General features: G+C 35.3%; 3 protein-coding genes across 3 annotated transcripts; all 3 read right to left on the reverse strand.

The window, feature by feature from the left end:
• Positions 1-31,753: 31,753 nt before the first annotated feature.
• Positions 31,754-32,769, reverse strand: LOC124922751 (phosphoenolpyruvate carboxylase kinase 1-like). Its single transcript, XM_047463459.1, has 2 exons — positions 31,971-32,769; positions 31,754-31,892 (listed from the first exon to the last, which is right to left on the reverse strand). The coding sequence occupies exons 1-2, from the start codon at positions 32,752-32,754 to the stop codon at positions 31,822-31,824; spliced, it is 855 nt and encodes a 284-aa protein (XP_047319415.1). The 5' UTR covers positions 32,755-32,769; the 3' UTR covers positions 31,754-31,821.
• A 1,789-nt stretch (positions 32,770-34,558) lies between these two features.
• Positions 34,559-36,677, reverse strand: LOC124918823 (actin-depolymerizing factor 6-like). The gene is made up of 3 exons (XM_047458883.1): positions 36,607-36,677; positions 34,818-35,096; positions 34,559-34,713 (listed from the first exon to the last, which is right to left on the reverse strand). Exons 1-3 carry the CDS (start codon positions 36,675-36,677, stop codon positions 34,563-34,565), a joined length of 501 nt encoding a protein of 166 aa, XP_047314839.1. The 3' UTR covers positions 34,559-34,562.
• Positions 36,678-39,846: 3,169 nt separating this feature from the next.
• On the reverse strand, positions 39,847-41,139 carry LOC124918832 (putative nuclease HARBI1). The gene has a single exon (XM_047458894.1). It carries the CDS (start codon positions 41,137-41,139, stop codon positions 39,847-39,849), a length of 1,293 nt encoding a protein of 430 aa, XP_047314850.1.
• Between the last annotated feature and the right edge of the window lie 30,950 nt (positions 41,140-72,089).

The following is a 72,089-nucleotide window of genomic DNA, read 5'->3' on the forward strand; positions in this document are numbered from 1 at the left end:
ATTGGCTCTGGCACAAACGGCTAAACCACTTAAACTTCAAAACAATAAACTTCATATGTTCTAGGGAATTAGTTCACGGTTTTCCAAATGTTAAATTTTCAAAAGATAAAGTATGCGCTGCATGTCAAATGGGTAAACAAATAAAGTCATCTTTCAAAAGTAAAGGAAATCATCAATCTGAACGATGCTTAGAACTCCTACATATGGATCTGTTTGGTCCGGTTAGAGTAACCAGTCTAGGAGGCATGCAATATACCATGGTAGTGATTGATGATTATTCTAAATTTACTTGGGTAATATTTTTAGCTTCTAAAAATCAAGCAACACCAAACCTGATCAAACTGATTTTGAGAATACAAAATGAAAAATCTATTCGGGTAAACAAAATCAGAAGTGATAGAGGAACTGAGTTTACAAACAGCAGATTAACTACTTTTCTTGATGATTCCGGTATTAGACACGAGTTGTCTAGTGCTAGAACTCCTCAACAAAACGGCCTGGCTGAGAGAAGAAACCGAACTCTCAAGGAAGCCGCAAGGTCAATGATAGCTGATTCGGGCATTGCTCAAAAGTTTTGGGCCGAGGCTATCAATACCGCATGCTACACTCAAAACCGATATTTAGTAACTAAACGTTTTTCCAAAACTCCTTTTGAGATATACTATGATCGAATTCCAAACATACGGTATTTTCGAATTTTTGGTAGTAAATGTTTTGTTCACAACAACGACAAAAATTATTTGACCGCTTTTGATGCTAAATCCGATGAAGGAATAATGTTGGGATATTCGAATGTAAGTAAAGTATATAGGATATATAAAACTAGGACTCTAACAGTTGAAGAAACATCTCACGTTGTTTTTGATGAATCGATTGAACGAAACACTACATTACCCTTCGACCTTCACAACAGAATAGAAAATTTCAATATCTATTCTAATGATGAAGATGAGGTTCCGGTTTTTAGACGATTCGTCAATGATCAAGCGGTTGATGCTGAATCTCATCCTATTTAAGCTGCTTTACTGCAGAAAGTTGACTCTTCAGTTTCAACTGAAGAAATCGGTCGGTTAGACTCTGTTCAGCCTACCGATCAGTCTAACCTTGATCAGCCAACCGAAAGCTTGGAAGACACGTCTCGGATAAACCTCAGAAGGAACAAAAATCATCCTCTTGAACTAGTAATATGTAACATATCCTCACCCGTCCGAACTAGGCAACAAAATTTGGAACACTATGAAAACTCAGCTTTCATATCACAAATTGAGCCGAAAAAGGTGGATGAAGTATTGTCAGATCCCGACTGGATCCTAGCAATGCAAGAGGAACTAAACGAGTTTGAGAGAAATAAAGTCTGGTACCTAGTCCCTAGACCGAAAAACAAACCAGTTATAGGAACACGATGGGTATTCAGAAATAAACTCAATGAAGACGGTTTAGTTACGAGGAACAAGGCCCGGTTAGTGGCTCAAGGCTACAAACAGGAAGAAGGCGTTGATTTTGAAGAATCATTTGCCCCTGTAGCTAGACTTGAGGCTATTAGAATATTTTTAGCATATGCAGCTTTCAAAAATTTCAAAGTTTTTCAAATGAATGTTAAAAGCGCTTTTCTAAACGGTAAAGTAAACGAAGAAGTGTATGTCAATCAACCTCCAGGTTCCAAAAACTCAGAACACGAAAATCATGTTTACCGGTTAAACAAAGCCCTTTACGGTTTGAAACAGGCTCCAAGAGCCTGGTACGACACATTAACGCAATTCTTATTTAACCACAAGTTTACAATAGGTTCTGTTGATAAAACACTTTTCAAATTTGAGAAAAAGGAACACATACTACTTGTTCAAATATATGTTGATGATATTATCTTTGGATCAACCGATCCAAAGCTATGTGATAAATTCTCAAAAATGATGACTGACAAATTTCAAATGAGTATGATGGGAGAACTGAGCTTTTTCCTAAGACTTCAGGTTAAGCAGATTGAAACCGGAACGTTCATAAGCCAACCAAAGTACACAGCCGAACTGCTGAAGAAATTTGGAATGGATACATGTGCTGAGGCGGCTACACCAATGAGCTCTTCCGTAAAATTAGACAAAGATTAAGATGGTCAAGCCGTTGACATCACAACATATCGAGGAATGATTGGATCTTTGCTCTACTTAACAGCTAGCCGACCGGACATCTTGTTTGCGGTTGGAGTATGCGGGAGATTTCAAGCCAACCCAAAGCAATCACATTACACCGCGGCTAAAAGAATATTGAAATATTTGAAGGGAACTCAAGATGTGGGACTTTGGTACCCAAAAGACTCGAGCTTCAATCTCATAAGTTATTCAGACGCGGATTACGCAGGATGCAAAATCGATAGAAAGAGTACAAGTGGAACTTGCCAATTTTCTGGGTGACCGGCTAGTTACATGGAGCAGCAAGAAACAAACCTTAGTTGCAACGTCAACCGCAGAGGTAGAGTATCTAGCAGCCGGAAGCTGCTGTGCACAACTCCTCTGGATCCAACAGTAACTAAGGGATTTTGGTGTAATAGCTGAAGAATCACCAATATTTTGTGACAACACCAGCGCGATAGCAATTATATACAATCCGGTGTTGCACTCAAGAACGAAACACATTGACATAAGACATCATTTCATCCGGGAGCATGTTCAAGAGAAGCACATCCGGCTGGAATATGTCTCAACCGAGCAACAGGTAGCTGATATCTTCACCAAACCGCTACAGGAAGCTAAGTTTTCTCATTTCAGAAACATTCAAGAACTTACTGATATCAAGCAACTTATACCATGATCATACTTGCATACTGTTTACATACATCATCATAAAAACCGGGATATGCGTTCAGGGAAAAGCTCTCGCTTCTCAAACCATATTCAAATAGGCCATTAAATATTCAAGGATGCTAACCGGGAGGAAGTCTCCGGTTATGCCTGATTACTTCATGATATCAAATCACATGTATACTTACTACGCAGATGAAATGACCTGGCAGAAGTGGATAAACTTAATCCAAAGTTGAACAAATGTTGATGCGAGTCAACATTTCTTCACACCGGAATAAAATATCCAACTAAAACCGGTCACGGAAAACCGATTAGTACAAATGCATTCTGGTTTAGATAAACTGAACTTTTCCGGTTAACTTGGGATAACTAACCGTGTTTTCATGCATACCTTGAGAAATGAAGTCTGTAATTCATAAAATAGTTTACCTCAATCGAGATGATGACATGTGTCCATCATCAAGAGAGGGAGACTAACATCTTGTCAATAGATTTATTGTCATCATGAATATCTTAGTAATGATTAACTTTGCATTGGAAATAAACATTATACACTTCAACAAGTTAAAGCCTATTAACTAATCGATGACATCACTAAGCATGCTTAGCCTATTGATCTAGCCGATCCCCTGGCTATATAAACAAACCTTTAATCTTCACAATACTTCACAAAATTCACTATTCAAAAAATTCTTGAGCTAAAACTATCTCAAAGACCATGAACTCCGACCCACTTGCCAAAAAAATCTTGTTGGCTGATTATAACTCTATCTACCAATACGAAGACCATGAAGTCAAAGACATGTTCTTAGCCGTTGAAAGAAGCGGGCTAAGAGGATTTTTGGAGAACAGATTCATCATCGACTACTTGGTAGTCGATGAGTTCTTCGAAACTGCAAAAGAGGTGCACCGAGACATAATCATTGCACGAGTTTATGGTTAGTCCTTCATATTCAGCGAGACGAATTTCGCTGAATACTATGGTTTACCCACTGAAGGGGTAACCGACCTCACCTACTCACCGGTGACTATTGAGGAAATGTGTCATCGGTTCTCCAACTCTAACATCCCGGTTAGGCCCTGGGGTGCTAAGAGCCAACTCTCTCACAAGTACCAGCTTCTATGTGAGATTCTAGGAAAGTCAGTTCTGGGTAAAGAAAAAAGTTACTACTACACCTAGAGGCTCTTTGAGATGATGATTGTCGTTACGGTTGGGACATCGGTAAACTGGTCCTAGATCATCTTCAGCAACCTGAAGAAGATGATTCTCTCAAACAAAACCGGTTATACTCCTCAGATAAGCGGTTTTTGTGCTAGTCTGGGTTTTTGTGCTAGTCTGGATATCCACTCCGGACCCTTCGTCACTCTCCATCCGAAGCACGTGCTCACGAAGGAGAGAATCCAAGAACTGATCGACCGGTGGGAAGCAGCAAAGGCCAAGATGAATCAAGTTGCCGGTTCATCCAATATTTAAACCTTCTTCATCTCTTTTCTCATTCTCCAAACCAGTAATTTTGTTGTACTACCGGTTTGGTACTCTTCATTAATGAAAATCATTTCCTTCCCTTTCGATCAAAAACAAAGGAATCCTAAAGAAATAATCAACATTAAATGCGCCGTATCAAACCAAATCAAATCAGTCTTGAAAACTGAAATATTCGCTTTCCAAGAAGCATGCTTGATCCGATTAGACCAAACAAGCCTTTATCCTCTTGAAAACTGATAAGACATTTATGACCAGACATAAACGGTCTGATTTTTCAAATATTCTCATTAAATGCAACCAACCGCCCACACTATACAAGAGGCCTCGTCCCTCTTCATCAAAACACACTTCAAATATTCCTCTCTCTCTAAGTTCGAAATTTCAAACACCTCATTCGCTCTCTACTCTTATCCTCTTCCAAAATGAATGCCGAGTTGAGAAACACAATTATTGTCGACTTTCGTGAAATGTTGAACGCCCGGTTTCTAGAAACCATTTTTGTACCGATCGTAGAATCGGGGCTACAAGGATTTCTTGAAGGTTCGGACACCATCCTTGAAGAGGAGGTGTTTGAATTCTTCAATAACGGGCATATTCTTGATGATGGCAGCATAAGGACCATCATTAACGGGAGATTTCTTCGGATCACCTAAGAACACTTTGCTTAGTTCTTCGACCTTCCAACCGAAGGATTTTCCAACTTCCCAACGCCATACTTTCCGGCTAAGGAAGACTATGCCTTTATCTTTTCCTGCTCCATCCATCCGGTCGATGACCACGCAGAAAATGATGATCTTGCTCCTCAATACCAAGTCTTTCATGACTTGGTTTAGCGGTCTATCATGGGCCGAATGCCTAACCAAAACAACAATCGGGAGACCTTCGACATCATGATAGCCATCGTCCGCAAATCGCCCATAAATTGGGCTACCTATCTCTTCAACAACTTAAAGAAACTCGTCTTTACTCTAAGGGAAAGGATCGGCTTCGCTCCCTAAATCAGCCGATACTTGGAGGTTCATCGTCGCAACCTCGGGCCCGGTGTTCCTGTCGGACCGGCCACACCATGACTCTATCCATGCTGGATAGATGGATATCGAGGATTGAGGAACGAACAACCGACAACACTGTGGACAAATGGGTTGACAGAATGATCAGGGGGAGTGGCTCAATCTTCTCTAATTCTATGTATTTTCCGGTTATCTGGTCATTTTGTTGTAAGACCGGAAAACCATTTAATCTCTTTATGATTCGACTTTACTTATTATAAAATTTCATATTCTTAAAGTCTCCGGTTTTTCACATTAGTTTTCTTCCGGTTCTACTTTGAATAAATAAAAGACTTCATGTTAATCAAAGCTTCCAGTTAACAAAATTTTCGGTAAATCAAAATCTCAAACAATGTTTGAAAAAGTTCAAAATTTACCACCCACGGTTTACCGCCCACAAAATTACCGCCCATAGTTACTCTCCACAATTACCGCCTAAAGTTACTGCAATAACTTTTGGAGGGATATTTGGCGCCAAAACACAAACCAAGTGACGGTTCAACTTCTAACCGCTCAAAACCGCTCCCTATATAAGACTAAAACAGTTCATTATTTGCAAAGGCTTTCTCTCTCTAAAATCTTAAACTTTCTCTTGACTTTCCGATCATCTTTGTTCTTCATCTCTTCTATTCATATTTTCGCCATGGATCTAGATAAAGCACCGTTTCAATACATGTTGCAGGTCGATTTCAACGATATCGATGAACACGCTGGGGAAGAACACAAGGCTGTGCTGCAATCCTTGAGAGATTCTGGATTAGAAATCTTTCTGGTCCGTTTGTCGTGCATCCGACGGAAGTTGTAGAGTTCTTGACGACGACGACTCTAACAAAGAGGACGGTCTCCGCCACTATGAACGACAAGGCAGTTAATGTAACGGAAAAAATTTCTCGGAAGTACTCGGTTTGCCGAATACCGGGCTGGACTTCAAAACAAGCTTGACAGATGCATAATCTAACGCGATCCGGTTGGCCATATCAATTGATGACAAGGATCTGGTGATTCACTCCAGCCGGAAGAACAAACTCAAGCCGGAGTTCAGATGGCTGGTGAATATAATTTCGAGATCACTTCAGGGTAAAGGAGGCAACTTCGACAACCTGACCAAGCTGAAACTGAAGATGTTAATGGCAATTGTCCGTGGTGACAAGATCGACTAGGGAACCGTTCTGTTCGAACAGTTCTGTGAAATGGTGGTGAAGAAAGATGGCCGGGTTCAGGCATTCGCCATGTAGATAGGGAAGATCCTACAATTCCTTCATGTTAAACTTAGTGAAGGTGAACCGCTCCCATCCGGTAATCTTCTCAACTCTGAGCAGATGAGCAAGAAAACTGCTAAAGCGGCTAGACCCAAGTCATCCAGAACCAAATTATCAAAAGGAACCAGTTCATCTGCACCGGCTGGTGAAAGTTCAAAACAAGCCGATCCTAAGGGAAAGGCAGTTCAAACCGAAGCCCAGCAGAAAAAAGAGAAGAAAGAAGAAGTCGGTGAAGAAAAGCACCCAAAAACCGGCAGATTTCGAGAAAACGCTATCCTCGGACAATTCACCAAAGAGAACCACAGATATCTTTCAGCCCATTCCCATCAACACAGTTCATCCAAATCTAGCCGATTCCCCATCATCAAGGCAAGCCGAACCCTCGGGGAGCCAAGAAACTCAGTCAAAGTCGAAGGAGAATTCGATTAAAGAGGTTAGTATTCATTCCGAAAACTCCAAGTCCCCAAACAAAAGCCTCGATGAAATAATGGCCGACTTAGGTTTAAGAACCTCAGAGATCATAGTTGACGTGGTCCAAACGATTGTTCATGAAACAGAAGACGATGTAACAAGTCTTCTCAAGCCAACTGATCAGGTTGAAGCAACCGGTCAGAGTGAAAACCATCCGGTCGAAGAAACGACCAACGCAGAAAACATTATCCCTCCGGCTCAGAAGGGAAATATCGAAGAAAAAGAACCATCCGGTTCCGTTCGAGGCAAATCCGTCCCAACCGAATCCACTATCCAACCGGCTCAAGATGGGCCGATAAACCCACTGATCACACCTGAAGGTCCATCTCAGGTTAGCAAAGGCAAGGAAGTTCAAGTTGAGGATTCTCTAGTGAGAGGAGAAGGTACATTGCAAGCCAATTCACAAACTGAAATCATGTCCAAAGCCGAGGTTCCCATTTCAGCAGAAGAAGAGGAGGAAATGTTCCAAAAATTCGTTAACGATATGAACAGGGAAGCCGAAGAGATGGCCACACCGTATCACCTATGGGTCAAGTTGCGCTGTGAAACGAAGCTATCAGACATGATCCCTGATTTCAGCGGCAATAAGTATTAGGAGAAACTCGTAGCCTTAGAAGAAGAAGCTCTTAAGGTAACGGGTACCGATATAATCCAAGCTGCATACGCCAAAACTATTGTGATTCAAGAATACGCCCGGTTGCACGCAGTGGAAGATGCCATGAAGAAGGTAGAAGGGATAGAACTAACTCCAATGGAGTTAAAGATGCTTGAGCGGTTTCATAAGGTACATAATGATCTCACCCAAAATGTTGACCGACTCGAGGCAGAATGGAGAGAAGTGTGTAAACACGTTTTGACGGATGCCGATCACTTTCGCAGCAAACCTATTTTTATTACCGGAGAGTCCTCTAAGACAGCAGAAAACCGCAGCAGTGCTCCCCCAAAGACTGATCAGGCTCCGGGACTTGAGCAAATGAAGGGAGTAGTTGTTGACACAATTATCTCTTGTCTTCACAAGTACAACATTACTACAAATTGCAACCATTCAAACAAATCTGACCGAAACCGTCCGGGCATCAATTCATTCTGAGATTGAAGAAACAGTTCAAACATCAATCAAGTCGATGATCGCCGAATTTGTTGAAACCGCAACCGCTCCTCTACTTGAAATGATGCAGGCTATGGCAGCTCAGGTTGAGGAGTTGTCTAAACTGCAAGCTGATAAAACTCAAGCGCAGATTCATGCCGATGCCGAAACAGCCAGGAGACTTCAAAACGAAGACGAGGCTAGGGAACGGTTAAGAAAGGAAATCGAAGACAAAGATTATGAGTTGGTCAAGCAATGCAATGAGGAAGAAAATGCCGCTCAACCTAAACCCAGACCTGCACAAGCCTCTCACTCAATGAAAACGAGGAACAAGAACAAACGTAAGGCGGTTGCGACCTTGATGAAGCAGGTGGAACGAAGCGGTCTAGAAGAGATTCAACCGGACGGACAATTTGAGGAACCTCTAGATGAAGAAAAAGAAGAGGATTCCACACGACTTAACCGGCGAAAGAAGAAAGCAGTTGAAGCTTCAACCGCATGTCCAAGTTCTGGTCCGATAGTTGCACAACCATCTCGCCCACCCAGAGATGTAAGCGGTGGCTTCGGGTTCAACAAGCAAACTCCCGACATATCAAGTTTATTTGTCGGATGGCGCATTTATGCAGAAAGAAGGGAACGAGAATGGAAGGCGGGAGAGGAGGAAGAAAGGAGGCGGAAAGAAAAAGAAAACGAAAAGGGGGGATCATCCAATTCTTAGCTTATTTATCTTTTATGAACAATTTACTTGTGTTATTGGGGTTTTTGTTTCAGAACTAAGTTAATCTTTCTAATATCTCAAAGTAATGATTTTACTAAATACCTTTTGAAAAATCAACATGTTTTGAAATTTTTCTTAAGAAAAATATCAAAGAGGGAGAAATTGATAGAAAAATTAAGTAAGTTAATTTTCAAACCGGCCACACATTACTAGTTTTGAATATTTATTCTAAATAATCAAAAAGGGAGAAATTGATAGAAAAGTTAAGTAAGTTAATTTTCAAACCGACCACACATTACGATTTTTGAATATTTATTCTAAATAATCAAAAAGGGAGAAATTGATAGAAAATTAAGTAAGTTAATTTTCGGAACCGACCAGAAAACTAAACTACTATTAACTCTTATGTGCAGGAACAGATCGACTCGTATAAACCGGCTGAGGAACATATAAAAGCAATCCGACTTCAGATGATCAATTCATGATCAAGAGAAACCGGTCTTAACATACCTCAACACTCTCAACAGACCGGCTAGCAAAAAAGTTTACATTCCAAGTCGAATCATACTATGAAAGAGTCAACCGGGAACTGAGAACCACAAAGATGACGTAATGTGACGAAATAGACGTGTCTTGGGAAAATAAAAGAAGATAAGATCTGGATCAGAAGCATGCGATAAAGACAATGATGAAACTGCTGATCCGAAGATCCGACTTAGACAGTTGGAAAGTGCATGCCTGACACGTGTCCAAATCTGCAAACCAGCTACGTCATCCATACCTGAGAGGTATATGCATGCTTGCCAAGTGTTAGGAAGTTGAAGCGTGCAAGCAACCTCTCTGAACTGGCGTGACCTTGAACTGACCAATCCCACGGTGAGAGAAGAAAATGACCGTTGGGATCCTCTTCACTATAAAAGGAAGACGAAGCGACCTCATTAATAATAGTTACGAAATATCTTAAGAGAGAGAAAGAAATCTCACGCGCGATCCAAAACTATTGTTTCATTACCGAAAGCTTTATTGTGTTGTATTAGTGTATTACATCAAGAATAAGTTGGTGTAACCAGCGAGTAGCGAGTTAGGCTCGACCGGCATTGTAATTGTTGTAACTTTGAAAGTTAGTGGAGATCCTTCTCATAATCTGAGAAGAAGGGGTGACGTAGGAGGGTTTGCTCCGAACATCCATAAAAAATCTTGTCTCGTATCTCTACATTCATTTCCTTCTTATTTATTCTAAAACCGAAATACATTAACCAAAACATAACTTTATTCCTATAAAACCGGTCTATACAAACTCCTTAAAACCGATCTTTCATAAATCTCATCCAAGTCGCGTGCGTTGCTTTAGACTGAAACAAACATTTCCGCCCTTGAATCCGGTTCAAGAGTCTGTGACAGTTTGCGAAGTGCTGAGAACGGTTGTAGTCTTTAACCGGACTATCACCAAAGTGTGTTGTGTTGTGTAAGCGACCACCCTTCTAGAAACCGGAAACACCCCGGTCCTCCAAGGGCGTCCCCGATCCTAACATATTATATAAAATAAGCTTATAAGATCTCATTTGTTAGCATATTGAAAAGTTAAGCTAATGAATCAGGGGATTAAGTGTTTATTAATGTATCAGTTTTGTTGTGGCGTTAATTATTTATTAAAGTAATGAAGTAGAGATTAAGTGCTTGTTACAGTTTTGGTTGTGACATGAAATATTTGTTAAAGTATTGAAAAGTGGATAAAAAATTAAAAATAGTAGAATTAATTGATGAAGATTCTAAATATTTAAATCATGAAATTGAGAGGAAATACATGGATCATTGTTTACTTCAAATAAAATATTGAAGTGTAATGTCTTATTTTTATTTCCTATATAATTTACTTAGAATACATTGAATACAGATATTAAGTAATAAAATAAACTCCAACAAATAACCATTAAATTCAAATCACAAATCTTATTGACCATATAGTTTTTAACTAATGTGGAGTTCATCAGAAATCTTAAAATGTTGCATATTTCTATTTTTATTCTATTACAATACTAAGAACACTTTAAACATCAAATATACTATGCATAAACGAAATAAAAAAAATAGTTGACAAATTTCATCTTCACTTCAATCTTCAATAAGTGATATTCTCCAATTGCTTCACTTTAGTGGAGATCACCTGCAATTCATTCTCCAATTACTTCAATTTGACTAAGATTGATTGTAACTCATTCATCATCCTTAATATTGTTTTCATGTTCAGACATTATTATCAAATCAATATATACCCATCTAGACATACCTTTCTTCTTCACTGTCCATATTGACGACTAGCTAAGACGAAGTCTTGGATTAGGGCTACGACGGAAAACAAAATTTCAACAACTAACAACTAAATCTCCTTTGAAAATTATTATCCAATTTACAGTCTGCAAAAAATAGATATTAAAAAACCTCATCATCAATCATCAAAATAAAAAAAAAAGAACAACAAAAACCTAGAATGCAACTAAGTGAAATGACGAATATCATGGTGTTAGGATCTAGCTCGCGGCTGGGGAACCGGGGTCTGGCCGATTGACTCCTTCTGACAACACTGAACGATTGGTGTTTAATCCGGTTAGAGATTAACACCGGGTTTCAATACTACACAAACTGTCACAAACCCTTGAACTTAGTTCAAGTGCGGAAGTGGTTTGTTTCAGGTTGAAGCAGCACACACACAGGATGGATAAGGCAGGATTTGAAAAGTCGGTTTGGAGTTTGGTGGGTCGGTTTGAGATTCAGTAAGTCGGTTTAAGTAAGATCGGTTAGAATGTAAAACCGTCAGAAAGTAAATAACAAGACGGGTTTTTATGGATGTTCGGTGATAAAACTCCTACGTCACCCCTTCCTCTCGAAACCGCGGGAAGGATATTCACTAAGGAATACACAAACACAATATCCGATCGAGACTTATTTTCTGCTCGATAAACACTCGTACAATTCTCACCGAAATTGTAATCTTACTTCAAATGAACACTTGAGCTCTAAATCTTCTAGAGAGATAAACTTGTAATGAATAATTCTTAGAGCTTGTAGTTGGTAGAACCGGTAACTCTCATAACTGCATTTACTCCTCTTCAGCTCTTTCTTTTATAGGTGAAATGTGCCAACGGTCACATTTTTTCTTCTTGATTCTGATTGGTTGAGCAGAGGTTCAGTGTTTCAGACCTGGCGGTCTAGGCTTCCAGTGTATAGGTCAAACCGGCTAGGTTTGTCTTTTACTTAATATGGAAACTGTCGGTTGGACAGTTGCATACACCTGGAGGGTTGCGCCTCTGATTTATCCTAGAGTGGAAAGATCTTGTCGGACGGTCTTCTGCAGCCTGCAGATTGTCCTCGGACTTGTATGAATATGGCAATACTATGGTCTGTCCCTTTGGTATCATCTTCAACAGATACTTAAAGTATCTGTTTGCACCGATCGGTTGTTTAGGTTAACCGGATGACTTCAGGTTTTTCATAGCTTCAGGTTAACCGGATGACTTCCGGTTTTGGCCTTGTCTTCTGACCGGTCTTGTCTTCCTAATCGGTTGGATTCTTAACCGGTTGGATTACTTAACCGATTGGATTACTTAACCGATCCTGGTTCTTTAACCGTTCTCCTGCACAGGAAGTTTATTTTGTTAAGTTCTTATTTTAATCGGTATAATTTATCTAACAATTTCTCCCTTTTTGATTATTTTATTTAAAATATTCAAAAACATGTAAGAATGAAAATGTAGGCCGATTTCTTTAAAAGTTCATTTGGCCGGATTTTTGAAAAATGACTTGGAAAATTTTTTCGAAAAATTTGAGAAAAATTTTGTCTTTGAAAAATTTTATCTTATCAATTTCTCCCTTTTTGATTATTTTATTTAAAATATTCAAAATCATGTAAGAATGAAAATGTAGGCCGGTTTCCAAAAATACTTGATATATATATATATATATAATTATACTAAGTTAAACAAAAGTAATGTATAATTAAAAACTCCTATCTCCTTTTCTTGGGCATGAATTTTTCCCGCATGTAGTCAATCATCATTCCCTTGCCCGGATTGTTGGGATCGGCGCCAGGTCTGGAGGAGGATCCTTGACCGCCTGAGGTACCGGTGAAAAGTGAAACCGGTGGAGCAATCGATCTGAGTGGGATCACTTGGATACCTCGCGTTCTTTTGAGCGGCAGTACAACCTCTTCCTCAAATTCTTCATCGTCTTGTAAGATCGGGTTGAGTGGAGGCGAAGTAACCGGATCAGCAGCGTTGTCCAGTAGCTTTTGAACCGCTTCCCTCTTGGAAGAAGCCGTTCTTTTTCTGGTGACCGGTCCGGTTGATGGAGCAGCCGCCTTCGATTTCTTATGAGCATTGGCGAGCTCTTCGAATTTAAGCTGTTAGTCGAGTAGTCGATCCGCATCCTCATTTCGCTGAACCGCTATAGCCGGTGCAACATCTTCAACTCTTTAGATATGTTGGGCTAGGTCTGCATCCGCCTGTACCGTTTCCTTTTGAATCCGGACTTGCTCGTCCTCGGCATCTTGAATCTTTTGAGCCGCGATTTCATTCGATTGTTCAAGCGCTTTGTCGGCTGTCAGCTTTGCCGCTACCATCTCCGTCAGTTGTTCGGTGACCGCCTTTAGATCGGCTTCGGTCTTGGCATTCTTCTCCTCAAGCGTTGCCATTCTTTCAAGTATGGATCCGGCCTGGACGCCGGATTGAGACAGGTCTCTTTCAACAGTTGTCAGCCTTTGATATGTTGTTATGAGGTGTAGATCTATTAAACCGACCTGCTGGTAGGTTTGAGCAATACCGGTCTCCAACTTTTTAGTTCTGTCAGTCGTTTTGCCGTATAGAAGATCGGTAAAACCGTAGTTTTCCTCAACGGCCGTAATCCGTTCAACCGCGGTGTCCAGCTTTTCATCGGTGAACTCAATTAGCCGGATGGAACTTGTCGCGGTTTCCTTTATCTTCTTTTGCCACGGCAAGATGGCGTCATTGACGAATTCCTCGATTATGTTCTTGACCCTATCCTCGGTTATAGCAGGCACCGATGCATCGTCAGTTTGCGGAGAGTCGTGTCGATTAGTGGGCGGAGTACCCGTTTCGACTTCAATGTTATTGACGGTGGGTTCCGGTGGAGAGGAGATAAACCGACCGGGTCGGGTAATCCTCAGTCCGACACCCTCAATACGGAAAATTCGGCGTCTAGCTCGGGCCGGACTCTCACCCACAATACCGAAGGAGATCGGTCAAAAAAAGGGAAGGAGAAGGTGGTCGAAGAACAATCAGCTAGAAATGATAATGTTGAATCCGGACCGACCGGGCAATCGGAAACCACGGATGAAAACATTTGGCAAATGGGAGAGGAACTCGTCACCCAAATCATGGACCAACTTTACGTTCACACTCACGATGCGAGCGATGTTTATTTTCAATGGGCTCTGAACCGGCAGGAAATCCTCTATACCAACATGCTACCAGAACATCCCGCTGACCGAAGGTACGAAAAACTGGTTGAGATGGAAACGGAAGTGCTCAACCTTATAAAGGCTAAAAGCGTAGTGACCGCTCTTCGAAGAGGTAAGATGGTCGAACTGCATGCCCGGTTGCTAGAAATCACCGATCATATTCAACTTCTTCGTGAAAAGCATATCCCTGGGACGGAGGAATCCTAGTTCGAGATCTTAGTGTTGGATATGCTAACAGTTAAAGAACGGGAACTGACCGATGACATTTGTTCTGCCCTATTTGTCCTCCGGTCTTATAAAATGAGTGGATCTTATGATCTTGATGGGAGGAATGAAAACACCCGGGCCGATTTCGGCATTGAAGTGGCGCATTAGCTTCCCAAGTGGAACGGCGTATCCCCACGACCGTTTTGAAGATGGATCCACCATCTCACAGAAGTTAGAGAAAATTACCATAGCCCAGTTGATTTTAATGCCGTTAACCAAACCGGCTATCATCTCGATCTTCAACCGTGTGAGGCTATCATAGTTGCCTCCTCTTCCTTGAGCCGACTTTGAGACAATCTCGCAAAGCGGTCTATATTCCGGTTTGAGGGAGTTTTTCTTACCAGACACCGCTATCGGTTCTTTGGTGTCCGAGACATCGCGACAAACCGCTTGGAATGTTTCCTCGTTTGTAGGCACCGAGAAGTCACTCCCTTCTGTCGGTAAGCGGAAAACTTCAGCAACCGACTCTTGTGTGAGTTCAAACGGTTTTCCGCCGATTGTTGCCGATATAACTCCATTGCTGTGGACGGCGGTTTGGAAGAACTCGGTGATTGCGTCTTAATATAGAACGAACGGTCCGTTCAAGAAGTGTTCAAGACCGGAAGCGGATATAAGATCTAGCACCCGTCGATCCATTTGCTCCAATTTCTTCGAAGTCGACCTGGAAGATGTGGGTGAAAAGTACAGAGTCGCGACCCATTTTGATTTGGAGAGACCGAGAGATCGAGAGTTTTAAAGCTTGAGAGATTTGAGAGCTAGAGAGAAAAAGCAGTTTCGCGGGAGAAGGAAATAAAATGACTTAGGGATGTATTTATAGTCGCGGATTGGAATGCCAACCGCCGCGAATCGTCACATCAATAATGGGCGGGAAATTTCCCTCCAAAATGTCATTGGGCGGCAAGCAATGGGCGGGAAACTTTGAGCGGGAAATTCTTTGAGCGGTTAATTCATTAACCATTGATTAAGAGGGCAATGATTTAATGCAGCCGGTTATTTATGATGCAGTTATTTAATTGGTGATTTAGGGGAGCGGTAATCGAGTTTAACCGGTGATGCGATTATAACTAGTTGAGCATTTAAACCGATATTTTAACTTTGCGATTTTCGAGCCGATTTTCAAACTTAGTAAATAAAAGTGATCATTTGATTTCTGAAAAAGAACATAATAGATACCGATACAAAGATCGGTTTGAAGTACACAAGAAAGTACGGAAAGAAAAAGAAAATTATGTGACGATCATTTTAGAGAGTTTGTCATCCACCACTTTCTCGTGGAGGACATTCGAGAGGTTCACCAGGGTACCCGGTCCAAGATCTAGATTGTAGGTCCGTAGCATCCGGCTTAAGTGGGGAGCATAGCCGAAACCTTTCTTTGTTTCGACCATGGTTTTCAGTTATTGAAGATGACCAATGACCAGTTGATGGGGGTATTGCTGACGATGTAGGTCATCATGTCAAAAACTTTCTTAGAATAATTCTGGTTCGGAGATTGGCAGATGATCGATCGGTTGACGATCTCGTGAAGGAGTTGGATGTGAGGGGCGAGGCGGGTTTTCAGACCGTAGTTCTCCACCGACACTTCGGTTCCGGAGAATATTTCATCATAGTCAACTGCTGCACTCCCCACCCGGGATGGGAAATCGGAGAACCCTTTAGTGGGCAGATTGAACATTTCTGCGAATCCGCGTTCGGAGAGAAAGATGATATGATTTTTCACGACGGAAGTAATGACGTCCCCGAGCATGGCTGCATTGTTGAAGAATTCCATCACTTCTGGAATGAACATGGGTCCGGATTCTTAGAGAAAGTCACGAAGGTCGGTGTCGTTGAGAGATTCAAAGAGGATTTCCCTCACTTCAACATCCTCCATGTTGAGGACGGAGTCGAAATCGATGCATAAATAATTCCTTAGAGTACGGTTATACATTCTTTCAAATCTTGCTAAGAGAGAGAGTTTAAGAAATTTGTTTGGAGGTATGTTGGAATGATAAAGGGAGGTTCCTTATATAGATTTGAAATTAGAAAAAAAATAGAAGAATTTAATGCTAATATTCTGTTTTATCTTATTAATGTTGGGAATATTTATGTTTCCAAAACTCCTTGGGAAGTAGTTACTTTTGACCGGTTGTGGAGCTCGAGGTGGAGAATCTAGTTGGGAAGTAACTAAGTTTGTGTAATTTCCCATGCAATTAGAATTCAAAAGGTAGTTTTCATTAATGAAGGAGGAATTACAACAAACCGAAGGAAACATATGTTAACCGAAAAAGATCATAATTGAGTAGGATGACAATACAACCGGTACGTACAACAAAATGACCGGTTGTAAGAAGGAGTGACTAATTGCCGGAGGAATTGAGGTGTCGGTTCTTCCTCTTCCAGGCTTTCTCGAACCGCTCATAGAAAGAGTCGGCGGATTCCCTGGTTACGACCTGGGCCTAGTTCAGCCCTTCGCCCGGACAGAGCGGAACTCTGAGTTCCATGAGTAGGGAGCTAATCTGGGGAATGAGACCGGTATGACGAGTGGTGATCATCCAGATCAAGACGTCGAACAACACCTTGGACCAATTGACCGGCGTATCAGTTGTGATAGCGGTCATCATGTTGAAGACTGTGGCGCAATAGGTGTTGGTCACATCCTTACCTAGGATGGCTCGACCGATGATATCATTGAGAAGCTGGTATTCAGCTCTCAATGATGACCGAGCACCGCGATCACTAACCGGACGGTTCGATCAAGAGAAGTTCAAAGAGATTTCGGCCTTTAGTTTGGCTGGAACATTCAGATCGGTAAGACCTTGCTTCGGAAGATCGAAGCACCTGGCAAAATCACTTTCCGAGAAATCAAACACCGTTCCTCCAACCCTAGATTGAATAAGGGTGTCAAAGTACGGGGTACCGCGGAAGACCCTAGCGTTATGGAAAAACTCCAAGACGGTCTCAGGGAAGATGACATCTTTGTCATCAAGAAAGAATTTTAGACCAATGTCTTCAAGAGACTTGATCATTTTGAATATCTCGTAGTGTTATGTTCCTTGAGCGGAGTTGAAATCAACTTGGAGAATGTTTTGAAACTGAGACATTTTTGTCTTAGTGAGATGATAAGTTGATACTTGTGGATATTTTGTCTGATGTTTACCTAACTTATATATTAGTTGAGGGATGACAATATTATCCAGTGTATATCAAGTGATTTAATCTATTAACCATAGGATAAAACAAATTGCATGAATTAGGTGTGTCTACAACCTAAGGTGTGAGTCATAGGCCTGGACGGTGAAAGATATCATATCTTCACGTCTTTTGAGGTATGACTATTTTGCTTTGAAAAGGCATCTTTTCAGAACAGATACATCTAAACGCAGACAGTTATTCCATTTCTGTTCGGAAGCCAAATAATTCAGAGTATATTATTTCCAAACCGGTTGGTTTTCAGTCATTGGTCCCGATGCGGTTAATTAGTGTAAGCACTAAGTAATTGGTCGGTTTACTGTGACTGATAGACAAAGCGGTTCTTCAATGAATACAATGGTAAATTCGGTTTCTGACATTTTAGGAAGAACTGCCAGTTTTGTCTATCTGAACCGATTTTCCCTTTAGAGGTTGAAGGTTTAAGAAATGAGTTGATTAATATCGGTTAAGCCGAGAATGTTTCTAAAGTAAGAAAACTTAGCTTCCTGCAGGGGCTTTGTGAAGATATCGACTACTTGTTGATCCGTTGATACATATTCTAGCCGGATATGCTTCAGCATAACATGTTCCCAGATAAAGTGATGCCTTATGTCGATGTGCTTGGTTATAGAATGTAAGACCGGATTGTATGTGATTGCTATGGCACTTGTGTTATCACAGAAAATCGGAGACTCTTCGGCGGTGATACCGAAATCCTTTAGTTGTTGTTGGATCCATAGGAGTTGTGAACAGAAACTTCTGGCTTCCAGATATTCAACCTCTGCAGTTGATGTAGCAACCGATGTTTTCTTCTTGCTGTGCCATGAAACAAGCCGATCACCTAGGAATTGGCATTTCCGTTGGTACTTTTTATGTCAACTTTACAGCCTACATAGTCTGCATCAGAGTAACTTGTGAGGTTGAAAGATGAATCCTTTAGATACCACAAACCGACTTCAGGGGTTTCCTTTAGGTATTTCAAGATTCGCTTAGCAGCTGTATAGTGAGACTGTTTGGGATTAGCTTGGAATCTTCCACACACTCCGACTGCAAATAGTATATCCGGTCTACTTGCTGTCAGGTATAAGAGTGAACCGATAATTCCGCGATATGCCGTCAGGTCTACTGCCTGACCGTCATCATCCTTGTCCAATTTGATTGATGAGCTCATTGGAGTAGCGGTAGAGGAACATGTATTCATCCCAAATTTCTTTAGAAGTTCCTTTGTGTATTTGGGCTGACTGATGAAGGTTCCTCCTTCGAGTTGCTTAACCTGAAGGCCTAGGAAGAAGCTTAATTCTCCCATCGTACTCATCTCAAATTTGTTAGTCATTAAGGTTGAGAATTTATCACACAGCTTAGGATCGGTTGATCCAAAGATGATATCATCCACATATATTTGAGCAAGTAAAATATGTCCCTTTTTCTCAAATTTAAATAGGGTTTTATCCACTGAACCTATGGTGAAATCATGATTTAACAGAAATGCGGTTAGTGTATCATACCAAGCTTTAGGAGCTTGCTTTAAACCGTATAGTGCTTTATTTAGGCGGTATACATGATTAGGCAGGTCAACATTTTTGAAACCGGGTGGTTGTTCAACATATACTTCTTCACGTAGGTCACCATTTAAAAATGCACTTTTAACATTCATTTGAAAAACCTTAAAGTTTTTGAAAGCAGCAAAGGCTAGAAAAATGCTAATTGCATCTTCCTGTTTGTATCCTTCTGCCATTAATCTGGCTTTGTTCCTCGTAACCAAACCGTCTTCATTGAGTTTATTGCTGAATACCCATCTTGTTCCTATGACTGGTTGATCTTTCGGTCTAGGGACTAGGTACCAGACTTTGTTACTCTCAAACTAGTTTAACTCTTCTTGCATTCCCAAGATCCAATCCGGATCTGACAATGCTTCATCCACCCTTTTTGGCTCAATCTTGATACCAATTGTTAGGATCTAGCTCGCGGCTGGGGAACCGAGGTCTGGCCGGTTGACTCCTTCTGACAACACTGAACGGTTGGTGTTTAATCCGGTTAGAAATTAACACCGGGTTTCAATACTACACAAACTGTCACAAACCCTTGAACTTAGTTCAAGTGCGGAAGTGGTTTGTTTCAGGTTGAAGCAGCACACACACAGGATGGATAAGGCCGGATTTGAAAAGTCGGTTTGGAGTTTGGTGGGTCGGTTTGGGATTCAGTAAGTCGGTTTAAGTAAGATCGGTTAGAATGTAAAACCGACAGAAAGTAAATAACAAGACAGGTTTTTATGGATGTTCGGAGATAAAACTCCTACGTCACCCCTTCCTCTCGAAACCGCGAGAAGGATATTCACTAAGGAATACACAAACACAATATCCGATCGAGACTTATTTTCTGCTCGATAAACACTCGTACAATTCTCACCGAAATTGTAATCTTACTTCAAATGAACACTTGAGCTCTAAATATTGTAGAGAGATAAACTTGTAATTAATAATTCTTAGAGCTTGTAGTTGGTAGAACTGGTAACTCTCGTAACTGCATTTACTCCTCTTCAGCTCCTTCTTTTATAGGTGAAATGTGCCAACGGTCACATTTCTTCTTCTTGATTCTGATTGGTTGAGCAGAGGTTCAGTGTTTCAGACCTGACGGTCTAGGCTTCCAGTGTATAGGTCAAACCGGCTAGGTTTGTCTTTTACTTAATACGGCAACTGTCGGTTGGACAGTTGCCTGCACCTGGAGGGTTGCGTCTTTGATTTATCCTATAGTGCAAAGATCTTGTTGGACGGTCTTCTGCAGCCTGCAGATTGTCCTCAGACTTGTATGAATATGGTAATACTATGGTATGTCCCTTTGGTATCATCTTCAACAGATACTTAAAGTATCTGTTTGCACCGATTGGTTGTTTAGGTTAACCGGATGACTTCAGGTTTTTCATAGCTTCAGGTTAACCGGATGACTTCCGGTTTTGGCCTTGTCTTCTGACCGGTCTTGTCTTCCTGATCGGTTGGATTCTTAACCGGTTGGATTACTTAACCGATTGGATTACTTAACCGATCCTGGTTCTTTAACCGTTCTCCTGCACAGGAAGTTTATTTTTTTAAGTTCTTATTTTAACCGGTCTAATTTATCTAACACATGGGAATAAAAAGAACAAGTTCACATAATCATAAATCATCAAGTAACCTGAACAGCCAGGTAAAGGGTAAAGCTATCAGTTACACAACAATCGCTATGCAACTTCAACAAGGGCTAACAATTAGAATTGGATTATCAGATTATGTTATAATACAACTAGCTTCAGAAAATAATAACATAAAACATTAACAATTATCCAATTTTAGAACAGAATAGTAATAGTATCTACTATATTTCAGTATCAAAATCACAGAATAGAGAATTACTGAATCCAAGATTAAAGCAGCGAATAGGATGGATATAATCCATAATTCTAATCACTCCTCGCGATGATGTGAATAAAATGATAGGACCGAAATCCTACCTCCTGTAATTCTAATCACTCCTGTAATTTGAAATGCAAGAAGGAAGTAGAAGAACCCGTTTTCAATGAATACGAATAGGTGGCGACTCCAGAAGGCGAATAATCGTGAATTCTAGATGAATAGAAGCCCGTCGCAGCTCTTGGAAAGTAGGTTTGGCTCACGCAGATAGTATCTAATAGGATGCATCAACAGCTACCCGACGACCAGAAGAAATCCATGACGCCACTAGGGAGAAATGACGGATATCACAGGAAGACAAAGAACTAGTTCATATCATCATTAATCATCAAGAAACCTGAAACAGAACCAGTTCACATCATCATCAATCATTAAAAAACCTAAAATAGATGTGAAATTTGCATAGAAATAGAGCAGGAATAGGAAGAACCAGTTCACATAATCATCAATTGTCAAAAATCTAAAACAGAAATGTGAAGTTTGAGTAGAAATGGTTCCGGGAATAAGAGGAATTTGTTCACATCATCAAGAAATCTGAAACAAGAATGTGAAATTTGAGTAGAAATGGATCGGATTGAAACGAGAGACTAAGAGATTGAAGGTTTGAGTTTCCATTAGATAGAGTGAAAGAGAAGACTGAAGAGAAGAGAAGTGTTGGGTCAGTTTGTTTTAATAAAGTTACAATTTTAAATTTTGTTAAAAATAAAAAAGTGGATATTGATGTGGCCATTAATTATACCATGTGTTATCCACCTGTCAAAATATTAACGGAGTTTATAAATTCTGTCCATTAAGGTGTAAATTTGACAACAATGTTAAAGGTTAGGTGTTAAAATGACATATTTTAAGTTAGATGATAAATATGAACAATGAAAGTTATAAATATGATATTCTTCCCAATATTGAAGGCATCCTCTAACTCTTTCCGTCAATTCTTCATCTCTAGCTTGAGTACGAAATTTGCTATGAATGATTTGAGTCATTTGCATTATTTTTGGGGCATTTCAGTAAGGCCTAATATAAATTGTATGTTCCTCTCTCAACGAAAGTATGCGTCTGAGATTGTTGATCGTGCGTGCGGGTATGTCATCTTGTAAGTCGTCGACTACGCCGATTGATACCACACTGAAACTTGGGGTTTCAGTCTCTTCTCCTGTGTCAGATTATTCTTTGTACCGTAGTCTGGCTGGTGCTCTACAAATTTGACGTTTTCTTTTCTTGATATCACGTATGCAATTCAACATGTTTGTCTCTTAATGCATGATCCCCGGGAGGTACATATGATGACTTTAAAGATAATTATCTGATATATTCAGGGAACTCTTGATTTTGGCTTTCATTTGTCTTCATCCTCTGTTACATCCCTTTTGGCTTACACTGATGTTGACCTGTGTCTACTTGGAAGATAATTTAATTTCTTGGTCGGCTAAGCGCCAAACCATTTTGCCCCATTATAGTGCCGAGATTGAGTACCAGACGTTTGCGAATGTGGTTTCGGAAACTTGTTGGCTACAAAATTTACTCCTAGAACTTCATTGTCTGGTTCCCACCGTTAATCTTATTTACTGTGATAATATGAGTAAGATTTACTTCTCTAGTAATCTCGTTCAACACTAACGGACGAAGGACATTGAGATGGACATTCACTTTGTTCGTGAGAAGGTCTCACACGGTCAGGTTCGAGTTATTCATGTCTTATCTCGCTTTCAATTTGCGAATATCTTCACGAAGGGGCTTTTGATAGTTTTTTTGAAGAATTTTGATCCAATCTCAACATACATCGCCCACCTACTTTGATTGTGGGAGTGTAATAAATGTAATCATTTTAATATATTAGAGATCCCTAAGTTAGTGAATCTAAATATAATCAATTTAATACATTGGAGATCCCTAGATTTTTGGATATCAATATTATAATATTGTATATATATAGTTTACATTTTGGGATGAATAGAACGGCGGATTGTATTCCTTTACATACCACAACTTCAACCCCTTATTAAAATTGGAGCAAATTCACAGGTTGTTGTCTGACCCCAGAAAAGTTAAAATCCTCCTAGATTCATATTGTTAGTCTACCGATCCATTTATGAAATTTTGAAGCAATCACAAATCGGTAACTCTACGACGAATTGCTGGAAATCAATGAAGGAACATTGGTTAAAACCAACCTACAATGGGACATAATAAAGGTTAACAACACATGACAATCGATTTCGGCTCAGATTCAAATAGAGGATAGAGACCTTATCTACGATCTCCCGTATCAATTGTGGATAGGGTTCCAACACTAATTTTCTTTTGAATCCAAGACTTGGTTCAAGCTACCGAGCTCCAGCGAGAAAATTAGAATAGAGCGGAATCCACCAATCAATCAAGGAATCCCGACCCACAATAAAATTTCTAGCCCAAACATCCTCCCGAGCCAATCTATCCCCCAACATTCAATCCATCAATCACTGCCGATAAACTCTAAAGCTAGAACATCACAAACACATACCACTCCCCATCCACCCCCTCATTCCCACACACCCTCCATTCCCACATTTAACCGACTTAACTCTCTACATTCTCTTGATATAACAAACACACAACCTCATTTATCACAATCACCTATTTATACGGCTCAATCTCTTTTCGACCTAAATCCTTGTTGGAATTTAGATTATGTAGATGATTTTTATTATATGAATTGAAATGAGAATTTAAAAATAAAATTGAATGGGCAAGTCCCAAGAATAAAATTGAGTTAGTGAATTTGTCCAAATTGGAAAAATAGCAAAATATAGCATTTTTATGATACATGGATAAATCATATATAATATGATATTATGGTAGTCTTGTTGTTTAAACTAAATGACTTAAATTAAAGTTGTAAAGTTTAAAACATTTTATCATACAAGATAAACAAAAAACAAAGACAATTTTATTTGTTATTAGTTTTTCCATTAATCCAAGTGGTGTTTAATTTATTTGCAAAATGCATTTTATTGTATAAAAATAAATTAATATATTTTGATTAAATGTTAATTGCATGAGTCAATTAAATGGGGTATTAATATCAATATGCAAATGAGAAATTTTCAATCAAATGCAATAATAAATGCATACGTGAAACCTTTCAAATGCAATTGATTGCATTAAATGATTTTATTCTACGTTAAAGAAATTAGTCATTATGTTTATTGGTTAATTTATCTTTATATAAATTCTCAATTGATCACACATTGTTGAAGAGACAATAACAATTGCAGAATTATATAGTTTTTATCCTTCAATCACCCCAAATGAACTTTATTGTTTTTTATTTTCATCATCACAAGAAGCTAGTTATTTCTTAGTTTTTCAGAAAAAATCTTCCATTGATCATTTTAATTGTGGTTCCAGACAATTCTACTTTGATCCCGGTGATAATTCAGGTATATTTGTCAAGTTCACTACGTAGTGATTCTGGTGCTGAATCACTACTAGATTCGTTGTACCCTAGGAGACAACCATCTGATAAACTTCAGCACAAGAAGGAGACAGTGAAACTATTTTAAGGGAAATGTGTTAAACACATGCCTCGATTCAACATTTGATTTCAGTGATTTCGTTTCTTTATATATTTTAGTTTATTTAACTTCTTTGTAATATTATATTTTTATATTTTCTGTAATTTTCAAGACAAAATTACTAACAATCCCAACCGATGTAACATCCCCGCAATATCTTACACGAGAAGACATAAACATAATTTTCATATAACATACATCTTAACCCAAATCCAAACTCACTAGCACGTGAACCCCCGTCGGCCACCACTAACCCTATCATTATCTAATCCCTCCCACCCCAATCATTTCCTCACCTATCATTTATAGCACATAAATTTCCTCACTTTTTTCCATTCACACAAACTCACCTCTTGAACCCTTTATCGAAAACTATTTCTCCATATATCCAACCTCAAAACCACCGAACTATATTTCCCCCTTAAAACCACCCAACTAAATTTCCCCCACCCCCTTTTTTTCACCACACTAACCCTTTAGTATCGAAACCCCCTAAAGTAACTAGTCTAGTGCGGGCGTCAACACCCGATGTTAATAATTCTAAGAAAATTACTAATGGTGAATCCTAAGGGAAATTTGAAGATATGATGAGTTTTATAAATACTATTCACATTGAAACCGTAGATAGTAGATCAAATGCATCAAATACCCTAAAGAAAATGTGTAAGGAATGATTTTGCAACTAAGATTGTGATAGGGAAACTGTGATCCTTGTAGAGGCACTAACATGATCGTTATTGCCCAAGCATCACTTGAATTGGTGATTTCGGAACCTCAATCAACCCAAGGTTATTTATGTTAAACAAGTTAATCTCATGGAATGTGAGGGGTTTAAATCAAGGTTTTAAAATACATGGTCGGACCGCCGGTCCAACCGGTCCGACCGCGAAACGGTAGAGAAGGCGGTTCAATTTTTTACTTTAATACGTCTACCTTTCGAACCGGTCAAAATTCGGTCCGACCGGACGGTTTGACCAGAAATCTGAACTGGAAATTACCGGTTGGAAAGGTTTTTCCAAAATCATCTTCATTTGCTTGCCTCTTTCTCTCACTTTGTACTCTTTATAGTCTGTCTCCTCTCCTGCCTCTTTCTCTCACTTTGTACTCTTTATAGTCTGTCTCCTGCCTCTTTCTCTCTCTTTGTACTTTTTATAGAGATGAGAGATGAATTGTACTTCAGTTTTTTTTATTACTTATTAAATTAAATTTATAGAAATAAAGATATATATTATATTTTATTTTAATATAATTATAAATTATTAAATTAATATCTCTTTTAATTTATGCGTTTATGAATGTCTGTTTGAATTAATGTTTAATAAGAAAATGTATTAAATTTGGAAAATGTCTTAATATTAAAAAAATATTTGATTAATTTTACACATGTCTAATTGAATATATATATATATATATATCATTTATGTACCAATATATTTAAATTATTTTTTTTAATTTAAAATCCGGTTCAACCAGTTGTTCAACCGGTTGGACTGAAGTTCGCCAAAAAAATTGGGTCGATGACCGGAACGGTTTTCAAAACCTTGGTTTAAATAACTCTAGAAAAGAAGTTCTATTTTTTCTTTTATCAACTCTTGTAATTGCGACATTATTACTCTCCAAGAAACAATGGTCTTGAATCTCGAGAAAAACCTCCTTACCGATTTAACTAAAAGTAAAAAATTTAAAAGGTCAAATCTAAACGCTAATGGACATTCTAATGAATCCTTATTATTTGGAAGAAACTATCTTTGGTGCATTTCATTAAGTCCAAATGCCTCACTAAAGGGAACATTTGGGCATTCGGTGTTGTTTATGGCACGATCGACAATAATAAGAAGATTACGTTTATCTAGGAGCTATATGATTTATAAAACCAATGGCTCATACCTTGATGTTTTTATGGTGATTTCAACCTGGTTAGGACACCAAACGAAAGTAAAAACTCAAGTAGTTTCACAACGAAGATGGACTTGTTCAACACATTCATTGACGACTCGTTTCTCATTGACCCTATTCTCGAGGGTGCCAAGTTTAAAAGGAAAAGTGATTGCAACAATGGAAGTATGTCTCGCATCGATAGATTTATTTACAACTCAGAATGGGAGAACCTTTACCATCCAACAAGACAATATGCTAAAACAAGACGACTTTCTGACCACAAACCCCTTTTCCTAAACTGTGGCCAAACCTCTCAGCCTAAACAACCTTTCAGATTCGAAAATGCTATTATCTTGGATCATAATTTTGTGTCTAAAGTGGGGAATAGGTGGGTGGATCACTCACCGATTGTGGGGAGACCATATTTTATCCATTCTTTTAAGCTTAAAAATCTCAAAAATTTCATTAAAGAATGGAGGCGAGTCAACTTTGGCTCCCTTCGTTCTAACATTACTAATGTATCCTAAGATATTGATATCATTGATAGGTTAGAAGAAGAAAGAGATCTGACTGAAGCTAAAACCTCTAGCAGATGCACCCTTATGGAAAAATCCGACTTTCTTTATAAATGTGAAGAAGATAACGCAAGACAAAAATCACAATATAAATGGCTTAAGGAGGGGGATTCTAATAGAAAATTCTTTCACAACTTTGCAAACTATTGAAAAAAATATAATCAGATATTTATCCTTAAGGTGAACAGAAATTAGATCCTTGAGGCATACTCCATTCGAGATTTCATTCTTTCTTTCTATGAGAGTCTTCTCACAGAGCCAGTTTGCGAGAGCCCAATTTTGGGAGGAAACAATTTTAACAAAATTAGCGAGCAACAAAAGTCCTCTATCGAGTAGGATTTTATAATTGAAAAAATTTGGGAATCTATTACAAGTTGTGATGGAGACAAATCACTTGGACCTGATGGATACACAATTGTTTTCATTAAGGAGTCTTGGGAATTTATTAAGGAGGACTATTTGAGCTCATTCAAGCACTTTCATTCTACGACTTTCTTTGACAGATGTTGGAATTCTAGATTTATTGTCCTTGTTAGGAAGATTCAAGGGGCCAAGGAACTCAAACACTTCATACCTATTAGCCTTGTGATGAGCTTCTATAAAATCTTGGTGAAACCTTTATCTAATAGGCTCAAAGTTCTTTTGGTAGAACTAATTCTCCTAACCAGATGGCGTTCGTACAAGATAGAAAGATCACCGACGATTCTCTCATTGAAAATGTGTGCATTGACAAGAAGAAAGGGGACATGATGCCTTTGTAAACTTAATATCTAAAAACTTTTGATCACATCAGTTGAGATTTTATTTTCTCTCTCCTTGAGAAAACGGGTTTTGGAATGAAATTGAGGAGTTGGATCAAAATTTGTGTTATTGAACCTAAGTTGTCAATTCTTATCAACGACACAATGTTTGAGTTTTTGTAAGAGCTCGAGAGAGCTTAGACAAGGGGATCCTTTATCACCCTCCTTTTCACGATGATTATGGAAGGTTTGTCAAAACTATTCGATAGAACCATCAACGCTAGTATTTTCACAGGAATTAATGTAGGAACGATGAGGAGACCCAACTACATATCTCACTTACTTTTTGTTAATGACACTATTTGTCTTACTAAACCTACAACAGAAAACCTTCATTCTCTTCGGCAGATTCTTATTCTTTTTGAAGCATGCTCAGGGTTGAAGATTAATAAAGAAAAGTCTGAATTTTTTTCACCAATAACGTTCAAACACTCAAATATTGGTCGAAATTATGGGGTTCAGAATTGATTCTCTCTCATCAAAGTATCTCAGCTTTCCTTTCGGCGCCAAATTCAGTTGCAAGGATATTTAGAATCCTATCATCGAGAAAATGGGAAATAGGTTGGTTCTTTGGAAGAGAAAACTTTTCTATAAAGACAATAAGTTGGTCCTCATTAAGAACTCCCTCGCCATAATCCCAACATTCACTATATCACTATTCTCTATCCCTGCATCGGTGGCTAGCAGAATGAACACAATCATTAGGAATTTCCTTTAGGGCAGCTCCAACTCATCTAATATCACTCACTTGGTGAGATGGAACATAAAAAATATTGACATTGTTGACGGAAGACTCAAAATCAAGGACTTCTCCATTTTCAACACTTCGCTCCTCTATAAATGGTGGTGAAGATTTCTCAACGAAAACAAAAGTCTCTGGAAGAAAGCAATCATCGCCAAAGTACGAATTTTGAGATAACGAATGGATGTTTCTTTTTAGAGAAAGTATATGGGTAGAAGTCTATGGGGCCGTCTCTCTAAAACATGGTAGAAGCTCCACCCCTTCTCATTTTTACGATTGGTAATGGTAAGAAAATCGATTTCTAGAATGATCCGTGAAACCTTAGTAGAAAATTACCAAACTCTTATCGGGATCTTTTTGAGATCTCTAGTAAAAAGGAAGCTAAAGTTCTAGACAATTTTTGTCTCATATTTAATCAAATTGTTTGGAGAACCCCTTTAAATATACGACTTTCTATCGAAGAGGAGGGGATACGAGATCTCTTCATATATGTTCTTACTAACGTTTCGATTGACGACAAATTTTCTCTATCCGACTCTCCCGATTTTAAAACTAGCTACATTTATCATGCGTCTCTCCAAAAAAACTTCATCGTGGTTTCCTTGGAAAGAGGTGTGGAAATAAAAAATTCCATCAAAAATCTCATTTTTTGGTTAGAAAGCTATCAATGGAGGAGTCTGGACATCTAACAAATTGAAAAAGAAAAGATTTCATCTCGCTAGATGATGCAACATTTGTTTGAAGAGTAAAGAATCTATTTCTTCTTCATTATGACCTTGCCAAGAGCATGTTCGCTCTTCTGCAGAACCTACTTCAATTTCAATGAGATACACCATCAAAATTCGTTGACTTCTGGATCAAATGGATTGAATTGAGTTCTAGCAACAAAATCGCAGACGACTGTAAACCAATTCTCTTCATCATTTGGTGGACAATCTTAAAAGAAAGAAATTGAAGGGTTTCCGAAGGATAAAAATATAAATACGACTGTCTCAAAAAATTTAGGTTACACGCGTTCACATCATTATTGATAAAGACTAACAAATTAGTAACTAAGCTATCGAAAATCAAATGACTTATTTTTTATTAAATTATTTACTATTGTCGATAAATGATTAATTAGACATTTTTAGAAAAGGAAATTTAAACACTTTCAAATAACCACGTATCATCTTCATCGTAAACTTTAACCAATATTGTAAATCAAAAAAAAAAAAATATTGAACAGTTTCGTGACATTGCAATATACTACCCTCTTGTCATAGACATTGTACCATAAGTCCATACTTATATGCTATAAGGGCCTACCAAAGCCTCGAAAATAAAATTAACAGTATTCATCCATAAAGACCACATTAAGAGTTGTCTCAATGATCTCCATCGGTCCCGAAAGCCCGGCTACTTAGAGGTCATTAGTGACCGAGGTGCAGAGAATTACTAGCTTGGTATATCACTTTTTATTCGCATCATCACAACCACTTTCTTCTCTTTCTCACTTTTTCTTCCTTTCAAATGTAACACATAAAAATATAAAGTGCAAATGGTACATGAATTACAAAAAACTTACTTTATTTGTACAAACCGTTTTAGGACTGACGATTAGGATGTACATGTAAACAAATTAGTTTATCGAAGTTGTTCTTCATCGTAACTAGATTCGTAATTTCTTTAAATTCTTAGTTTTGGATTAGAAATTGAAATTAAGTTACTACTCTTAAAAAGCTGAGATTCGACTTTAATATTTTCAACTTTTTCTCTAAAAATGAATTAGGTAAAGATTTCTCTAATCTTAAAATCATTCCCATTTTATTTTATTTTATTTTCAACTTAATAGATTGTGCGAGCGAGAAGTTAAAAAACAATTATTCCTCTCTTTTTTAACTTAACTTTATTGTATTTTGTGTTCTTTAATATATTTTTTAGACTTTGATTATAATGTGGTAAATGATCATGCATGTGATTAAGTTCTTGATTTAGAGAATTATATGAAATGTTGGTACATGAATATTTTATAAGCCTTTTAAGGATATGTGTTTGACTCACTTGCAATAATTTAATTGTGTATATTTGTATAGGTGAATATAGATGTAATTTCAAGTTGGTTGATTATATATATTATCACTAAATATATAAGAGTTATAATTATGAAATCTTATAATCTAAATTATACTTTATTGTGTATGTTAGCACTTTATGTAACTTATGTGTCAAATTAGAAAATATCTATTTAAATATAGGAAAATCTTATTTATTTCTTTTGACTAAATAAAAAGAAAAAGTTAAAAAAATTATTTGTCTTTTTGTAATGTTTATAGACTGTGTATATGTTATTGTTATATTTTATTTAAAATAATTATATATATTAAACAAAATTTATTCACTCCTAGGTTTTAATTGAAAATGTTATACTTTGTCAATATAGTTAATTTTTGTTTAATTAATAATTTTGAAGTTAATTGGCAGTTGAAAGTCAATATAAAATAATTTGAATTCAATTCTATTATAAAAATATATATAGTAGGTCCAAATTCTTAAATTAGATTAAATAAAATTTTGAATAAAACTTCTGGTTAACAGTTAAAGTGATATATATATATATATATATATATATATATATATATATATATATATATATATATATATATATATATATATATATATATATATATATATATATATATATATATAAATGAGAGTACACCTTAATTCGACGTGTCTTAAAATCGTTAAAATAAAATTTCGTTTTTGTATAATTTTATAACTAATTAGTTAATTAAATTGGTGATATAAAACATTTTAAAACCGAGTTTTAAATTTAAGGTTTGAAAGAAGATATTCGAAATTTAAATTGTCAAATTCCAAAATTTTCAAACTTAATTATAATCCAACTATTAAACGATTAGGATTTAGGAATTAGATATAGAGATTATAAACATGATTTATAATTAATTAGGGTACGTGAGATTGATTGATTGATACTTAACCATAGAAATAGAAACGATCGAAACATCTTCAACATATCTCGCATGATTTGAACTTTTGCATGTACGAGATTAACGCAATTCTACGTTTACTGATTTACTTCCTTTCTTCTTCTCCAACGACGAAGTCAGCCATGGATGCCCTGCTTTCAAACCTATTTACTTAGCTCCAATTAATTAACATCTAAATTTATAACATAATTATGATCAATTATACTTACTCAAAACTTCTTCCGCAGAAAATCTACTCGAAATGTCCTTCCTGATCATACGCCTCAACAAATCCTTCGCTTCCGGCGTCACCGAATGAAAATATCTAATCGGAAACCTCAAATTCCCCCGTAAAACAGCTTCAAAAATCTCCGCCGGAGAATCACCATGAAAAGGAGCAACACCAGCAAGCATTATATACAAAATAACACCCGCACTCCACACATCAACTTTCTCACAGTAATTCCTTCCCGTCAAAACCTCCGGCGCAACATAATAAGGAGTTCCGACAACACCTGTCATTTTCTCCCCTTCCCTAAAGCAAACAGCAGATCCAAAATCAGCAAGTTTCAACGTATTTCTATCATCAAACAATATATTATCCGGTTTTATATCTCGATGAGCAATGCCTTTTCGATGACAGTACGCGATCGCTTCCATCAGTGGTAATATAACGACGGCTGCTTCTTCCTCAGATGATACGTGGCCGCCGGTTAGTTTTTGGAAGAGATCGGAGGAGGTACAGAGCTCGGTGACGATGTGTAGATAGGAATCGTCTTCGTAAACGTTGAAGATCTGGAGAATGTTAGGGTTTGGAGATAGAAGATGCATGATCTTGACTTCATTGTAGAGACATTGTTGATCGATTGAATCAACGGAGACGATGGTTTTATCGATGGATTTAACGGCGAAGGATTCGCCGGAATGTATAGAGTAGCACCGTGAAACGACGCCGAATCGACCACGTCCGATCTCCTTACAAACTCTGTAATCTCTCTTCAAATCGTCACTCATCACTTTCTTTTTTTTCTTTCCCCCATTTCTGCCCATTTCTCAAGTATACATTATAAAGGAAATTTCTTATACTAAGATTCCGCCACGTGTCTAATCCAACGGTACAGGATCTGCCATGGAGAAAAAGGAAAAGTTATCCGAAACAGGCTTTAAATCGGAGATATTTACCATATTGCCATTTGAGTTTTCGTACAATTGTTGCTGTGGATGTTTTGCACCAGGTGGGAGACTCTGTTCCTAGGACGACGACACTTGTTTGTTTATTTACCCTTGTATTTTTAATAAATTACAGATCGTGCCACTGCCCATTTTTCCTTACTTTGAGATTTAATTATATTAAATATGATTTTCTATTAAATTTTATTAGATCAAATGTTATAAATTTATTTGTAAATTATAATACTTATTTAAATTATATTAATTCAGTTCATATTAAGAAGTCCAGCTTAGTAACTTAACTCTAATATGATACAATATTACTTTAATTCAGTAAAGTAATCAATTTATTTTTTGTATTTCTTTTATAAAATAACTTGTAGATTAAAGCTCTTTCGTTTTGTAACCTTTATTAAAACTTAAATTGTTTAAATTTGATTCTCAAAACATGAGAAAAAAAAGAAGTAAAATTTAAAATGAGAAAAGAAAAGTAATACATAAAGACATATATATAATAATTAATAAGACAAAGTTGTAATCTTTGAAATGAGTATATGTTTGTGGGGACAAGTTTCCGTACCATACAAATGTCAGTTTAGAAAAAATCATGCAAGAATTGCTCCACCCGTTACCAGTTACTCTATAAACGACAAATAGCTCTTCTCAAATATATTATTTAATTTATTATTATACATTTTTTTTGTAATTTTAATTTATACACTTCATTTGTAATTTTAATTTCTTTTGTATAAAAATCACGTGAATCTAAAGGAAAGATGATATAAATTTATTTATTACAAAATGACCCTTACAAAGTAAAAAGTCAGACAAAGGTGAATAGCAATGCATAATAGTGATGTTAGATTGATATTAATAGTTAATATAATATATAGTATTTAATTATGAATGTGATTCTATGTCAAATTAGCTTATGAACGAAAAATATGCAGTTTATATACTTATAATAATGTAATAATGAAGTATTATATTTAAATGAAGGAGAACTAGTATATAATAATTTTCTGTTTTATTCAAAGAGTTTCAAGTGAAAATCGAATTTATCGTATTTTGGTCTATTGTGTGAATTTATATATAAATTAAAATTATTAAAAAAGTGTAAAATAAAGTCATAAATTCAAAATATTTATTATATATTATTTTAAATAAAATTATTAAGTGAAAATATGAAATATAATTTATAAAAAGGATGAATTACTAAAATATTATGTATGTTAAACTCTATAGAGTTGTCAGGTATATCATAAAGTTTATTTGGAAAAAAGAAGTTTGATTAGTAAAATGATAAAAATGTGTTTGGAAAATGAATTATTTGAAATAAATGATTAAAATATTTGTATATTTAGTATCTTAAAGTTTATTAAAAATAAAGTAAGGATATTTGTATTGTTTTAGTTGATGATAGATTTGAACAAGGGCTAACTAAATATATGTAAAACATTCTTGAAAGAAAAACATGCATGATGAAAAATAAGAACCCTAACTAACCATCATTTGCATTTAGCACTTACCAGGTCCTCATAGTCTGCCTTTCTAGGTACCAAATCATTATTTACACAGCAATTTTGTGCTAAACAGAGCCTAAATTCACATAGAACACTGTCTAGTTCAGCATTAATACTACTTTGGAGAGTTCAGTTTGCCCGTTTTTTCAGAACATCAATGTTCATTTCGGTGGGATCTGTGGCCTGAATCTCATAATGAATGCCCTGCAGCTCCCACCTGACTCGGGCTTTGGATATAGCATACACCATCTTCGAACGAATACTAGCCACAGAAGGACACCTGAAAAGAGAACACAATGATTATCTTCAGCATCAGCATCAACACAAACCAAACCAATCTGATAATTTAGTTTAGTTTCTAGCTAGTAAGAATAACTTAATTACCATGCAATGAAAAATATTTTGCTCTTTTGGCAATTCTCAGAAGTCACAAATTCAAAGTCATAAACTGCATAACGACAGTCATTATGAGGCAAAGATGCAGTGAAATCATCATAGGTATCTGAGCGGTTTCCACTCTTCTCAACCACAACTTCTTTCTTCTCATCATCGATCTTATAGATCACATAACGGTGTTCCTTCTTCCTCTGCAGTTCCATATATGTAGCTTTGCTTTCATCAGCAAATCCTAGGCCATATGATATTGATGCATCTGTCTGAAATCTAACTAGTTAAATAAAATAATTGATGAACAATTATAGAAAATTGAAACAGAATATGTATCATCAAAGCACCAGATCTTCAATGATTTTAAATTCTCTTGCATCCAAATCATAATAGGTACTTAAATCAATGGCATTCACTCTCTGTACAACGTTTTGGTTCAATTAATTCAAAGAATTAGCCAATAACAGCAACATTTTCATGACTAATTGAGAAACTGACCTAAATAAATGTCATAAGTCATGTGAAACAATGCTAATCGAGATCTTATGCAACAGAAGGAAAGTAATAAAAGGTAATAGAAACGATTTGTAGTAATTGAAGCTGATGAACATAATCGAAGCAATCAAACAGTCATGAGCAGTGACCTAATAAATAATCCGCATAATTTCATATCAGATCATCGTAGTATTATAAAGAGATTGAATGTATGGAGAACTTACCCCTGTGAAGGACATAGCTGAAGATGATTCGAGTTCCTGAGGGAGGGAGGGAGGGCTAATAGAGGGAACGACGGTTGTCTTGGAGGAGAGATAAAAACGTATATATACTTTGCTTTGCATATAAAAACGAAGAGATATATCTTTCCTTTTTCCTTTTCAGCAAACAAGTGAAAAAAGAGGCGGGAAACATGAATCGGTGAAATTATATATAATACCTTAGAATCTTTTTATTTTTTTATTTTATAGAATTGTATCATTTTTTTTCTTTTTCATATTTTGTAACTTTTAAATTTTAAACTCATAAATTTAAGATAATAAAAATTACTTAAATTAGTGGATATAAATTATCAATATTTTTAAAATAACAAAATAAATCAAACATCAAATTTTTTTTTGATATAATAAAAAAATCAGTAATTATATTTAAACCTGAAATTATACTGAAATAATATTTATAAATTAAAAATATACATTATTTAAAAATAAATAAATAATAACTAGTGAAATAATAAATAATTTTGTCTAATTTTTATTTTATTAATTAGATTCATACATATATGGTAACAAAGAAAATTCAAAATTTATTTGAATTTCAACTCTTAAGATATTATTTTGTTTTCTTTAATCTTAAATTCATTTCCTTTTTCATGCAGATTTGAGGTTTAATTATCATTGTATTTTATTTTCTATCGTTTATTTCATTTTTTTAACAAATTGGAGACTTAACTCTTAATATATATTTTTTTTTTCATAAATTTAGTACGGTTTTACTATTTGAGATTTTTTTTATTAAAAAATATATATTTCAGTATGAACGATATAATATTCATACCGTACCAAAATCGATCTGTAATTTGTATCGTACCAAAATTTAGATACGATATACATACGATTTTGTATATGTCAAAAATTTTAAAAAAAGAAAGAAAGAACTGAGAGTTGGAGCCGAAATAAGCCATCACCTGGAAAGACAAATAAGCCGCCCACTTTTTTTGGGAGCAGGTTTTCTTTGAATAGAAGGTAATGATTTAGAATTTCACGTCATCGATATTCAACCGCCTACCAACCTCATCCTGAGAACAACCTCATCCTGAGAAGACCTTGGCTGCCAAGCCCCTTGTTGGGTGCTTGAACGCATATTTCTCATATCAATTAAGACTTGCAAAGTTAAACAAGGGACGTGTTAAATCCCCAAAAACAAGGAGAAAGAAGTATGCCGACCTAGATCCACCAAATAATCATAAAATCATATCTTAAGAATCAACCCAACATTTTAATTAACTTCTAATTGAACAAATATTTTAGTTCTTACCTAAAAATAATTTAAATCTATATGAAAAGATGATTGATAATAAACATAAGTCAGTGAAAAAATGTCATAATAAAACAGGTTAAAATAATCCAAAAGGAAATATAGAGAAGAAAATAAAGTTATTTTAAAAACTTAAGGTTATAAGTTTAATTTTCATTTAGAATTTTAAGATTATTTACAAACTTTTTTTTATTCAACCATTATAAAAATAATTTTCAATTAAAAAAATTATTAAGAAAATTAGAGAAAAATTTATAATATATTATTGTATTCAGAAAAAAATACATATATTTTATTTAGAGAAAAAAATCTCTCTTCTATCCAAATTTTAATCCATTAAAACTGTCACATAATTCCTATCAAGTTTTCGTTATTAGCTGTATCATTTCTCTTTTATCTATTTGTTGTTTCATATGAAACAGAAAAAAGTAAAATGTAATTGTTATTTTTATAAGAACAATACTAACTTATTTAAAATGACTTGAGGTTTTGGAACCAAGAGTCTCATTAACAAAACTAGAAGCACTCTAAAAAAAATTATAGAGCTTTTGAAACCAAGAGTCCAACAAGAGAATGTCAAGGTGGTCAATAAATAATATATTGAAGTCCTCAAGACAAATGAAAGCCATAACGAACACGTGAACGTCAACGATAACCAAACCGATCTCAATCTCACCAAACTTGAAACCGAGATCATAATAAAAATATTTTAGTTTTTACCTAAAAATAATTTAAATTTATATGAAAAGATGATTGATAATAAAAAAAAGTCATAGAAAAAAAGGTCATAATAAATTATCAAAAAAGGAAATGAAGAAAATAAAGTTACTTAAAAATAAATTATGGACAAGACTCGCTAAAATACCTCAAACTTGAAGAGTACATGAATATAAAAAAATGTGTGCATAATATTTAGGCTATCAGTTTAATTTCATTTAGTATTCATAACTTTCTAAATTAAAAAATAAAATACAAATTGTTACAATTCTTTTATTCAACCATTATAAAAATAATTCAATTAAAAAATTATTAAGAAAATTAGACACGGTATTTTATTCATCATCCAATTTTCTGGACTATTTTGAATGGACTATTTTGAATTATAATATATTATTAGAAATTCAGAAAAAATAAAATAAATGTATTTTAACTAGAAAAAAAATAATATCTCTACTATAAAATTTTCAATCCATTACAAATTGACACATAGTTCTTGTCAATATTCTTTTCGCTGAAATAATTTGGGTAACGAATTTTTAATGAAAGCAATATCACAAATCTGACGTGGCATGTTACATGTACCACAGAGATAAAATAAAAAATTAAGTTTTTTATTTATTTATTTTTCTCTTTGTCTATTCGTATTTTTTTTCTTTCCCTACTTCTTTAGTTTCTTCTTCGACGATTTCAGTGTTTCTCTCTTCCGCAACTTCGACAACTTCTTTCTCATTCGGCGACTTTTTTTTCTACGTCTCTCTTTTCAGCTTACAAGTTCGAAAATAATAAGATTTCAATGGCCATGTTCATGATTTGATTAACAATAACATGGTACTAATCCTATTTCTCTTTGTTTTTTTTTTTACTTTTTAGGAGAATGAGATTCCTACAACTGTCTTCAAATCTGTTGAAAATACTAAAAAAAAGGTAAGTTCCCGACCATGATTTCCTATTAGTTAGGTTTATCCCGAACATGGCCATCTTTAGGACTTGAATGCATCATTTGGAAACATTTTTTATTTATGTTTATAGATATGTGACTATCCTTAGTCACACATTTAAAAATTTATTTTTGTTGCCAGATTCAAATCTGTCCTTCAATTGTTGTACACCTAGTTCATCTTTCATAAAGCTTTCTTTCTTAAATTTGTTGAAACTCTTATTCAAAACTTCTATCTAGTCAGTCCAAAACCAAAATACACAACTACGGCCAAGAATACACATTAGAATATCCCTACTGATATTGTTACATTTTAAGCAAGTTTTTTTTTTAATTATAGGTTAAAAATTAGTTGAAGTGGAAACTGAGTACATTAAAACATGAGCATGTTCGGGACATTTTTGTGTTTCAAATAAACTTGAATTTTTAGCACTTTTGTATCTATTAAGCGTGGTTTATTTATTTGTTTTTTTTAAATTATATAAAAAGAATTGTCGGCCCTCCCTCGACAACGGATTTGTCACTGTTAGTCACAACAACTACAACAGATGATCAATGGTCACTAGTAGAATATGCACAATTACCGAGAAGTGTTACCGAGAGAGAAAGAAGGCTCTCAGAAATATTAATATCGCCGGGGAAATTCATTAGCTTTCAGTGATATTAAAACTATCAGTGATGAGATTCATTAGCTCTCGTAGATAACTATTAGTATCAGTATCGAGAGTCATTGGTTAATGCTCTCTATGATATTGTTTTAATTTTTCCCTATGCGAACGCCTCTTTCTTTCTTCTATTTATCTTTTTCCTCTCGCTTTCACCGCCGCTCCGATTCACATCTTTGATTCCGAGAGTCTTCCGACATCTCCCTAAGAGCATCAGCAGCGCACAAGACCTCTGCCCTCTTTTTTTGTGAAATCAATATTCCACATCAGCAGAAAGCGGGCACACATTGTACTTGGTCAAAACACTCCAATGCTTCTGCCCGCCCTCTTATCTAAATAATAAATTTTATTTATACTATTTTAAATAAATAACTAATTTATAATATAGGAATATTATAACTAATATTCCTATATTATAGGAGAATTTGAGATTTTAAAATCGCGTGTTAATATAATTAATAAAAAAAATATATTAATTTATTTAAAATATATATTTATTAATTAAATGAGTAATATTCCTGTATTATATATATTATAGGAGAATTTGACAATTTCACCCTTAAAACATATTAATATAATTAATATAAAATATAAAATATTTTTATAATTTAAAATATATTATAATATTAAAAATATTACAAAAATAATGAACTACAATAAAACACATAAAATTTTAAACATTTTGACAGACATTATAGAATTGTGAAATATGCTCCACCAAATCGGTTTGTAATTGACGATATTTTTGTCTGTCACGAATTTGAATATTTTTTTCGATATAATTCTCATACGGAGCAAGAGGTTCCTCGCCCAAATCTGGTTGTGTTAATCCGTTTGTCGTGTCATCGTAAGATGGTAGCGGACCAAATGGAGTAGCATATGTGTCTCTCTCGTCCTCGACAATCATGTTGTGAAGTATAATGCATGCTCTCATTATTTTTGCTAGATCTCCTTTATCCCAGAATCGTGCAGGACCACGTACAATTGCAAAACGAGATTGCAACACACCAAATGCTCGTTCAACGTCTTTTCTTTGACCCTCTTGATATTTAGAAAATAATTTTCTTTTTTCACCTTGTGGACGTGAAATTGTTTTGACGAATGTTGGCCATTCAGGATATATTCCATCAGCTAAATAGTACCCCAAGTTGTAGTTGTTACCATTCACCGTGTAGTTTATTTCTGGAGCACGACCTTCTAGTACTTCATCGAATAAAGGTGACCGATCTAATACATTTATGTCATTGTTAGAACCGGCAACTCCGAAAAATGCATGCCATATCCATAGATCGGACGATGCAACTACTTCAAGTAGGAGTGTTGGTATCCCTTTGTGACCACTCATAAACATCCCTTTCCATGCTTTTGGACAATTTTTCCACTGCCAATGCATACAATCAATACTACCTAACATACCGGGAAAACCGCGAGCATCCCCCATCTGTAACAGACGTTGTACATCATTCAAGTTTGGTTTTCGCAAGTATTCACTTTCGAATACCAAAACCACATCAGTGACAAACTTTTTCAAACATTCAATCGCGGTGGACTCACCAATTCGCACATAGTCATCAACAACATCGGCAGATACTCCATAAGCCAACATACGCATGGCTGCAGTGCATTTTTGTAGAGGCGACAAGCCTTTCCTTCCCAATGCATCTGCCCTTTGTTGGAAATATGGATCAAAATTTGAAAGAGCTTCCACAATACGAAGAAAAATATGCCTTCCCATTCGAAACCTCCTTCGGAATGTCTCTAGAGTATACACTGAATTTTCAACAAAATAATCTCTCATTAGACGTTCATGGCCTGCTTCACGGTTTCTGTATATCGTCCTCCGAGGCGTTGATGAAGTGCCTTCTCCGTAAAGTTGATTAAAGAGATTAAGCCGACGTTCTTCGAGAGAATCATCGAAGAAAAACTCTCTAACAAACTCCTTTGATACATTAGAATTGTTATCCATATTTTATGGTTTGAAAACTTACAAATAAGATCGCTACAAATATGATGTTATATAGAGCTTAAAATTGAAAATGTAGAATGAACAAATTTTATTCAATGTTTATAGTACTAAATTATATTACCGTTACAGTCTATAACGGATATATTTTATAACGGATATAATTTATAATGATATAAAACATGTTAATATAATTAATTGAAAAATATATTAACTTACAATTATATATAAATTTAAGAATATATAACATATATTCCTATATTATAGAAAAATTTGAAAATATATAATTAATATTTCTATATTATAATAAAATATAAAATATTTTTATAATTTAAAATATATTATAATATTTTTATAATTAAATATATAATTAATATTATTATAATTTAATATATAATTAATATTCCTATTTTATAGTAAAACTTTAGAATATATATTTATTTAACGTTATTATAATAATGTTACTTAAGAATAGTAAGAAAAAATATTATAATTAAATATATAATTAATATTCCTATATTATATAATATATTATATTATATAATCATGAAAAAGTTAGAAGAGGGCATGACCGGCATAGAGGGCACTGCCCTCTTTTTGCTTTTATCTTCAATGCAAAAAATGAAAAAAACCAATGACCTGCCCTTTTCCACGCTGTCCCATGCGGGCAGAGGTCATGCGTTGGAGATGCTCTAAGTCTTCCGATTCCAGCATCTCCGATTCAACTTTCGGTTAAGCTGTTGCACGAGGGAATGGGGAGTGTTGTGATTGTGGAATTGAAAAGTGGAGAAATGTTTAGAGGTAATCTATTATATCACTGGTGAAAAAGAGGTCAAAACCGAGAGTAAAAACTCTCAGTTTTGACCCTATAACTTTCGGTATAGACACATTACCGAAGGTTTTGGTAACTCTCGCCATCCCTCGGTATTGACTCTTTCGTTAAAAACAATTGGGCATTTACCGAGAGATATCGTAGAGTTTTCGGTTTAGATACCCTAGAGTAAAACCGAAAGGTAATTAAAAAACTTTTGGTTTTCCTCTTTGTGGAAAAACCGAGAGTTTTACAAATAACTTCCGGTTTTTCCACAAAGAGGAAAACCGAGAGATATTAGAAAACTCTCGGTTTTCTCCTAAACCCTAAAACCGAGAGTTATTTGTAAAACTCTCGGGTTTCCTCTTTGTGGAAAAACCGAGAGTTTTCTAATAACTCTCGATTTTCTTCAAATGTAGAAAACCGAGAGTTTTCTAATATCTCTCGGTTTTTCAATTTGAAGAAAAACCGAGAGATTTCAATATTACTTTCGGTTTTTTCCCGTAAAATTTTTAAAATGTGCTGATTATTTTGCTCGCAACCAAAACCTATTCAACCAACCAATATATCAATAATAAAAGAAATGACACATACATTAAACGCTCACATTAAATGATCATTATCATTACAAAATTCGCAACCAAACTAATAATCCGAACAATCTATTATAAATTCAAATTAACACAACTACTAATGAAAAAAACATGTTTTGAATCGAAACAACCTTAGCTTGTGGGGGGGGGGGGGGGGAGGAGGTGGTTGTTGCCTCATATACAATTCGATTCTCTCCATTCTTGCGTTCATCTCTAACGTCTCTCTCTCCATTCTCAGATTTATTTCTTCTTTTTCCGCTTGCATTTGTTGAATTGTGCGCATTCTTTCTTCGTCCCTCTTCTCCAGTTCCTCCAGCTTGAGCTTCATTATTTGATTCTCTTCTAACAATCGCTCATTGTTTCGCTGTGAACTGTTTCCACTTCGACGATCCTCACGAAAGTGTGTGGGCCGGACGCCTGATCCCATTCCGAACGCTACCCCGTGTTTTTGTTGTCCGAACACCCTCTCCGTCAATTCAAAACCGATATTCCTGGTTCGTTACTAACAACCTCCTCCATCTCAACCCGCACAATTGAAATAAAGTATCATTTCTATAATAAAAAACTAAGCATATTCAATTCACTTACAATTTTCTCTTACACGTGTTCGTCCGGGACGAGTGTTGGGTTTTCTTTTGTCGGTTTTGGGGTACGGGTCCTCTTGAACACTTCAATGACAGACGGTGCCCGTCCCATTTCGATCGCCTGTTGAAATAAATGATTTATATAATTAATAACAATCTTTAGATTAAGTTATTACAAATAATGTACTTATCAACTCTTCTTCAATTTGTGCAAACGGTCTACTTCCCGTACGATTTGGGAATTTCAGCTTCTTCCTGTTAATAATATTATACGACTGTTTTTCTGTATTTGAAATAAAAAATGAAGTTAGATTAATTAATATCAACTTTTATTTGAATTATGAAACCGTACCTTAAATTTTTCCGTGAAGAAATGGTTGCGACACACAAACTCCTAATCATCTCGATCGTAGTCTGGTGGAGGATTAGCCAATAGCGCCGCCTTGTCTCCTTCGTGGACGCGGATATATGCCTTGTTCAAATCTGACCGCCATCTATCCCATATCTGATTGGCGTGTCCCAATCCGGTCTTTCGAAAAGACTAAATATCACCATTAGTAGTTTCGAACGGATCCTAAAAAAAATAACATCCAAATATTAAAAATAATTATTTAATGACGTAATGTATAATCAAGTAATAAGTATTACCTTGATAGCAGTCCAAAGTGAATCCAATTGGTCTGCACTTAATGCCTTCCACTTTAGAAGACGGTGTGAGACAGCTGCGGGGTCCCGGATAATCGACCCCACATGTCTAGACCACCGTGTTCTTCCCACGTCTGTACCGCCTGGCCTCCCATCCTTCTCTCTAAACGTAAGAGGAATCCTTGTCCCGCTACCCTCTTAGACAGCGCAATATTCTTGTTCTTCCCCCGTCTCTTGTGGGCAGAAGATTTTTCAAAATTATCAACATCATAATTAGATATGTGAATCAGTTGAAACAATAACTAATTTGTAAACGAGTTACCTGTCGATGATGGGTCGGGAGTGGAACCGTGCTCCTCCTCGTGCTCCTCCTCCTCGATAGGCTCCTCGAGACCCTCGTCTTCAGCCTCATCGTCATCCACCATATCGGCAAACGTGCTCTCTATAAACTCTTCGAGCTCCGTAGCCTCAACATCCTCATCTATTGGGGGAGCAGTAGCTATCGGGACCACATCAATAGGTGGTTGGTTCCTAGAAGACGACGATCCTCGGAGCCTTAAGGTCTCTGATTGGGCAAGTAGGTTTTGGTAGCTTTTATCCAATTTCTTGGGTGTTTTCCTCATACTCTTTAAGGTTGTTTTAGGACTTTCAGACATTCTTAATGCACACCATTAATAAAAATGAGTGAATAATTGAAATAAAGTAGTAATAAGAATGAATATAAAGTAAAAAACATAAATCTACCTAATTAATTAATCTAAACTATATGTTTGTAAACCGCAGTTTTATTTTTGTCACAATCTTCCAACCGGGTCGGGCTAACATATCAGGGGCGTAGAATACTTGTTTCGCTTGACTCGCCAATATATACGGGTCTTGACTTTGGGTTTTCAAAATTCGGTTTACATTTACACTTACGAAGCCATATTTATCCACTTTCACTCCTAGTTCCCCCGAGTGTGTATCAAACCACTTACACTTGAATAAAACAACTCGTTTGTGAGAAAAATATTGTACTTCGATTATATCCGTTAAAACTCCGTAGTATGACATAGTTTCAGACCCGTTGTACCCCTCAACAACCACCCCACTATTTTGAGTGGTCAAACCTTCGTCGTGTTTTTCTGTACAGAATTTGTATCCGTTTACTTTACACCAAACATACGTAGACGAGTACATACTTGGACCTTCTCCTAAGATCTTGAGGTCTCTTGATATGTCGTTAAATTCTGCTAAATGGGCGACCTATATATGTATCCGAAATGAAGTTGTTAAAATGAATAAAAAGAGTTAGGATATATGGTTTATAATTTACTCACTCGATGCTTGAAATAGGCGACAAACGTTTCTCTGGTGGACTCGTTCTTATTGCAATACTGCATATAATCTCTGCAAATAGATCGAATATTAAATAGCACACTCTTTAATGCTAATTTGTAACAACAACATAGAATCTTACGTGTAAAAAGGTTCTGCTTCGGGACAATTTTTCAAAATGTAAGAATGAGCTGTCACTCGATCGATATAATCCAAGTTGTATATTTTTCCGTTAGATAGGTCTTCCAACGATGCAAATATTGAAATGCCCGAGATTTCAGGTTGTGCATTTTCTTGCTCTTCTTCCTCCATATACCTGGCACATAAACTAATACTCTCATTAACAAGATAGCTCTCGCTTATAGAGGCTTCGGGGTGATTATTATTCCGCAAATATCTTTTCATTGTACCCATGTAATGTTCAAACGGATACATCCATCGATACTGAACAGGTCCTCCAAGCAAAGCCTCAAATGACAAGTGAACCGGGAGATGCATCATGATGTCGAAGATTAACGGCGGAAAAATCATTTCAAATTTGCAAAATGTCAATGTAATATCCGTGTACAATTGTTCCAGTTCCTCTTGAATCAACTCTTTGAAGCACAACAACCGAAAGAAACGAGACAAATTTACTAACGCATCATACATATTATCTGGAAGTAATCCACGAGTTGCTAAAGGAATAAGATATTCCAATAAAATGTGACAATCATGACTCTTTAATCCCGAAATCTTTTTCTCTTCCAAATTTACACAACCGCCGATATTTGAGCAAAAACCATCAGGAAACTTGAGATCTTTCAAGAAGTTACAAAGACGTTTTTTATTTTCGGATGTCAAAGTGAAAGGCGCTTCTGGATAATGAACAACTCCTTCATCATTTATATGATGTAACCATGATTTTATACCTAAGAGTTCTAAGTCTTTACGGGCTTTAGGACCATCCTTAGTCTTCTCTTTCACATTCATTATTGTTCCCAACACGCCATCACAAATATTTTTCTCAATATGTATCACATCCAAATTATGTCTCAATAATAGTGATTTCCAATAAGGCAAACGGAAGAAAATGCTAAGTTTGTTCCAATTGTCTCCCCGCGTTTTATGTTATATCTTGGTTCTCTTGCTCAGATCCGTACTAAGAATTATGTCTTCTAGGTCTCGTGCTTGCTCGTAAATTTCTTGTCCCATTAACAATCTAGGGGGATCTCTATAATCAGTTCGACCATCAAACGACTCTTTATCCCTTCTGTATTTGTGCTTCGGTGGAAGGAAGCGTTTATGACCCAAGTAACATTGTTTGGAACCATGAACCAATCGAAGAGATACTGTGTCGTTGTTACAACAAGGACAAACGAATTTACCTTTTGTACTCCAGCCTGATAAATTCGCGTAGGCGGGAAAGTTGTTAATGGTCCACAACAACGCCGCTCGCATGTTAAAGTATTGCGAGGTGTGTGCATCAAACGTTTTCACACCTGTTTGCCACAGTTAATGCAACTCTTCGATCAATAGCTGGAGAAATATGTCAATTGCATCTCCCAGACTCTTTGGACCCGGAATTAACATAGATAAAATGAAATTGCTAGAATCCATGCTAGTCGTGGGTGACACATTATAAGGAACGAGAATAACCGGCCAAACACTGTATGATTTTTTCCCATTTGCAAATGGTTGAAACCCATCGCTTGATAAACCCAGTCTTACGTTTTGAGATTCCGACGCAAAATCTGTATAATTTTCATCAAACGTTTTCCAAGTTAAGGAATCATCGGGATGTCTTAACGTATCACTATCAACTCTTCCTTCTTTATGCCATCTCATCATTGGAGCCGTTTTTGAGGACATGTAGAGTCTTTGCAATCTTGGTATTAAAGAGAAATATCTCAACACATTTTTTTGAATTAATTTCCCATTTTGCTTCTCTCGAACTGTACCACTTGTTTGGTCGACTTTCCATCTTGAAAGACCGCAAACTCTGCAAGAATCTTCATTTTTGTCGTCCTTCCAAAATAGCATACAGTTGTTCTTACATGCGTCTATCTTGTCATATTTAAGCCCGATATCAGTAATGAATTTTTTACTTTCGTAGTATGAGTTTGGCAATTGAGCGTCAATCGGTAATATGTAGTCTTTAAGCAGACGCAGCAACATATCGAACGAAGAATTTGTCCATTGACATACATTTTTTATGTGAAGTAGTTTCAGTAGTGCCGATGATTTCGTTATTCGAGCACCTTCATACAATGGTCGTTTGCAATCATCAAGCAATTTATAAAATCTATGTGCATCTTCAACTGGTTCATTGTTGCTCGGGACATCATTAACGTTGGGGAACATATCGTTTATAAATTTGTGCATATAACGTTCTTCATTGACCTCTTCATTAACTGTATTATTCATCTCTTGTCTCGCATCGTTGAATTCCGGCACGACATCCTCCGACTGATCATCGTCATCATCATCATCATCTAAGTCATCGGCATCTTCATCGACATCGTCATTAACCACTTGAGTAGTACGTCTCTTTTCTCCATGAAAATACCAATACTCATAATGAACATTTATTCGATAAACGATGATGTGAGTCTTCACTTCGTCTATTTCCATAAACGGCGTGTTCAAGCATTTCACGCAGGGACATTTCACGGTTTGTCAGGATGTATTCCTAACAGCATACTCGAGGAATTTGTCAACACCTTCCTCGTAATCTGGATGATCTCGACGTAAGGTCATCCAACTTTTATCGGGTACTTCCATATTTCTAATAAAATGGAAAACAACCTGCATTATTATTTACTTAAATTTGTCTAAATTAATTAGACTTACATAATGCTAACATAATTTCTACCTAATATATCATTATCCAACCAACATTCAACATACATATAATCTAACATTATTTCATTCATACACATTTCAAAACAATCAATTATAATCCAACATAATTTTATTCATACACAATTCATTCCATATAACAATTCTAACCTAAAATCAAATCTAATTCAAACCCAATCTAATCCAACATAATCTAACATAATCTAACAAACATAATACCTAATCTAACATAAATCAAATCAAACTTAAATCTAACATGAAAAGCTAAGATAATATAACATAAATCAAACATAATACCTAATTAACATAAATCAAATCAAACATAAATCAAACTTAAATCTAACATGAAAAGCTAACATAAATCTAACATTAAACTAAACTAACCATATAATAAACCAACAAGAACTAACCTTGCACAAAAAGAGCAACGAAGAAGAGCAGCGAATGTAGATCAACGGGCGGGCAGGGGGCGGCTGAAATTCGTAATCCAAACCTAATAACAATAAATTACACCCAAATCAAACCAATCACAATCAAACCAAAATTAAACCAAAACCTAAATTAAACAAAATCTAACCTAAATAAAACCTAAATTAAACCCAAATCAAACCAACCAAAACCTAAATCAAACCTCAATTAAACCTAAATCAAACCTCAATTAAACCCAAATCAAACCAACCAAAATCAAACCAAAACCTAAATCAAACCTCAATTACACCTAAATCAAACCTCAATTAAACCAAAATCAAACCAACCAAAATCAAACCAAAACCTAAATTAAACGAAATCTAACCTAAATCAAACCAAAATCATTTCCAAAATCAAATCCAATAACACAATCCAATACAATTTCTAAACTTTTTTAACAAAAATATAAACCTAATCTAACAATAATTCAACATAATCTAAGCAAAAACAAAATCCAACAACCAATTTCAAAAACCAAATCTAAATCCAAATCCAAAACCAAATCTAAAATCAATTCCAAAATTTAATCCAATAACCTAATCATAAACTTATAACCTAATCTAACAATAATATATACATAATCTAACAATAATCTAACCTAATTGCACAAATCTAACAAGAATCTAACAATAATCTAACCTAATTGCAAAAATCTAACAAGAATCTAACAATAATCTAACCTAATTGCAAAAATCTAACAATAATCTAACCTAATTGCAAAAAAAATTAAAAACTAACCTTGCAGGGCGGCGGCGGCGGCGGCAGAGGCGGCAGAGGCGATTCTTCAAGTTTCGGCGGCGGCAGGGCGATTCTTCAAAAGCGTCTTCGGTGGTCTTCGGTGGTCTTCGGTCGTCTTCAATCCGGCGTCGCGGCGTCTTGGTCGTCGGGGAGAGAGAAGTGGGGCGGTGCGGCGTATTCGTCGTCGGGGAGAGAGAAGCGGGGCGGCGGAGAGAAGAGGAGAAGGGGGAAAGGAAATCGGGAAAGAAGAAGAGAAAGCGTTTTTTTAATTTTATTCGGTCATTTCCGAAAGTTATATATAAAACTCTGGGTTTTGACACTTATTAAAACCGAGAGTTTTATATAAAACCTTCAATTTTAATAAGTGTCAAAATCGAGAGTTTTATATATAACTTTCGGTTTTGATAAGGGTCAATTCCGAAAGTTTTATATAAAACTTTCGGTTTTGATTTAGATAGCTATTTCCGAAAGTTAATTATATAACTTTCGTAATTATCACTTCACAAATTGTTAAATTCTTTGGTTTCTCACCTTCATGACCTTGAACCACATTAATTTAACATATTTCATATCCTTAAAATATTGCACAAACCATATGATCAAACATTAAACACATTCATAAGATAATCAAACATAAACATTCAAATACACTTCTCTATATAATCAAACACAATTATAAACATTTTAACATAAAACACAATATTAATTTTTAAAATATAACCCACACTTGATTATATTAGTTAGGAGTCTATATTGGAAAGAAAAAATACTTTAATTTAAAAAATTGAGAAGTGTAAAAACCGAAAGTTATATAATTAACTTTTAGAAATATCCATCTAAACCGAAAGTTTTATATAAAACTCTCGGTCTTCAGAAGTATAAAACCCGAAAGTTTTATATAAAACTTTCAGTTTAGATGGATATTTCCGAAAGTTAATTATATAACTTTCGGAATTATCACTTGACAAATTGTTAAATTCTTTGGTTTCTCCATCTTCTAATGACCTTTAACAACATTAATTTAACAAATTTGATATCCTTAAAATATTGCACAATCCATATGATCAAACATTACACACATTCATAAGATAATCAAACATAAACATTCAAATACACTTCTCTATAATAATCAAACACAATCATAAACATTTTAACATTAAACACAATATTAATTTTTAAAATACAACACACAATTGATTATATTAGTTAGGAGTTAAGATTAGTGGGTTATAAACAAAATAATTTAACAAATTAGGAAGTGTTAAAACCGAAAGTTATACCATTAACTTTCGGTTTGTGTGTATTTGCGAAGGTTTTGAATAAATCTCTCGGTCATGACCTTAAACATAATGTTTTTGGGAAGTGTTAAAATCGAAAGTTATACCATTAACCTTCGGTTTTTACCCTTCCCCATACTTAGAAAATTTTCAGATTTTTTTAACCAAAAGTCAAAACCGAAGGTTTTCAAATAAACCTTCGGTTTTTACCCTTCCCCATACTTAGAAAATTTTCAGATTTTTTTAACCAAGGGTCAAAACCGAAGGTTTATTTGAAAACCTTCGGTTTTACCCTTCCCCATACTTAGAAAATTTTCAGATTTTTTTAACCGAAGGTTTTCAAATAAACCTTCGGTTTTTACCCTTCCCCATACTTAGAAAATTTTCAGATTTTTTTAACCAAGGGTCAAAATCGAAGGTTTATTTGAAAACCTTCGGTTTTTACCCTTCCCCATACTTAGAAAATTTTCAGATTTTTTTAATCAAGGGTCAAAACCGAAGGTTTATTTGAAAACCTTCGGTTTTTACCCTTCTCCATACTTAGAAAATTTTCAGATTTTTTTAACCGAGGGTCAAAACCGAAGGTTTATTTGAAAACCTTCGGTTTTTACCCTTCCCCATACTTAGAAAATTTTCAGATTTTTTAACCAAGGGTCAAAACCGAAGGTTTATTTGAAAACCTTCGGTTTTTACCCTTCCCCATACTTAGAAAATTTTCAGATTTTTTTAACCAAGGGTCAAAACCGAAGGTTTATTTGAAAACCTTCGGTTTTTACCCTTCCCCATATTTAGAAAATTTTCAGATTTTTTTAACCAAGGGTCAAAACCGAAGGTTTTCAAATAAACCTTCGGTTTTTACCCTTCCCCATACTTAGAAAATTTTCAGATCTTTTTAACCAAGGGTCAAAACCGAAGGTTTTCAAATAAACCTTCGGTTTTTACCCTTCCCCATACTTAGAAAAATTTCAGATTTTTTTAACCCATGGTCAAAACCGAAGGTTTTCAAATAAACCTTCGGTTTTACCCTTCCCCATACTTAGAAAATTTTCAGATCTTTTTTACCAAGGGTCAAAACCGAAGGTTTTCAAATAAACCTTCGGTTTTTACCCTTCCCCATACTTAGAAATTTTTCGGATTTTTTTAACCAAGGGTCAAAACCGAAGGTTTTCAAATAAACCTTCGATTTTTGCCATGCTGTTTTTTTTTAAAAAAAAGTGAAAATTAACAAATATAAAATAATTCATGAACAATATTAAAACCAAACCAAAGATAATAATAATAATTATTAATTATTAAAACAAAACACATAAAAATGTCATCGTTCGTACGGAAAACTAAACACATAATTAATCTAGAAACTATTAGATGGGGTGGGAGGAGGGGGTGGTTGATTCAGTCTACTCCTCAACAATACAAATTCCTGTTCGAGATTCTCTAATCTCTGGGCCATTTTAGCCCTGTCCGCTTTAATTTCACTCAGTAATCGGTCTTTTTCCGCATCCCTCAATCGGATTTGCTCTATTTCTAGCGTCATCTGTCTCACCTCTTCCTCACGTGCTGCAATTTCTGTTTGTGCTAGCAAATTCTGATAACACGGGTCAGTTTCTCCGGTGTACGCCGAAGATTATTCCATGAATCACCCATCCTAAATGCATTTCAGATATATGTATATATATATATTAATCAAACAAAATAATCGTAACCTAAATCTAATATAACTTCAATCAAACAAAATAACAAATCTAACAAAATCATATATATTTAACAAACTAACCTAAATCTAATCTAAACAATAACGTATAGACAAATCTAAATCAATGAAACAAACAAATAATTTAAACTAGCCTAAATCTAGATAATATATATACACTTAAGAAATCTAAATCTAATAATAAACAACAACAATAAACCAAATGAAACAAACCTGAACGCGAGAAGAGAAGAAGCCACGTGGAGGAGGCGGCTGCGGCGCAGGAGAGAGAGAAAGGAGAGAGTGGAATGAAAAAGAGAAGGGTTAGGGTTAGTATTTATAGAGGTAGATGCTGAAGGTTTTCATATAACTTTCGGATTTGATATTAGTCAAAACCGAAGGTTTATTAAAAACCCTTCGGAAATAACCATTACCAAACTCAGAATTATTTTTAATTGAGTCAAAACCGAAGGTTTTTTGGAAAACCTTCGCAAAAGAGAATTTCAAAAAAGGTAAAACCGAAGGTTCTTCGAATAACCTTCGCAATTAAAAATCTCCGGGATTTCAAAACCGAAGGTTTTTGTAAAAACCTTCGCAATTAACCCACATTCAACACTTAGAATTATTTTTGGTTTTTTGGGAAGGTAAAAACCGAAAGTCCTACAAAGAACTTTCGGTAATAATTAGTAAAACCGAAGGTTTTACACCCCTCTCGGAATCTATTTTTAATACCGAAGGATTCATTCCTCTCGGGAGTATTTAGGAGAGTTTTATAAAACTTTCGGAAAAACCGTCGGTAAAGATCGATTTTTTTTACTAGTGTATCCTTCCGTAATATGATATAGCGATGAACAGAAGCTATCATATGTTGATTTCAGATACTTGATACTTGATGAAACTAATATTGATATGATTGAGCTTTGAATTGGATATCATCAATTGATAGAGTTGAATAATAAGTTTACCTCTTAATTCTCTTGAGATCCCTTTATAAGATTTTTTTCTTCTTGCTCTTGATTTTTAAATATATTGAAGAGAGAAGTAAATGTCAAACTTAAATTGTGGAGAAAAAATGTATGATACTTAAACACAACTCTTTTGCGACCCTGTTTTTTGAGTTCAACTTTGAGAAGATTGATTCGATCTGTTGGGTTGTATCTTCTTGAAGACAATATTCTGTTTATTTTTTTATTTTTTTTGTGTGTATGTGAAGGCTAGTTTTCCCAAGATCTTTGTGTCTTGTCATGTTCTCGTCTAAAGATCCTATTGTGAATGGGCCTGATCGAGTGTGAAGACAATTCGAACTGTCAACTCGAGAGCATCACCTTCACCTTCAAGGTACTACTATTCCCCCATCTATCTTTGTGAAACCTTTATTGTTTGTTCCTTTATTTACAAATCCATGAAATGACTATGTAATCCAATCTTTTAGTTCATCAAGACGACATCTTAATTAAATAATTCAAAATTTGTTCTGGATCGGTGATTGTTTCGTTATTCTATTAACACTTTTAGTTATGCTCTTTTGCAATTTTCTTTTGATTCTCATCCTTCAACGTCTCTAGAATAGACTTTGAGTTTTTGAAGACTCTTTTCAGGAAGATTCTAACTATTTTCAATTTGATAAGAATATTTAAATTTAAATGGTAATATGCCCAAATTTTAAAGGATCCACACAAAATCTTATTTGTTGTTTGATTAATGGAAGATGATTACTCTCATTAATCTATACTGAAACAATAATCTTTGAATATGAATATCCCATATGTAATAATAAGATAATAATATGTAGTGATCTATACTGAAATAATTACTCTCATTAATTTATACGGAAGATGATCTATACTGAAACAATGATCTATCTTGAAATAATTAAGATTATCACTGATAGAAGGACTAACGCTCTGGATAATAATTTAAGAACATCTCGGAGAGCCACAAATGCTCTCGGTGAAATTTATTTTTCCTTCACCGACAGTCCTACCACCGACACCTTCCGAGAGCATTTATCGCCCTCAGCAAAAAAAACACCGAGGGAATTTTGGCTTTCTCCGAAGGTTTATGCCTTCGTTAAAAATCAATTTTCTACTAGTGGGTGTGTAGCTCCCCCCGCTCCCTCCCTCAAAAGACCAGAATTTAGTCACAACATATTTTTGACTAGGATATCGTCAATGATCCTTTACAATCTACTTCAACAATTATCATATGAGCAAAAAGAGGCCATGAAGGCCATAGACTTTAAACGACTTTTCGAACTTTTCCTTTCAAAATATCCGGGCGAACTCTCTCGACACCTGATTAGGTCATTCTACTGCAGTAGACGTGCGATCATCCTACGGAATGGCGAGGAAGTGAAAATAGATGAAGAAGATGTGTAGTGCGTACTAGTCATCCGTAGAGGGGAGATTGAAATTGTAGATTCAATTGGAAATGAGATAATGTACTCTGAATATAATGTTCAGTTGATGAAGTGGAGGAGACGATGGAGAATCAAACAATATAGTGGCAGTCCAAAAACAACCGAAATGCCATAGAAGATTCTAAATAACCGAGCAGTTGACAATAATTTTAAGATAGACTTTGTAATGTTGTCAGCAGTATTCTTTAGACCTCACAAAATCAACAATGCAAGTATAGAGTTATTCCTATAATTTACATTCCAAAACATCATTGATTTATATACACTTTTCTTAAACAAATTTTGTACATGCATGCATAAAATCTATATTAATGTTAATCATATTCGAAAGTTAAATTGATGTCAATTCATAATTAATGGATTAGTTGATGCCTGCAATAAGTGACAGATAAATAAAAAAGTCATTTCCATGGACCGTAGACATTTCTCATTGTAAATAATCTTGATCAAATATGAGTACTTTAATTTAGTGGTTTATTCAAATGTAAATATAAATGTTCTAACATATTGAATATATATGTTTTCAGTTGTGCTACATGGATATGGTTGCTAACCCTAAACTCTAACTACCTTAAAAATGGTTATTTCTGATATTGTCATGTTGGAATGATAGTAAGCTAAAGAGTATGATGGAAAAAGAATTTAGACAAGAAGGGTTCAGATTTGGAAGGGATGTTGGACGCCTTCCAAATTTTGTAGGAAGTTTCTTCATGATATGCCACAAACAAAAACGATGATGAACTTTAGGAAATACCTTCTCAATTGCAATTGTCATGGATCGACATTGGTCTATGATTATGGAATTTGGACATCGATCAAACATACATGTCAAACAAGTTGTGAACAATCAAGTGAAAAACTTTGAATTTTCACTTGACAATAAGCCACATCCAAGTAAAATGGATTGACAACGGTGATTGACTCTGACAAACGGATCAAAGGACATGTCATGGCGATTAGTCAAATATGTTTTATCAAAAGTGATAACATTAGAGAAATACTCATAGGCATGCACATTCCATCTTCCTAAAACACGTTTTTAATTCGGGATTTTTCGTCTAAATCAACCAAGTAGAAAAAATTATAGTTCCTGCTTTGCATTCTTAAAAAATAATTACTAAGTGTTTCAGCATCCCCACTCCTTAAACTCAACCTTCGACCTTTTGTAATATAATTTATATATGTTCTCTCATCAAAAGACATGTTATCATACACTTCAACTTCCACTACAAACGACTAAAAACTTTTGAACAAAGTTATTTCAGCTTCATCGTTTAATTACAATCTCCTATTTGCATTTCCATATATATATATATATATTATTTTGTAGGACCTAATATGTCGTACATTCCTACGACTTATTGTATGGTTGTGCTCAAGACATACACTTGTTATCACAAATTCTTCTTCATTCCAAATAACTACATTAATCTTAGTTTTACAGTTTGTCAGTTGTAGGTCTAGGTTTAAAAAAAAAATGGACCTTGATGCTTTCATAACACTCTTGGAACAAGAAATGGTGAAGTATTTATGCTTACCATCTATACCATTTTTGGTCCCTATATTGCAAATGTTGAATCTAGTTGATTGGACATGTGATTTATAAAATTTACAAACTTCCACTCCAGAGAAAAATATCATTCAAACATTGAGAATTTGGTTGTGAAAATTAGTCCAAAAAGGTCATTATAAAAGTTATTTTTAAATGCAGGCATAATAAATGTTTTATTTGAACTACAAAACTTTATTTTTTTCAAAGGATTATATAAAAATGTCCCGAACATGACTTTAATATATTTTGGTTGAACATGGCCATGTTCGGGACATGTTAACTATGCAGACTTCTTCTTCATGTGGAATGCCGAACAACAAAAACAATAATACATTTCGGGTTCAATGGAAAATTTGTTCATTGCTTCATCTTTTGGGTTCCTAAACATAAAAATGGTTTAGGGTTCGTTAAACCTGAACTGAAGAACTTGGTTGTTTATACAAAATAAAAATAAAATAAATGTTTTATATAACTGATGCTAAAACACAAACCATTTATGCGAAAAATATTGTGTTTTTATAAATTAAATGAATAAATCTAGGGTTTTGAGTTTAAAAATATTTTTGTCGGAGAGAGTTGAGAGAGAGAAATGATTTGAGGACAATGAATAGGAATTGAATTTAGCCAAAAAAATGTGTTCCTCTCTCTTGCACATGTGGCAGACCCGTCTTCGTGGATTTGTTTTTGTTATAACTTTGTTGCCCCCTATCAGCTCTCTTTCTCTTTTTTCTATTTATTATTTCATATAAAACCGAACCAATTGGTATGTGAAATTTGACACGAAATATTTGTTTATATGAATAATACTAATTTAAAATAACTTGATATTTTGGAACCAAGATTCCCATTAATTATGTGCATTAATAAAATCAAAAGCACCCTTCAAAAAAAATATATGTATAAAACCACATCGCTTGAAGAACTAAATAATAGACCTTTGTCCAAGTTAAAAAAAAACAGAGCACATACTAACATAAAATATATTTATAGATATATAATTATATACTTTAATATAAATAAATATAAGTCAAATACCTTTTTTCAAATTCTATTTTGAATAGAAGAAGGATTTGGTGACAAATGTGTTAGGGTTTAGAATTGGTGATCATCTGTCAACATACATTGGTATGTCATTATGTGCTAAATTACGATCCAATGTCTTTTGAGACCTAATTATCACTAAAATAGAATGTAATTTGTCTAGATAAAAACGTAAAATAATCTAAAAAAGGGGTCGACTAATCATCATTAAGAGTGTGTTGTCATCTATGCCCACATATATGATGTCGTTATTCATTCTCCCCAAAAGTGTGGCGGTGAAAATAGAGAGAATAATGTGTAAATTTCTGAGAATTTTCTAACTCGTCGTTTTGGCATCTAAATAGTTGTGATAATGTTAAATGTTTTAAAAATCAAGGAGGTCTAGATATTCGAGATCTTATTTCTTTTAATAAGGCTTTTCTATCAAAATGGTGCAGTAGATTTGCAATGGAGCCGAATAGTCTTTGAGCATCGATAATCAGATTTAAGTATGATAATGATTGGTCTAGTTGGTTCACCAAAATGTCTAATTATTCAGCGGGGTGTAGCATTTAAAGGAGGATTTATTCTATGTGAAAAGGTTTTTGTGAGCAGTTTAGATTTATTGTGGGGGATGGTTCTTGGATTAGATTTTTGGACGATATTTGGTGTAGTGTCAAAAGTCTAGCTACGACGTATCATGATCTTGCTTCCATTACTATATGTAGAAATGTCATAATTAAGGATATGTTTGATCCTCGGTCTAGTGGTTTCTATAGCTAAATTACATATAGAAGGAGATTAAACATTATGGAGACTTCATCCCATAATAAAGTTTTACTATTGGTATGACGCAAACAAGTGTCACCGTCTAAACAAGACGTTATGCGTTGACAAGATATTGATAGTTTTCATGTGAGACATTGCTATAAGTTGTTCGCTAAGATGATTCCATATAATTTTTGTTTGGAAAAAAACTTTGGGAGTCAAAGATTCCATCTAAGATCTCGTTCTTTGGATGGAGCGTTTTTTCATGGTGAAATTATAACATATGATATGTGCATGAAAAAGTGTTGCATTATGGCAAGTCGTATGTGTCACGAAGAGGTTGAATCAGCAATGTTAGGATCGGGTACAACAATTGTAGGGGGTTGAATATTGTTGAACTCAATAAGACACATTCAATTCGATTTTAATCTTGTTAGATATGAAAATCTATTACTATTCTTCAAAAATCTTCGCAAGTTCTTGAACGAATTCAAGTACGGAAATGCTTGCTCGATTTGAAGTGGCAAATACAAGACGAAAGATGCAGAAAAGAAATAACACAAAGAGTTTTATGGATGCTCAGAGATAAAACTCATACGTCACCCCTTCATTAGTTTCTAGAAGGATTTTCACTAGAAGGCTTTGATTCGTATAGACACTACACAAACTTAGTCAGACACATAAGACTTAACAGCTACATGTTTTTGAACTTCTAGCTAAGACTCTTTTAATACACTCACTATGAGAATAAAACAATGTTTTAAGCAGTCTTTTCATCCACACTGCCTAACAAGCACACAATGTTGCAGCTAAAAACTCAGCTTCTATAGTAGATATTATTACAATAGGTTTCTTATTAGATGTCCAAGCCGCAACCCCTTTTCCTAGTGTAAAAACATAGCTAGTAGTGCTTCTTCTATCATCAAGATCTCTAACATAATCACTATATGTAAAGCCAACCAAATTTCCTTCATTTCCTTTGTTGTATAGAATGCCAAGATCCAATGTACCTTTTATGTATCTGATCACCTTCTTAGCTGCATTCAAATGAATTTATGTGGGCATTTCCATGTATCGACTAATCAAGCCAATTGCATACATCAGATCAGGTCTGGTTACAGTCAAGTATCTGAGACTTTCTACTATCTACTTTTAATTTGTAGCATCCACAGGAGCTCCCTCTTCATACTTGATAAATTTAATATCTGGAGCTATTAGATTCTTTACAGCATTGCAGTTCATCATCCCAAACTTATCAAGTATTTCAGTGGCATACTTCTGACTAATGAAAATTCCCTTTTTGCCTTGTGGAACTTCTACTCCCCCAAAATACTTCATTTTCCTAAGGTCGGTCATCTCAAACTCTAGCTTCATAGACTTCTTGGAATCCTCAATAAAGCATTCATCGTTCTCAGTCACAACAAGAACATCAACATATAAGCTCACAATGATGATCCTATATCTCGATACAACCTTGATAAATAATGTAGGTTCTAATATACATTTTTGAAAATCTTCTTTGACAAAATACGAGACTTTGCGACTATACCATGCCCTTGGAGCTTGTTTGAGACCGTACAAAGCTTTATTCAACTTATAAACTTTGTGTTCTTCTTTCTTTTTATGAAACATTCTGGTCGTTCAATAAAGACTTCTTCATCTAGCATTCCATGTAAAAAGGAACTTTTTACTTCTAGTTGGAAAACAGTCCACCCTTTTGTGCAGTCATAACTATAACTAACATGATAGTGTCCCATCTAGTCACATGTACAAACACTTCATTGTAGTCTACTCCATACTTTTGTGCATACCCTTTCACTACAAGCTTAGCCTTGTGTTTCTCATTCAACTTCGTTTTAAATACCCATATCACCCAAATAGGTTTGGCTCCTTTGGAAGTTCAACTAAATTCCAAGTTGAATTATTATTTTAGCTTGTACTTCTATTTTCATTGCATCTATTCAATTTGGGTTTGTTACAGTTTCTTCAAAATTAACAGGATCTTGAGAGACAAGAAGAGTTAGATTTACATTTTCTTCATCTTCATCAGAAAGATCTGCTCCCATCACATAATCTCCTTGCCAATCTAGAGATCCTTTCAATTGGTTAGAGTTCGTTTCTAGGTGAATTTCTAAACCTTATTATACGACTTCTTTATTTTAGAATTGGAGATTCTGGATTATCTGATCCACTTTTTGTATTTTGATTTGATCCATCATCACTTTGAGATTTATTCTATACAACAATATCATTTTCTTCTAGTATATCACTAGCCCATTCAAGTTTTATCTCTCCACTTTCATTCCAGTTCCACCTTTTCCTTCCTCAAATATCACGTCTCTACTGATGACAATTTTCTTGACAACTGGATCATACATACGATAGGCTTTTGATTGGTTGCTAACTCCAAAGAACATACAATAATTGCTTTTGTCATTCAGCTTAACTTTCTTCTGGGACATGCACATGGACAATACACTCAAACACCCTCAAGTGTTCCATTGATGCTAACACACTAGTCCAAGCCTCTTCTAGTGTTTTCTCATTAATAGAGTTAGTGAAACTCCTATTTATCACATAAACACACTATTGCACAGATTTTATCCAGAATGTCTTGGGAATATTTCTTCCAGTCATCACACTTCTTACAACATTCATTATAGTTCTATTTCCTCTCTCAACCACACTATTATGTTAAGGAGTATAGGCTGCAATTAATATCTTTTAATTCCTTCACTCACACAGAAATCATCAAACTCTTCTAAATAAATTCACCACCTCTGTCAGTATGTAAACACAATATTGATTCACCACATTCTTTATCAACTAAAGCTTTAAACTTCTTAAACATTTCAAAGCTTCCAGATTTTTCAGAAAGAAAATAGACCCATAATTTTCTACTAAAATCATCAATAAAATTGAGAAAATACCTTTTCCCACTTGATGATATTGGTGTAATGGGACCACACAAGTCTTAATGAACTAGTTGTAATTTCTTGGTAGCCCTCCATTCATTCTTCTTTAGCATTCTTTGTCTCGACTGTTTACCAACCAGATATTCAGAGTAGATATCCTTTGGAATGTTGATTGTAGGAAGCCCCTTCACTAACTTCTGAATTTGCATAGTCGGTAAGGATTTGCAGTTGAGGTGACTGAATCGACAATGCCACAACTTGACCAAATCTTCTGTGACTGTTTGTAGACAAATTGATGATTGAGGTTGAGTGTTAGTCTTTATTATTATTATGTCAAAATTGAGAACAAACATTTTGTTTGCTATCATCTTTGATGTGAGTATCAACCCCTTTTTTAGATTAAAGATCTTACATTTTTCATTCTGAATTATAATTGAAAGACCATTTTCTAAGAGATATCCTATGCTCAACAAATTAATTTTGAGGCCTGGAACATAAAAAACTCCAGAAATTATTTATTTTTGGGCTCTAATCTGCATCCTTATACTCATTTGCCACTAATTGTAAGTCTTGATCCATTTCCAAGCTTGACAGTACTATTAAAACTTTGGTCTAGTTGAGAAAACTAATTCTTGTGTCCACACATATGATTAGAGCATCTAAAGTCTAAGAACCGTGATTCATTTGGCTATAGCTCGGATACTTCAGTCTCTACATAATTTATTAACAACATTTCTTCTTCATCGTTAAATTCTGCATAATATGTCTTATCTTCCCATGATGGACACAACCTTATAGTGTCCAAGTTTGTCACAATTGTAGCACTGTACTAGATCCTTATTTCTAGGTATTCTACCTCTTCCTCTTCCTCTTCCTCTACCTCTTCCTCTTGACGAACCTCTTCCTCTTCCCCTTCCCCTGCTTCTTCCTCCATCTGGTACAAATGCACCTAGGGCATATTCTTCTCTTTTTTCTGTCTTTTTGAACTTATGTTCATGAACAGACAATGAGCTTTACAGCTCATCAATTGACATATGTCGTGTATATCTTGCCTCTTTGTTTGCAACCACCACATACATGAATCACTCGGTTAATGTCCTGAGTATCTTTTCAACCACCAAGTAGTCGGGCATCACCTCACCATTGCTACACATCTGGTTTTCCACAGCCAATACCTTTGTAAAATACTCCTTAACCGTTTCACCTTGCTTCATTTTAAGCAACTCAAGGAGTTCAACGACGACCTTTTCACCTTTTTATTTCCCCCAAATTTCGTTTTGAGAAACTTCCAGATGTCGAGGAACTTCGATCAAGAAAATGTTCGAATGTAACCCGATTGATCGTTTGGAAAATGATATGCTTTACTTTGCAATCCTTTGTCGTCGCCTCAACAGAGGAGTTATCCTTCTCGACTCCGTTCTCTACGGTACTCCATAACCCTTTAGCCATCAAAATTTTTTTCATCAATTCACTCCAGCGATCGTAGTGCTGGTCGTCGAATTGAGGAACTTGAACGAGACTAACTCTTTCGCCTTTATCGTCACCTATGACTTCTTTGATAAACACACTGATTTCCTCACAAAACACTCGTGTTTAGTTTTAGGTCTATGACTCTGATACCAATTTGTAGTATTCGCAAATAAAAACAAAAATACAATTTTATTGATAAGAGCTTTGGCTTAAATATCCTTTGAACTCTAAAACTAAGTCTAACAACTGAAAGCATAAAATCAAGATAAAACTAAATCAAACTAATAGAACGCCTAAAAATAAGGCATGTTAAGGAAATAAAAATAAACGGCTAACTAATTGGCTAAGTTAAGACTTAGTCACTTTATTTTGCTAATACTAAACTTGACTTCCTCAACAAATTTTTGAATCCAAATTATATATCATGTCGTGTAACTTATATTTGTCAATATTTATTTTTCAGGGTTGTTTAGATGTAAGCCATTCACTAAAAATTTATAAAATGATTTCAGAAAAAGAAACATGTGGGTGTGTGCCGTTCTATTAATTAAAAAGTGAATTTATTTAAAACATTGAGGAAAAAAAGTAAATAGAAAAACAAAACAAAAACGTGTCAAATTATATATATATATATATATATATATATATATATATATATATATATAAAGTTGACAAAGTAGACCAAAAGACAATTTACGTACCATAACAGACCAAATTAAGTGATGAAAAGTAGAAAGACCCGACAAAAGACCCATCAATTAATCAATCACATTACCAAATAAGTGCGGGCCATTGACTATCTAAAGAAAAATGATCACTTCAACAAGTTTTTTAAAGACAAAATTGTAACGTTTACCATTTTTTTAATATGATTAGTAGCATAGACTAGACGGATCTAAGAATTATTAGAATGGTTGGTGAGTTTGAAAAATAATTTGAGTGGGTTTAAAAAAAGAAAAAGAAAATTACGATAAAATCGAATGGATGAAAGTTTGTTTTATAAATTTTTTAAATTAAATAAACAAGTAAATTAATTTGATTTATATATTTGAAGCCCACTTGAGCTTCTTAATACATTCGTCTATGCTTAGAAATAATGTATTTAATTCATTATGACTCCTCAAAGAACTAAATCATAGGAATTCGAAGTTTGAAATGTCTTAGTTAAAAAAATTGTTATAATTATTTTTATTATGTTTGATAGTTTTTTAATTTTTAGAGAGTTGGTAACCCTAGACAGCTACCTAACACTTGTATTGTGGAACTCAATATTGAGAAAAACTAACCGAATAAAAGAAAAAACAAACGAAAGAACACACTAAAAATTTGATAACAGAGTTCGGCCAAATGTTGCCTACGTCTCTAAGCATTAAGGTTATCAATTAATATAAAAAAAATACAAGTATTGGGTGTAATAAATTAAAGGTGGAAGAGTTTCTTTTATAGAATAAGAACTTCCCAACTCCCATCATCTTCCGATGTGATATTCTAATTGTGAAGAGAGTTTCTTATATATATTTAGAAACTTCTCTCATTCTTATCATCTTCCGATGTAAAATTTTAATTGTACCAAAAAACAACAAATCTCCACATTGACACAATATCCAATACAAATATTTATTATTAAAAATAGTTTTTAAGTGCTTCCAATTGGCGCTCTTCAGCGCCGACTCAAACGCGGGAGATATTTACCAAATCTAAATAATATTTACATTTGGTTTTCCCCATGTCTTTCATCTTGAACTCTTTACTCAATTGAGCCTTCAATTTGTCAATTTCATATTAGCTCTTTGATTCTATCAATATATCATCAACGTACAAGAGTAGATAATTATAAGACTCATCTTTCAGTTGGCGCAAATACACACAAGGATCGTATTTGCTTATTGTGTACTTGTGGACCATCATAAACTTGTCAAATTGTTGTACCATTGTCTCGACGATTGCTTCAACCCGTACAATTATTTATTCAACTTGCAAACCCAATTTTATTATCAATAACTTTGAATCCATCTGGTGGACTCATGTAGATTTCCTCGTTCAAATGACTGTCTATAAATGTGGTCTTCACATCTAGTTGAGCTAGCACCAAATTTATCTGCGCTATCAAGACCAACAAAATTCTAATGGAAGAGTGTTTAATAACGGGAGAAAATACTTCATTATAATCAAATCTTTGTAGTCTTTAGCTACCAATTTTGCCTTGTAGGGAACATCAAATTTTTCAGAAAATCCTTCTTTCTTATAAAATATTCATTTACAACCAATAGTCATCTTTCATTTTGGTAGATGCGTCAACTTGCATGTCTCATTCTTCTAAAGAGATTGTGTCTCATCTTCCATAACAAATTTACTTTTTCCATTTTCAGTATTTCGACTAACATTTGAAAAAGTGGATAGAACATCATCTATGACTATAAGTGCATAGGTTTCCATGTCAACAAACCGAGCTGGTTTTTGAATAACTCGTCTTGGTCTGTTCACATCAATTGATTCACGCCGTTGCCTCATCTGACTATTCATCTATCGTCAGAGAGTCACTTGTAGTTGGGTTTATCTTTATCTGCTCAAACTCCACCTACTGCGAAGTACAATCAATCTTGTCTAGTGTTATCTTATTCAAAATTGAATAATCATCAAAATTAACAACTCTACTGATAATAGTTTTCTTTACATCCAAATACTATAGTCGATATCCTTCAACTCTAATAGTAAATCCCATAAAGATAGGTTTATTTCCTCGTGGATATAACTTTGATTCAAATACATTATAATATGTTGTAGAACCAAAAATATGCAAAAAAATCATAATCAGTTGCTGGTTTTTTAGACCATGCCTCTATTAGAGTCTTGTCACCAAGTGCATATGATGGCAAGTGATTTACCAAATATTGAGTGTATGCCACAACTTTTGTCCAAAATTTTATACCTAACCCATCATTAGACAACATACAACAAACTTTTTCCACCAATGTCATGTTCATATGTTCCGATACTCCATTCAATTGTGGTGTTTTTCTGATTGTGAAATGTCGGACTATGCCACACTCTTAGCAAAATTTCTAGATTTTATCATTCTTGTATTCTCCACCGTTATTAGTTTAAATATTTTTTTATCTTTCTTCTTGTCTCGTTTTCAACTTGAGCTTTTCATTTAAGAAAAATCTCAAACACTTCATCTTTGTTCTTTATAGTAAACACCCATAATTTTCTAGAAAAATCAGCAAAAAAATAATATCTACCTCCAAGAGATGGGGTCTTGGTAGGTCCCTAGACATCTGAGTGCACATAGTGGTGTTATGGATACCAGTGCCAAATTTTACTTGTCTTTGTTTTTCCAAAACACAATGTTCACAAAAATCTAATTTACAAACTTTTGTATCTTTCAGTAATCTTTTCTTATAAAGAGTTTGCATAGATTTCTCACCAGCATGTCCCAATCGCATATGTCATAACTTTGCTGCCTTCGATTCCTTATTGCTGTCGGAAGTTGATACAACTGGTGATATCCCATTAATTGTACTACCTTGATAGTAATACAAATTATTACATTTCTTGATAACTTTCAACATTCCTCACGCTTTAAAGATTACCTTAAGAATTCATTTTTCATTCTCACATGTAGGCCTTTTGACTCAAAGGCCCCCAAAGAAATAAGATTTTTTTTATATTCGGTATGTAGCGAATATCTCTAATAATTTTGTTGGATTCGTCATCATTTCTCAACATTATTTAACTCCCATTTATTTTACATGTATTAACATCTCCCGTATAAACAACTACATCTAGTTCTTTACAGTCAAACAACCACTCTTAAACTGGTGTCATATGATAAGTGCAGGTTGAGTTCAATATTCACGCATCAGGATGTTGAGTTATGGAGCCTACACTTATAATAAACTTTACATTGTTAATTAGAGTTTATTGGGTTTTCTTTTTGGTTTTGGGCTTGGGCCTGACCAAAGTTATTTAGGTTTATTACCTGAATATTTACCCTATAAATATGTGATTATTAAGGGTTTACATTGTGAAGACAGAATTTTAGAGAGATAAAGTGTGAGGCAAAAACTCTGTATTCCTTCTTCTTCTTCATAGTGAAATCAGGTGGTGGATGAAGTGGATGTAGCTCAATTTGAGTAAGCCACTATAAATCTGTGTGTTCTTGTGTTCTTCTTTCTTGTGTTTTTTACAGACTGTTTTCAAACTGGACAGGATTTGGGAGATACAAATCCTAACAACTGGTATCAGTGCAGCTAGGCTAGATTTGAGAATTGGAAATGATGGAAAGTGAGAACAGTATAGGACATGGGATTGGAAGATTTGATGGGACAAATTATGCCTTCTAGAGAATGCAGATTGAAGATTATCTCTATGGAAAGAAGCTTCATGTTCCTTTGAGTGAGAAACCAGAGAAGATGGATGTAAACTCCTTGATAGACAGGTTTTGGGAGTTGTCCGATTGACGCTAGCCAAAGCGGTTGCTCACAATGTAGCAAAGGAGAAGACCATCATGGGTCCGATGAAAGCTCTTTCTGATATGTATGAGAAACCATCTCCTACAACAAGGTACACTTAATGAAAAGACTCTTTTACTTAAGAATGGTGTATGGTACTTCTGTCACTACTCATTTGAATGAATTCAATACAATTGTGAATCAATTGCTATCTATTGAGATTGATTTTGGGGATGAAGTTAGTGCCCTGATTTTATTAGCATCTCTACCAAATAGTTGGGAACCTATGAGGGCAGCAATTAGTAATTCAGTTGGAAATGCTAAACTGAAATTTGTTGAAGTTAGAGATCATATTCTTGCTGAAGAGGTTCGTAAAATTGATTCAGGTGAATCATTCAAAGGTTCTGCTCAGAATATGGAAAACAGGGGAAGAAGTAATGATAGAAATTTCAACCGAGGTAAGAGCAGATCTATGTCAAGGAGCAGGAGGAGTCAGTCCAAGTCTGGGCGGACATTTGAGTGTTGGAATTGTGGTAAACAGGGTCATTTAATGAGGAACTGCAAAGCACCGAAGAAAAATGGTGATGATAAAAATGATGCAGCCAACATTTTTATAGAATTTGTCACTGATGCGTTACTTCTGTATGTTGATAGACCGATAGATTCATGGGTTTTGGACTCAGGAGCGTCTTTCCACACCACTGCCCACAAAGAATTAATGGAGAATTATGTGGCTGAAAATTGTGGGAAAATTTATCTCGCAGATGGTGAGCCACTAGATATTGTTGGCATGGGGGACATCAAATTGAAGATGGCAAATGGTTCTGTTTGGAAGATTAATAAGGTGAGACACATTCCAGGTTTAATGCGCAATCTGATTTCTGTTACACAACTTGATGAATAATGTCACAATTTCAGTTGCGGAAATGGTGCATGGAAGGTGACTAAAGGAGCAATAGTTGTTGCTCGAGGTCACAAAACTGGAAGGTTATACACGACTTCAACTTGCAGAGAATCAGTTGTTGTTGTAGTTGATGACTCGAAGAACAGTGAACTATGACATTGCAGGTTGGGCCATATGAGCGAAAAAGGGATGAAAATTCTTTTGAAGAATAGAAAGATTCCAGAACTGAAGTCTATTGAACATCAATTATGTGAAAACTACATTTTTAGAAAACAAAAACGGGTGAGTTTCTTAAAAATTGGGAAGGAGCTCAAGAAAGAAAGGCTAGAGTTGGTACACACTGATGTGTGGGGACCTACACATGTTTCTTCTATTGGCGGATCACAATACTACGTGACATTTATAGATGATTCGACAAGAAAGGTATGGGTATATTTTATGAAGCACAAGTCTGAAGTATTTGCTATTTTCAAAAAATGGAAGGCTTTGGTTGAAAATGAAACAAATCAGAAAGTTAAGTTCTTGAGATCCAACAACGGAGGTGAATATATCAATTCAGATTTCAAAGAGTATTGTGATGTGAATGGGATCAGTATGGTGAAGACTGTTCCCCGAACGCCCCAAGAGAATTGAGTAGCTGAACGAATGAATCGAACATTGACCGAGCGTGCTAGAAGCATGAGATTGCATGCATGGCTGCTTAAAACCTTCTGGGCAGAAGCTATTAATATTGCTGCCCATTTGATAAACAGGGGACCCTCTGTTCCTCTTGAATTCAGAATTCCTGAAGAAGCCTGGAGCAATAAAAAGGTAAACCTTTCTTATTTGAAAGTGTTTGGTTATTTATCATATGTTCATATTAATGAATGTGATAGGAGCAAGCTTGATCCAAAGTCTAATAAATATTTTTTTATTGGTTATGGTGATATTGAGTTTGGTTATCGTTTCTTGGATAATCAAAATCGGAAGATCATTCGTAACAGAAATGTTATCTTCAATGAACAGGTTCTCTACAAAGATTGTGTTGGGAAGACATCAGATGGTGATTCCAAGTTGGAAGAGACTAGTACAGTCGATTTGAGAGATTTTTCAGCTGAATATATACCGACTGTCGAAGAAGAACAGTGTGTTGTTGAAGATGAAATTATTGAGAATGTGGCCCTAGAGGTAAATCAGCAAACACTGGTTATACAATTGAGAAGATCGTCAAGGAATCGAAAACCAGTTGAGAGGTGGTCTCCATCTCTGAACTATATCTTGTTGACAGATAGAGGTGAACCTGAATGCTTTGAGGAAGCAATGAAATCTGATGAATCAGTTAAGTGGGAGTCTGTGATGAAAGATGAGATTGACTCTTTGACGTTGAATCAGCCTTGGAAGCTCACTGAGCTGCCAAAGGGAAAGAAAGCACTCCACAACAAATGGATCTTCAGGATTAAAGAAGAACATGATAAAACCATGAGGTACAAGGCAAGGTTGGTTGTAAAAGGATTTCAACAGAAAGAATGTATTGACTACAATGAAATCTTCTCTCCAGTAGTTAAATTGATGACAATCAGAACTGTTTTGAGTTTGGTTGTAAAAGAAGATTTTCATCTTCAACAAATGGATGTCAAAGTTGCTTTTCTTCATGGTGATTTAGATGAAGAGATTTATTTGCGACAACCAGAAGGATTTGAAATCAAAGGAAAAGATGAGCTTGTGTGTAAGCTTCAGAAGAGTCAGTATGGTTTAAAACAGACTTCAAGGCAATGGTACAAGAAGTTCGATAGCTTCATGAAAAGTAACAATTTTTTGAGGTGTGAAGCTGATCATTTCTGCTATATCAAGAGGTTTGATAAATCGTACATTATTCTTCTTCTCTACGTTGATGACATGTTGATTGCTGGAGCAAACTTGTATGAGATTAACAAACTCAAGAAAGAGTTGTCTAAAAAGTTTACAATGAAGGATTTGGGTGCTGCTAAACAAATCATTGGGATGAGAATTTTCAGGGATGAAGAAGTTCTCAAGCTTTTACAAGAAGAATATGTGAAGAAAGTTCTTAGCAGGTTCAACTTGTATGATGCAAAACCAGTTACTACCCCCTTAGCTAGTCCCTTCAGACTATCTAAAGATCAGTCGCCTTCAATAGAGGAGGAGAAAAATTACATGGCAACTGTTCTGTATGCCTCTGCCATTGATTGTATTATGTATGCAATGGATTGCACAAGACCAGACATAGCATATGTAGTGGGAGTTGTTAGCAGATTCATGAGCAATCCGGGTAGACAATATTGGGAAACAGTAAAGTGGATACTACGATACTTAAGAGGAAGTACGGGTCTCGCTTTGTGTGTTTCGAAAGTCTAATATGGGTTTGGAAGGATATGTTGATGCTGACAATGGTGGTGATGTTGATAGTAGGAAGAGCACAACATGGTATATTTATACTCTAGGAAGTACTGCAATCAGTTGAGTTTCAAAATTGCAGAAGATTGTTACTCTTTCTAATTGTGAGGCAGAGTATGTTGCTGTGACAGAAGTTGCTAAGGAAATGACGTGGTTACAACCTTTTTGCGAGAATTGGGCCAAGACTACGAGGGAAGTGTGTTGCAATGCGACAGTCAGAGTGCCATTCATTTGGCAAAGAATCCTGTTTATCATGACAGGACGAAGCATATACAGGTTCGTTATCATTTCATCCGGTTAGCTTTAGAAGATGGAGTATTTGCTCTTGAGAAAATTCCCGGGAGTGAGAATCCAGCTGATATGTTGACGAAAGCTGTGACAAATGAGAAACTGAAGTTGTGTGCAACTTTAGTTGGTCTTCTTCGTTAAGACACCAAATGGAAAGCCACTACCGATTGAGAGATGATGAAGTTAGTCTCCAAGTGGGAGATTGTTGAGTTATGGAGCATACACTTATAATAAATTCTACATTGTTAATTAGAGTTTATTGGGTTTTCTTTTTGGTTTTGGGCTTGGGCCTGACCAAAGTTATTTAGGTTTATTACCTGAATGTTTACCCTATAAATATGTGATTATTAAGGGTTTACATTGTGAAGACAAAATTTTAAAGAGATAAAGTGTGAGGCAAAAACTCCGTACTCCTTCTTCTTCTTCATAGTGAAATCTGGTGGTGGCTGAAGTGGATGTAGCTCAATTTGAGTGAACCACTATAAATCTGTGTGTTCTTGTGTTCTTCTTTCTTGTGTTTTTTACAGATTGTTTTCAAGCTGGACAGGATTTGGGATATACAAATCCTAACATGATGGTGTGTATGGCATCGACAAAGAGAATTCTGAATCTGTATTATTTATGTTTTCTGTAACATTTGCATCTTTAGAATCTTTCTCTTTCTTTTTTCAATTTTGGGCAGTTAATCTTCCAATATCATTTCTCACGATAGAAAGCACATTTATTTTTGGCAACTCTACTTTTGGATCTTCATCCTTTCATTTTTGACTTGCTTTGTTGACGGCCACTAACCACCAATAATTCATTTGTTGTAGCTATTTTGTTTTTCTTATTGCTTTGTTTTCTAAATTCGTGACTATATAAAGTAGAACTTACATCATCAACATATACATTTCACTTCCTATGAAGTAACGTTGTTTATAAATATTCAAGTTCATCAAGAATGGACGATAAGAACATCAAGGCCAGATCTTCATCCTCAAATTTCACATCAAGATTTAAAAGATCTACTACTAATTGATGAAACTTAGTGACGTGTTCATTAATGGTGGTACCTGACTGAAAATCAAACTAGAACAACCACTTTTCATAAGGAGCTTATTATGACCAATCTTCTTCAAAAACTTATCCTATAATGCTTGCCAAAGTTTATGTGCAGAAGTTTTGCTCTTCACGAAATACTTCTGCTCTCTAGACAGGCACGATCGAATTGTTCCGCACATCAATCGATTAATGATATTCTATTCCTTTTCTTCTATATACCATTTGGCTTTATGACCTTAATAGCAACATCTAGACCCTATTGGAAAAGACAATCTGGAACCTCACCTTGCCACATGCCGAAATATCCATTCCATTAAATATTTCCACCATAAACTTCAAATTCACATCGGGGTCCTCGTCCAAGATGACAAAGGAGTTGATGCCCCTTTTGAAGACTTAACCGTCATCAGTCGCCATGCCAAGGACGAACATTCGGCTCTAATACCACTTTTTGGAGAAAACTAACATAATAAAAGATGAAACAAACGAAAAAATACACTAAAAATTTGATAACAGACTTTGGTCAAATGTTACATACGTCTCCAAGCACTAAGACTGTCAATTAATAAGGAAGAAGAGATACAAGTATTGATGTAATAAATCAAAAGATGAAGAGTTTCTTTTATAGACTAAAAAACTTTCTCAATTCTCATCATCTTCCGATATAGAATTCTAATTGTGAAGAAAATTTCTTTTATATATACTTAAAAACTTCTCTCACTTACATCATCTTTCGATGTGTGATTCTAATTATACCAAATAAT

Source organism: Impatiens glandulifera, chromosome 1 (assembly GCF_907164915.1).
Source record: "Impatiens glandulifera chromosome 1, dImpGla2.1, whole genome shotgun sequence".
NCBI classification, from domain to species: domain Eukaryota; kingdom Viridiplantae; phylum Streptophyta; class Magnoliopsida; order Ericales; family Balsaminaceae; genus Impatiens; species Impatiens glandulifera.

Excerpts from the sequence above, each read along its gene's own strand:
- LOC124922751 (XM_047463459.1), bottom strand. The coding sequence starts at position 32,754 with ATGAGTGACGATTTGAAGAGAGATTACAGAGTTTGTAAGGAGATCGGA. Across the intron at positions 31,893-31,970 it reads TTCTGCGGAAGAAGTTTTGA|GGCATCCATGGCTGACTTCG; the intron begins GTAAGTATAATT and ends GTTTGAAAGCAG.
- LOC124918823 (XM_047458883.1), bottom strand. The coding sequence starts at position 36,677 with ATGCGTTCAAGCACCCAACAAGGGGCTTGGCAGCCAAGGTCTTCTCAG. Across the intron at positions 35,097-36,606 it reads GAGGTTGTTCTCAGGATGAG|ATTTCAGACAGATGCATCAA; the intron begins GTTGGTAGGCGG and ends TTAACTAGTTAG. Across the intron at positions 34,714-34,817 it reads AAAATATTTTTCATTGCATG|GTGTCCTTCTGTGGCTAGTA; the intron begins GTAATTAAGTTA and ends TTCTCTTTTCAG.
- LOC124918832 (XM_047458894.1), bottom strand. The coding sequence starts at position 41,139 with ATGGATAACAATTCTAATGTATCAAAGGAGTTTGTTAGAGAGTTTTTC.